The sequence below is a fragment of the Eublepharis macularius genome, chromosome 15 (genome assembly GCF_028583425.1).
Source record: "Eublepharis macularius isolate TG4126 chromosome 15, MPM_Emac_v1.0, whole genome shotgun sequence".
In the NCBI taxonomy this organism is placed as follows: domain Eukaryota; kingdom Metazoa; phylum Chordata; class Lepidosauria; order Squamata; family Eublepharidae; genus Eublepharis; species Eublepharis macularius.
The window spans coordinates 39,687,730-39,753,008 of NC_072804.1; the positions used below are offsets into that span (position 1 = coordinate 39,687,730).

The 65,279-nt window shown below is 48.3% G+C and overlaps 5 protein-coding genes across 7 annotated transcripts; all 5 read right to left on the reverse strand.

The window, feature by feature from the left end:
- Nucleotides 1-3,047: 3,047 nt before the first annotated feature.
- On the reverse strand, nucleotides 3,048-10,752 carry AIRIM (AFG2 interacting ribosome maturation factor). 2 transcript variants are annotated; one of them, XM_054998671.1, is made up of 5 exons: nucleotides 10,662-10,752; nucleotides 6,542-6,820; nucleotides 5,789-5,965; nucleotides 5,088-5,206; nucleotides 3,048-4,410 (listed from the first exon to the last, which is right to left on the reverse strand). In XM_054998671.1, exons 2-5 carry the CDS (start codon nucleotides 6,817-6,819, stop codon nucleotides 4,373-4,375), a joined length of 612 nt encoding a protein of 203 aa, XP_054854646.1. In that variant the 5' UTR covers nucleotide 6,820; nucleotides 10,662-10,752; the 3' UTR covers nucleotides 3,048-4,372. The 2 variants fall into 2 exon arrangements, with proteins under 2 accessions (XP_054854646.1, XP_054854645.1); XM_054998670.1 differs by lacking the exon at nucleotides 10,662-10,752 and adding an exon at nucleotides 8,547-8,735.
- A 43-nt stretch (nucleotides 10,753-10,795) lies between these two features.
- On the reverse strand, nucleotides 10,796-14,041 carry YRDC (yrdC N6-threonylcarbamoyltransferase domain containing). Its single transcript, XM_054998669.1, has 6 exons — nucleotides 13,850-14,041; nucleotides 13,571-13,766; nucleotides 13,016-13,130; nucleotides 12,700-12,819; nucleotides 11,774-11,916; nucleotides 10,796-11,433 (listed from the first exon to the last, which is right to left on the reverse strand). Exons 1-6 carry the CDS (start codon nucleotides 13,968-13,970, stop codon nucleotides 11,364-11,366), a joined length of 765 nt encoding a protein of 254 aa, XP_054854644.1. The 5' UTR covers nucleotides 13,971-14,041; the 3' UTR covers nucleotides 10,796-11,363.
- Nucleotides 14,042-14,077: 36 nt separating this feature from the next.
- Nucleotides 14,078-36,220, reverse strand: MTF1 (metal regulatory transcription factor 1). Its single transcript, XM_054998668.1, has 11 exons — nucleotides 36,085-36,220; nucleotides 35,075-35,536; nucleotides 25,400-25,638; nucleotides 24,987-25,118; nucleotides 23,723-23,796; nucleotides 23,012-23,145; nucleotides 22,668-22,745; nucleotides 22,269-22,371; nucleotides 21,159-21,691; nucleotides 20,667-20,730; nucleotides 14,078-19,014 (listed from the first exon to the last, which is right to left on the reverse strand). The coding sequence occupies exons 2-11, from the start codon at nucleotides 35,483-35,485 to the stop codon at nucleotides 18,578-18,580; spliced, it is 2,205 nt and encodes a 734-aa protein (XP_054854643.1). The 5' UTR covers nucleotides 35,486-35,536; nucleotides 36,085-36,220; the 3' UTR covers nucleotides 14,078-18,577.
- A 1,320-nt stretch (nucleotides 36,221-37,540) lies between these two features.
- INPP5B (inositol polyphosphate-5-phosphatase B) lies at nucleotides 37,541-57,875 on the reverse strand. 2 transcript variants are annotated; one of them, XM_054999295.1, is made up of 22 exons: nucleotides 57,398-57,875; nucleotides 54,811-55,173; nucleotides 53,605-53,702; nucleotides 53,280-53,309; nucleotides 52,756-52,869; nucleotides 52,220-52,310; nucleotides 50,873-51,010; nucleotides 50,511-50,612; nucleotides 49,804-49,918; nucleotides 49,026-49,142; nucleotides 47,918-48,105; nucleotides 47,107-47,218; nucleotides 45,574-45,683; nucleotides 44,167-44,302; nucleotides 43,612-43,722; nucleotides 42,949-43,111; nucleotides 41,567-41,802; nucleotides 41,299-41,409; nucleotides 40,455-40,539; nucleotides 38,760-38,893; nucleotides 38,524-38,635; nucleotides 37,541-37,947 (listed from the first exon to the last, which is right to left on the reverse strand). In XM_054999295.1, the coding sequence occupies exons 2-22, from the start codon at nucleotides 54,855-54,857 to the stop codon at nucleotides 37,802-37,804; spliced, it is 2,496 nt and encodes an 831-aa protein (XP_054855270.1). In that variant the 5' UTR covers nucleotides 54,858-55,173; nucleotides 57,398-57,875; the 3' UTR covers nucleotides 37,541-37,801. The 2 variants fall into 2 exon arrangements, with proteins under 2 accessions (XP_054855270.1, XP_054855269.1); XM_054999294.1 differs by having other exon boundaries at nucleotides 57,067-57,875.
- A 2,127-nt stretch (nucleotides 57,876-60,002) lies between these two features.
- On the reverse strand, nucleotides 60,003-63,122 carry LOC129343656 (uncharacterized). The gene is made up of 6 exons (XM_054999993.1): nucleotides 63,063-63,122; nucleotides 62,272-62,370; nucleotides 61,931-62,096; nucleotides 61,625-61,689; nucleotides 61,374-61,469; nucleotides 60,003-60,633 (listed from the first exon to the last, which is right to left on the reverse strand). The coding sequence occupies exons 1-6, from the start codon at nucleotides 63,084-63,086 to the stop codon at nucleotides 60,370-60,372; spliced, it is 714 nt and encodes a 237-aa protein (XP_054855968.1). The 5' UTR covers nucleotides 63,087-63,122; the 3' UTR covers nucleotides 60,003-60,369.
- Nucleotides 63,123-65,279: the final 2,157 nt, after the last annotated feature.

Below are 65,279 nucleotides of genomic sequence, written 5' to 3' on the forward strand. Positions count from 1 at the left end.
TCTACCTGTGGAGGGGGCAACATGATATGGATAGTGGTGTGCTGTGCCACTCACAGGGAGCTAGGGATTCTGATGCCCTTGCTATGCAGTTTAGGCTTTTTCAGATGGGTGACTGTCATTTCTTTCCTCTCTCTGTAATGGCCAAAGGATGCCAACTGGCCATGCCTGTGCCGCCCTGGCGCTTCCCAGGCAAGTTGTTAGTGCAAAGAGGGCCATTTGAATCAGGCCTGTAAATTGATGGGAAGTCCATTTTGGGATGTGGCCTGCACTTTTGGACAGTGCTAATGAAAAATAAGCTCAAGTGATATCTGAGATACTGAGTGCATGGCAAAGAAAATACATTTTTGAGACTAGAATTTATAGCTTGTCTCCGTAAAGCTGTCCAGAATCCACAGGTCTCTGCCTTGACTGTTCATGTTAAAATAATATTCATTCTATGTATTGTCGAAGGCTTTCACGGCCGGAGAACGATGGCTGTTGTGGGTTTTCCGGGCTGTATTGCCGTGGTCTTGGCATTGTAGTTCCTGACGTTTCGCCAGCAGCTGTGGCTGGCATCTTCAGAGGTGTAGCACCAAAAGACAGAGATCTCTCAGTGTGGTCTTGATGGCATTTCTCTCCTTGCGTGTTATATTGCTGGTAGGAAGCTTTGCCTTTCGTAGAATCCTGGCTGTCTCTCCTCTTATTTCCTCAGCTTCCTCTTCAGGTAGATGACGAATGGCAGCTTCTACATTTGCAATGATGTCTTCCACAGGAATTCTGGTGGGGGTGACTGCAAAGTTTCCTCCCTTCGCCAAGATGGAGGTTTCTTCTGGTGAGAGTTGACGGTCTGTCAGATTGATGACAATGCGTGCATTGTCGAGCATTGAGAGATCTCTGTCTTTTGGTGCTACACCTCTGAAGATGCCAGCCACAGCTGCTGGCGAAACGTCAGGAACTACAATGCCAAGACCACGGCAATACAGCCCGGAAAACCCACAACAGCCATCAATATTCATTCTGTTAGATGAAAAAAGTTCTGAATTTGACACCGCTTAAGCAGCTTATGATGAGTGCACCACTTCATCAATAACGCTTTCCAATAACCATCCAGAATACTTACACACCCTTGGGAGCAAGAGCAGCCAAACCCGTCGTAGCCTTCCAGATGGGCCATAAATAACTTGGCCATGATGCCAGAGAACGTATCAGACTCCAATCCCTGTGGACCTGGGCAACGGGCTCGCTCTGTTTAAGCCAAGCAGGTCAGCTGAACTCCCCATAACCTCTCTCTAGTCACTTGTGGGGAATGGACGACACAGTGCAGCCAGGAAGTCAGTGTGGATCTTGGTTAAAAGTGTTGGGCTAGGATCTGGGAGACCCAGGTTTGAATGCTCACTCTGCCATGGGAAGCTTGCTGAGTGACCTTGAGCCAGTCATACGCTCAGCCTAACCTACCTCGCAGGGTTGTTGTGAAGATAAAACAGAGGAGAATGTAAGCCACTTTGTAGCCCCATTGGAGAGAAAGGTGGGGTATAAATGAAATAAAATAAAATAAACCAAGATAAAAATAAACCCCCTTTTAATCACATCCTGAAGTTTGCTATTTTTCAGCCCATCCACTCATACCCCCTCATTTCTGTGTTTTCACTGCAACAGAGCAAATCCCCCTTCCATAATGGCTTCTAGAAGAGCAGGAAGGGTACGAAAACTGGAACTTCAAAGGTAACGGGGAGGGGCGAGATAGCTATTTTGTACAAAAAACTTTCTACTTAGAGACTGAATCAAAACTGCTTGCAAGAAAAATCAGTGTATGGACAGGACTTTACTCTGCAGATGTTTCTGGGCCACATCTGGAGGGCGAAATCTTTCTGGAATATGTGCTTCTCAGCAGAGCTGCACAGCTTTAGGCGCTGCAGAAGAATAATCTCCTGTGATCCTTCTCTCTGACCCCAGCTCAGACAGTTGCTGGTTTGATTATTTGGATGCAAAGTGCAGCAGGCCTGAAACAGCCCTAGGCCGGGAGAAGTACCAAGTCCTCGCTCGCAGACCTGCAGGCAGATTTGTTTTAACGATGCAAGCACAGTCGCCTTCTGCTTCAGCCTCTCCAGTCTGGCAGTCAGATCAGCTCGTTGAGTGCTTTGCCTGCCTAATGGTTAACATCCTTTCCTTATTAAGAAACACATTTGAAGTGATTATAGTTTATTTACAACTGAAGTGGGTTTAAATGAGATCTAACTCCCTCTCCCTTCTCTGCTGTTGGGCCTTCCGCCAGCAGACACACAGCTGCCTATGGCAAGGAAAACCTTTGGGAGCAAAGAGCTACAGGAACAAGCCTGATCACGTCTCCACCTTGTGGCAGTGACAGTCCCTCACATGCTTGTGCAAGACATGGAAGTGGGATGCTTTGGTGGGCGCAACGAACTGCTGCTCCCTCCCCTCTCTCCTCTGCTGGTACCCTTTCGGGTATGAACAATAACAGAGTAGAGGGAGGGCCTCTCCATTCCAGCTGTTCTGATAGGCAGCATGCTTGGGCTATGACACACAGTTAACAAATATAAGACAGGGCCAGTATGCAGCAAGGTCCCAGGGCAAACCACAAAGATAAGCAGAAGGTTCCTAGTTCCATCCCTGGCAGCATCTCCAGTTAAAAAGCCCTCAAGCCCCAGGACTAACAGAGCCTGAGACCCATCTGTCAGCTCAGACAAGACTGGGCTAGAAAAGGCCTGGTTTGGGAGGGGGGGAGGTTTGCTATTTTTTCCCCTCGGACTTTTTTTGGATATTTTTTCTGTGGAAAAAATACAAATATTGGGGAGCACTGAAAAAACACTCCTATGAAACGTATTTTGAAATGAGGGATGTTATGACCTTTACTTTCTTTAGGGTAGATTTTTCTTTTAATCTATCCCTTAACCCTCTGGGTAGTCTGCTGCCACCAGGAATATTTTATTCCAAGATTTTTTATTTAAATTTTCCCTTTGGTAACATTCCCAAAGCGTCAGGCTCCTGCGTGGTTCTATGTGGCCCTGAGGATAGGAATGGGATATAGCAATGATAGCTACTCTGGGAGATAACAAAACAAAATAAACTTTTATTTAGTCAAGAAGCGTATCGGTTTCATAAAAGTAGTTCTCAGTTCTTAAAGTTACTTCATTTACTCTCATTCACACAGATCTCTTCTAAGGCTTCACACACAGTTAGCCTCTTTCACTAGACTCAATAGTTCTCTCACAAATACTTCCAATATACTCAGGCAGCACACAGCTAGCCTCTCTTTCTCTGACTCTCATTCACAGAAATATTAAACCTGCTCAGGCAGCCCACAGCTGGCCTCCCTTTCCCTGACTGAGTGTCCTTTCACAAACAAGCTCAGTTCAGGTTCCACACAGGTTATATTTCCCTCATAAATCCTCCAACATACTCAGGCAGCACACAGCTAGCCTGCTTTCCTCTGACTGAAACTTTTCTCTCTTCACTCAGTCTCAAACCGCCCACACTCTCAGTCATCAACCACTCATATCACTCACTCATCCTTCTCTCACCCCCACTCTTCACCTAGCTCAAACCAAGCATTTAAAGACACAAGCACACATTTACTTGGAATCATTACAAGGGAGAAGCTTTTAAAGATAAGGTCCCACCCCTTCCAAATTCACGCTATGCCAATTTTAATGTGTGACTATCTACAGCATTAGAGAATGACTCCTCTGCATACTGTAGACATATCCAGCACCCAACCCATAATTTCCAACGCACGAGAGGACCGGGCATTCCTGCTTGCCTTCCTCTGGTCACTCTGAACATGGTGGAGACAGGAGATGTCAGGAGGCCCCTGGATCTGCTGCCCTTTGGACAAGGCGCCCTACAGTCAACCTTTGCATCCTCAAAGGACTGTGACAAAGACAGGGAAACAAGCAGCATGTTGCTCTGCCCTTCAGGAGGCAATACTAATCTTTGCATGAATATGATGAATTTTGTCCCAGCTAATATGCTACAATGTGTATGATAATACATTGATAGCCAAATACACTGCCAGTCCGATTAATTTCTTTCATTTACTGCAAAATTTGTTTATTTTCAACTCCCCTTCCTCAAGAGTAAGGCAGCACAGGGTGCAGCATCTGTCTCCCCTTAGATTTGAGTGTATTTGAAATTTAGCAATTTTTATTTATGCAGTCCCCCCCCCCCCCCACACACACACTCCTCCTCCACAAACAGTAGCAAGGAGCCCCAAGGCAGCAGCCTGCCCACAACTGCTGCTGCTTTCATGGGCTGCTCATTCCCAGCCATGTCACCAGCCTACGAATCCAGGCTTGTTCATCCTTCAGCTGCGGGGCAGAGATCCCAATGCGAAGCGATGGGAAAGCTGCTCTGGGCATACAACAGCTTCAGATCCTCACCCAGCTTCCAGGAAGGAGACCTTCAGCAGGGCATCTGAGAAAAAGATGAGAAGAAAGTCCTAGATAGCCCCAGCAGACACACGGCCCCTCCCTGAGTGTCAGCCAAGCAGGTAAAGCCATAGAATCAACTCATTCAGATACATGTAGGCTAAGAAAGGATCAAATGGCTATTAACTCTAACATCCAGAAAGCTAATATAGTAACTACGAGACTGGGTCGAAAGTTTGATATCTGCAATGAACTCTCTCCCATCCTTAGCACACACACACCGTCACACACCTGCTATATGATAATATTGCCTTACAAAGCTGTTTTCTCTCTCTCTCTCTCTCTCTCTCTCTCTCTCTCACACACACACACACACACACACACACACACACACACACACACACACACACACACACACAAAAAGAGCAGGGTCAGTACTTGAATGGAAAACCACCAAGGAAGACACTGCAGAGGAAGGCACTGGCAAACCACCTCTGCTTCTCACTTGCCTTGAAGCATCTTGCTGGAATTGCTGTCAGTTGCGACTTGAAGGCACACATGTACATACGCACATTCTATACTGTTATACAGTTACCAGTATCATCATATACAGGAGTAAGTCTTCTAGGTTTGGGGGCAGTTTCTCGCCAATACTCCGAGTCTGGGCTTCCACATTGCCCTCCCAATCCCCAAAGGCACGCTCCTCCTTATGGCTACAGTTACCTTCTACCACGTTTTGGAGACTGTGCTGCAGCACCTGCTCCCAGGCCTGTGGAAGGGTCTGCATCTTGGTCAAGTCTTCATACGTGACCTGAAGGAGCAAAAGCTTGACCTCCAGGTAGCTTTTCCAGGTGTTAAGGACAGTAGAAGAACAGGGGTCTAGAGCAGTTAACATACAGGAGGTATTGTGTCCAAACCCTGTACAAATCAGACAGACAGGAAGAGACAGGTGGGGAGCTCATGGGGACCAAAAAGGAAGAACTGAAGCCTGTTGCTTCTGAAGGTTGGGAAGGTTCATTCTGAAAAGACTCTACATTTGCCTCCTTTTTGCTTTCTCAACTTGTGAAAGGTGAACAGTTGAGGAAAGGCCAATGGGACACTGGCAGAGTACACACATTGCACGCAGACGGCTCCAGTTTTAAACACAGCTGGTAACAAGCAGGTGCTGGGAAGGGCCTTTCTCTGCCCAAGACCCTGGCAAGCTGCTGCCACTTAAGCCAGACCATATTGGCTAGAGTTGCCTTTTCAAACTGCTTCAAATGTTCAGATTAGAGTCAGACAGGGCTTGTGAGCCTGCATTCCCACCCCCTCCCACAACTGCACATAATCTACATTAAGCACAAGACAGATACTGCTTCCTTTTCCCAGGAGCTAGAACATGGTCCAGCTTCCAACATCAAGGCAGAACTCCCCACAAAGGATACATGCTGTGATAAAACCCCTCCATATCCAGCAGCCATTCTAACATATCTGCCAACGATGGGCAAAGCACAGAGCGCTGGAAAGCCCTCTCCTGGCACAGGCCTTCTTGCTGGTCACAGTGCTGGAAAACAGAGGCCACATGAACGCCAGCTGCATCCCGCACCTTCTGCAGCTCAAGCCTATACAAAACAGAAAACACATCATAAAAATGCAGCTACATGGAGCAACTCTGGATATTACAGAAACTTCCTACAATCATATGCAGAAATTATATATTTTTTCTAAATCTGTATGTGCAAGCTCAAGTTAGGGATGTGGTCATGCATCAGTCCCTGGGAAGGCTAGCCGATCCTCTATGAGCAATGCTTGCTAGCACGGGCCATTTGTCTCTGCCTCAAGGAAAAACAGAAGTCAGCACTCTTGAAATGACTCGGTATATTGCAATGGGCTTGCACAGCTCACCTATGAAAGACTAAATCCTTGCTCAACAGGTGGCCCAGGTGCTAAAGTCACTCTTGCAAAATAAATTGCCACATTGGGCTCTGTGATGACACCGGGAACCACTGTAGAACAAATAATCCCATTTATCTGAATACTGCCACAGAGATAAGCATTGACAACAGAAATAGTAACTAAGTCGTTCATGAAGACATCAGAATTGATGACTTTCAGAAGTTGGTTGTTCCTCCTAATAGATGTGCACCAGCCACTGAGATTCCCCCACCCCTGCCACTACACACCACAGTTAGTCTTACAATTTCCCTTCCAGCTCCTCCAGCAAAGCTTCCGCTGCACATTGCTGGCGGTATCTGAGTCTCTCTGGCAGACATGGGAAGTCTTGCAGTGGGGTGTTGGCAAAGGCCACCTTCTGGGATGCCAGCATTTGCTCTGCCAGATTGCTCAGGGAACCCAAAAGAGATGTGCACGCTGCCAGTGTATTCTTCCAGGTCTCATGCTGCTCCTGGAGGGCACGAAAACATTTCTGCAGAGAGCAATGCAGGGTGTGAAGGAGAGGCAAATCGTCTGAAGCCATCCTAGGGGCAAAGAAACAGAACTTGGGATGAACTGGGCTACAGGCAGGAAGCTTCATTCTCAAGTGCCATTCAAAGAGGTAACGTGTTAGGCTGTCTTATTTGTCTCTCCCAATGTCCCTTGGCTCTGGCCTCTCCCACACCTAAAGTTAAATAGTGCAGCCACTTCTTGTAGGGAATTACTTTTCATGTTAGCTTGATGCACTCCAGGCACATATAGAGGAATTAGTGGTCACTGCTAAACTGCTGGTTATGTTTGCAGGAAAACACGCAAGTTGCATTTTTCCAGATTTGGATTGGTATCATCCCCATTTGCTTCTGACTTTCATTCCCACCAGTTTCTATGGGAAACATTTCCAGGTTTAACTTTGATTGCTACCCCACCAGGATGTTTGCAGAGATGGTGCTCATCTACCAGATGCTGCCTGCCGAACTTTAGACAGGCAAGACAAAGCATTAGGTTTTTAAATTTAAATGACAAATATGATTTGCAAGGCAGGCAGAGAAAGGTATTTGTCAATCCAAGAAACCAGCCGGAGCTGGCCTGCCTCAAGGCAAGGCAGGTACAGGCATTGTTTGCCTCTTATGGAGAAACATGCAGCTTTACACAGCTGGCATTTGGGCATTCAAGGCAGGGAAGGCATCCTGCTTGCAACCCTGGCAGACAGCAGCAGCGCAGCAGGCTCATTAAAATCTGCTTTACAGGCAGAGGGAAACTCATCTTGCTTGCACCTAATGGCAGATAGGAAAAAACACCAACTTGTTTTTATGATTCTCTAAAACTTAATGTATTATTTTAAAATTATTCCCATGAGTAAAAATTAAGAATAAGGAAAAAAGAGAGCAGAGGCTGGACTCTTCTGTGATTTTAACAAGACATATGAAGCTGCTTTACACCGAGTCAAACCCCCGCTGTGTCAAGGTTTGCACAGGTCACTCTGACAATAACTCCAGTATATACTGTTAAGACATATACAACACATTTTTCAAAGATGTGTTCATTTTTATATGTGACTAATTCTGTCCATTATTAATATGCAAAGTATTTTTTTAATCTTTATGAAGTTTTACTCTCTATCCAAACATGCTGCTAGACCTATTACATCTATACGAGATGCTTTTGTCTAAATAACGCATCTTTTGTTTACTGAAGGCAGCAGCCTGGCCTAATGGACTCCCATTGTGGAGGACATACTAAGTTCTTCCATCTATGATACTATTTATGGAAACGTTCTTAATACTGTATGGAATTGTCTGCCCTTGTCCTTGCTACTGATTGTACACACTATGTAATCTGCCTTGAGTCTGAGTGAGAAAAGCGGACTATAAATGATATAAATAAATAAAAAAAAATTTCCCTTCTGCGCTCAGGATGCCAATCGATCGCTGTAGGAACTTGACCAGAAAGCCCTTTGACTGGGGCTGTGGATCTGCCCAGCCACTTGCGTGGAGCGGTAGCTCTGCTCGCAACTGTTGCCCTAACAGCTTCTGCAAACAGAGGTTACTATGCTGCGGGAACACAGCACCGGCTGGGTGGCAGCCTGGGCACCGCTGATGGGTTCCTCCCATCTGCCTCTCCTGTGCCTTAAGAATAGGGCCCTCTTCACCACCAGCTGATGCGCACCCAACGGCTGAGGAAATGCAAGACGCAACGAGAACGTTTCCGACAGTCACCGCAGGACCGTCTGGACGTTGTCTTGGGCTTTGGATCGAGCACGGGAAAACAAACCTTCAACGGCGCGTCAGGCGCATTCACGACAAGCCGCCCAGGGATAAAAGGAGAAGCCGGCTGAGAGTGGAGCGCGGCGCACCGAGACTCGCGGACGCGAAGGGGTCGAGGCCACGGGGGTAACCCGACGGGGCGCCTTGCTTCGCCTCGCCGGCCAGCGGCAACCCCCTCACCGCACGGCACCTGGCAGCGCCCAACACACCTACTTCCGGCGCCGCCGCCACGACACGCTTCCGGCAAGACCAGCGAGAGGGCAGGTCTAGAACGTCTCTCCCCGCCGCCCCTTCTGCCCATAGAAAGACGGGTCGGCTTTGGAGGGCGGACTTTATGGCCTTGTACCCTCCCCTCCCCAGGCTCCACTCCCCACAAATCTCCGGAGATTTTCAACCTCAGTGTGGGCAACCCTGACTAAAAAACTGTTCTCGCACATGAGAACATGCTGACCCAAGGCGCCCCACGTAAAGATCTCGTTCCCTTGGGATTTGGTAGTGCACAACCAGAGTCCAAACCCTAGAAAGAAAAAGCAGAAGGTGCAGAAGTGTAAAAGCTAGCCCTGGCCCCAGCTACAGAGAATGCTTAGGAAAAGGAGGGGGGAAATAGACACCACTTGCAAAAGAGGTTATGGGGGAATCCTCCCCTGAGAATGCTGAGTGATCAGCGTGCCTCTGAACCCTACTGCTTCCCACTGCTCGCTCCAAAGAGCTTTACATAGGTCCTCATAGATGCCACACCAACACGTCACTCAGAATAAGGGCCGGGGTGCTGTCCCAGGGGAAGTGGGTGCAGGGCACAGCAGAGGAGGGGGAAAGCAAGAGATACTCCATTGCAGCCATCTAATGTGGGAAGCAACCCTGGTAGTGAGCAGGGCAGGCCTTGGTGGAAGACAAGGGGTAGTTCTGTTTTCGGCACTGGTAAGCTAAGCAGGGTTGGCCCTGGTTAGTACTTGGATGAGAGACCTCCAAGGAAGGCCAAGGTTGCAGAGTCAGGCAATGGTAAACCACCTAAGTTAGTCTCTTGCCATGAAAACCCCACCCAGGTCACCATAAGTCAGCTATCACTTGACAGTACTTTCCATTACATACTGCCAGAAGAGATGTTTGGAGACATCCTGAGCTTCCAAGGGAGACAGGTACATCGGGGGATTCAACTTGGGGACCCAAGGTCACCCTCCAGGAATGTCTTGGGTCGGTTCTTCAATCCCTTCATTCTACAGATACACTGCTCATCTGACTTGCCCCTCTGGAGGGTTTCAGGGAGCCTGCCACTGCCCTTTTTGCCTGGCTAGGCACATAAAGTGGGGGGCGTGCCCTGTGAGCCCTCCACTACACTAAGTAGAGGCTGGCCTGGTACTGGGGCATACTATGCCAAGGGCTCATGTCCAGCTTCTACCTGGTGCTCATCCCCTACAGCTTCCGCAACCCTGCAGTGCTAGAGAAGCACATAGGCCAGCTGTAAGGTAGATTCTGGCAAGCCTGAGAGCAGACTGGGTTCATGGAACACATTGTTAACAGGAGGGGCGTTTCTATTTTTAAACATATGGGGTATGTGTGTTCATCATCATCATGTGATCACATTCCACCAGATGTTTGCACTAGATCAAGATGAGTAGCCGTGTTAGTCTGTCTGTGGCAGAGGTAGGTTAGCGGAGACTTTTGAAGTAGCCTCCCAGGATACCATTACTTTGACTGGAGTGGCCTGCAAATGTCCATATATTCCACCATCCTCTTGTAGCCACAGATGTTCTGCAGCCCACGTTCTACATACAGCCCAGCAAAGGTCATGGAAATGTGAAAAACATGCCAGTAAAGTCAGTCCTTGCATTTGTCAAGGAAGGTAGAAGGGTTGCTAAGAGAACTCCATGCTAGAGCCATTGAGCTGGAACAACAGCTCCTGAAAACCAGCAACCTCTAAGCTGTTAATGCTCTAGAGCCACTAGAGGAGAAAAGCATTCTCTCAGCTCAGTTGGGAGAGGAGGTTGACAATCTTCCTGGCAAAAGGACACCAGCTTTTCCAATAAAAAACTGACTCCGGTGGTAAACCTGCTTTGCAGAGAGAAAATTCTGCCAACAGAAGAGGCAGCTAGTTGATTGAGTAAAAAAGGGGAAACCAACTTACCTGTGGGTTTCTTCCACTGAGATGGCTCCAACCTGGTGAAGCTGGAGTGTGGGGTTAGCAAGAGCTGCATATCACACTTGATATTGAGCTTTATATCACTCCCATGGCTGGAAGAATGCAGACAGAGGCAACTTTTTGCACAAAGTTTCCATTTTAATTACAATGGTCCAAATGCAGCCTGTTATATACTACAGACCACATCTGCTCTGCAGAGGTGGGGTTAAAGACAGATTGGTCCCTACTAAGGAACATACTTCCAACCCACCATCTAGTTCCTTGCATCTCTCTGGTTTGCCCTTGCAGTTGCCTATTCCCACCATATGCCCAATGGTACACATCAGTCAATTTAAAGAAGCCTGATAGAATCCCTCAAACTTTGGCTCACACAAACCGCCAGTTCTATCAATGGAGAGAGGACCAACCACTTCACATTGAAGAATTTTTCCATTTTAGTTGTGTCCAGTACAAAGAACTCCACGTTTCAGAGAGATCATGTTACCTATGGAGCCACCTCCCGAGTTACAAAAAAGGCAGACTTTCAAGCTGTAAGTATACACAGGAATTAGTGGAAGGGGTATGTGTCCTTTTTCATCAAACAGCTTCTGCCTGGGCAAAATTATACTCCTTGTCCTTAAAACAAGTCTGCCAAAAGCCATTTCCTGAAAAGCCACAGGGCACTCAGTTGCGCTCCCTGCACGAGTTTTATAAAACAGGCAGCTCAGCTGTTAAACCATACTTCTTTACCAGGATATCAACAGTCTGGGTAAGTGCACTGTGGAAAGACAGAGAGAAAGGGGTAAGAAATGAATAACCTTAGTATCATGTCAATGACAGCACCAATTTTATGCTAAATTCTGTTCTCAGTGGAAATCTGAACTCAGGTCTTCCAAGTTCAAGCTAGTGGGAAGGGTACAAGATGTGCCTCAGTTAATCTGACTTCCCATGCTACAGGAATGGTTTGTGAGCAGTCATTTCAGAGGGTTCTCTTGGCCCCTCAATATTCCAGGGGCTGCAAAATTTCATCCTCTTCACTTGCAGGGCAAGGAGCTAGGAAGAGAGTTTGCATGGCCTCCAAAAGGGAATTCATGAGCACCAGCTCTGGGAGACCTTACCAGCCTGGCCGAATGACCTTGAACTTGCCAGGGACGGAGAGGTCGACCACTGTGGAGCCCAGACGGCATTCTGGCCTCTGTGGGTCCCCAATCGGGCCTCCATCCACCACCAGTGCCAGGTGGGGCCAAAGCTCTTGGAATTCCTGGAAAGAAGAGGGATGGAAGCATTCACGCATTAAATGGGCAGGTTGGGAATGATAAAGAAATGACAAAGAGGACAAAAATATTAATTTGGCAGGATATCCCTCCAAAACTACTGAATGACAGAAATAGTTTCATTGCAGCAAAGTTTGACTGCAAGTTTCATAAGGGGAACCCTTGTCCTTCTCAGCAGCTCACCACGGCACTTAAGAGGGATCAGGCCTGTGCCAAAACACAGTATTTTCGGAAATAAGCCATGAGAAAAAGACAAGATTCCACACACCACTCAACGGAATTTTGCAGAAATATTGAAATACGTGCAATAACGACTGTATCAAACCCATACTTTCTATACTGCATTAACACACAATGTGCATCACTTATATGTTGCTTAACATACAAGATGGTACTCTTTTGCTGTCGACAAAATGTAGGGATATGTTCTTCCACAATCAAAATTATGAATAGTGAAGACAGAGGGAACACACTGCATGTGCCTTTTCGTTTCTGCCATCCAAGCAACTGAAAATAGAAGCGTGAGAGAGAATTCTGGACAAAACTGGTCAGTTAAATAACAAGCATTAAATATGTGTCTACAGATGCACAACTGACGCTCCATAGTGCTGTACATTTTATATAGATCTTCACGGTATACATTATGAGAAGCTTTTCACTCATCCTAAAACATATATAGTTCTCCTAGGAATTTCTCCTCCCTCTTCTGTGGGTCTTCCTCTCTCTCTCTCTGCATGCTCAGTCTCCCTAGGAGATCAGAGTTCCCTTACCGTAACAGCCAGGCTGCTTGCTTGAGCACTTATGTTTGCGCTTGTTAAGGCCAAGGGGGTGGCACATGACCCAGCCAGCTCTCTGATGAACCAGTGATCAGGGACCCGGATGCCGACCAGCTGTGAGGAAAAAGGAAGACATGTTCACAACCAAGACTGCCCAGAGCATCCACACAACAGCATCTGAGGTATGCATCACAATACCCCAGCAGGCACACCAACTCACTGGGTTGCCTTGTGGTCTCTGATCAATTTCATTTGGCCCAGCCAGATCTGAAAGGTGCACACCCCAGCCCTGTGGCAAAATGAGACTCACAGGTGTGAAGGGGTTGAGGTCTGGGTTGAGGTTCTGGGAGCGCTCGAGGACCAGCGTCACGGGCCCCGGGAGAAGATCATGAAGGAGCTGGTCAGGCACGGCCACCTTGCAATACCTGCCAGGGAGGAAGGAAGGAGGGCTCAGTCAGCAGCAAGAAAAGAATAGGAGAAGGGAATGGGGGTAGGGATGTCAACCTCCAGGTAAGCCCTGGAGATTTCCAGGTTACATCTGATTTCCAGCCTGATTTCATGTTGGTCTGCAGTAGAACAGCAAGGTTTGAGTCCAGTGGTACCACAGACACCAACAAAACTTTCAGGACATAAGCTTTTGAGTCAAAGCTCCCTTCTTATGCCAGCAAGAGAGCTCTGACGCTCTAAAGCTTATACCTTGAAAATCTTGTTGGTCTCTTAGGTCCCAGGGGACTCAAGTCCTGCTGTTCTACAAAGATCAGATTCTCCAGAGGCAACATCTTTAAAAGTTGGCCACAACTACGGGGAACACATCCCTGCCTCCAGTCCCCAGGAGGAGCCGGCACTCCCAGCTGCGCGTCCCCACCTGTGCACCTGGCCCACGTCGGCCAGGCAGACGGCCAGCGGCTTGGCTCCGTCTCGCCCCTTCAGCCGGTAGACGGCCTGCAGGGCGCGCGAGTCCTGCGCCAGGCAAGCGATGCCGTAGACGGTGTCGGTGGGCACGGCCACCAGGCCTCCCTCGCGCAGGGCGGCGGCGGCCGAGGACAGGGCGCTCTCCCGGCCTGGCGGAGAGAGAACGAGGAGGCGGCGGTAGAACACCGGAGGCCCCAGGGAAGGGAAGCCCGCCTGCGTCTCCCTTACTCACCCTGCGCGCTCCGCCCGGCCAGCGGAAGAAGAGGAATGGCGGCAGCTGCTGCAGAGCCGCCTCGGGCGGCTCCTCTACCGATCACCGCACCGGCCAGCGTCCGCACCGCGCTCCCCAGCATCCGGAAGCCGCTTCCGGCGGAACCAGCGAGAGACCCGAGCCTAGCGCCTCCCTTGCGCAGGCGCAGAAAGAACCCTCCGCTCGTCCAGAAAGGATTCCCACAATGTCCAGGTTTAAATAAGCGTTTAATTAGTTTTCCATTCGTATTAATATTGCTTTCAATTTTTTTTAAAAAAAAAAATTAATTTCCACTTCCTCGCAGGTATTTCAAAGTACAATATTAATTTTATACAAAATCGAGTAGTTTAAGCAAACACTGTTATTTCACATTTTACATTCTTCAAAAATACAAATTCATGTTTTACACTTCTGGAGTTTGGGAGAGACTCTTCCTTTGGAAGTACTGTACCTGTAACTAACATCTTCACATCGCTCAATGCAAGGACATTTGTTCCCATGTTCAGAGTTAAATTAAGTTTGTTTAAACACAATACGCACAACTCCTGAGAGAAGCTGACCTCAAATCATCTCCGTTTCTAGTGACTGGCTGGAGATGTAGGCAGCAGGAGACAAAATTCTGGGCGTCAGGGAGGGAGCCACAGATGTATCCAGTTTACAACCCACCCACTTAGGTCCAGTGAAAGCAGGCACCACCACAACCTCTTTGCAAGTCATCTGATGGGCTTTGGTGGGCCTGAGTTTCCCCCCTCTAATATGACAGCAGTGAGAGATTTTCTCCCCAAACCTTGCCTTCCCTCTCACACATTGGGGTGGGGAGTAGGGGATAACAACGGCTGTCATCCTTCTGCAGAATGCAAGCAGACAACTCCATGCTGGTCTTCCAAGAACAAAGCAACCCATCTCTCTCCTGGTATGCCCCAAGCTATATACCAAAGGTGGAAAGGGGCAACCAGAAACCTCTCGCAGTTACCGCATGAAGCCCTAGGCCCACTCTCCCAACTTTTCTAGCCAGCGCTAGAGAGAATGGCAGCTCCTCTCTTCCCACATAAAGCGCTTCAGTATCTCAACAGATAGACAGAGACAACCAGGCAGAGCAAAGAAAGGAGCCACTTCAGTTACCAGACTGCCCTTTCCTCTCATGAGACCTTTCTGGGCTTTACCAAGGAAGATTGGAGGGGAACAAATTGCAAAACAAAGCGAGGGGAGTGTTAAGTAGAAAACTGAGAGTGCCCCCTGCATAGAAACCTTTTTCAATTTTGGCCAGTGTGCACACCAATAAAACACAGTTTTTACAAATGAGCACACACTGATCCATGCACCCTACATAAATATCTGTATCTATGTGACCAGAGTGACATAAATATCCAGTTTCCTTGGCATTTTGCAGTGCAAAACCAGAGCCCAAACCCTAGAAAGAAAAAGTAGGACAAGATGCAAAACTGGAAAGGTTAGCCCTGTCCCCATCCACAGAGGATGCTTACAGAAAAAAAAGGAGACACCACCTGCAAAAGAGGTTAAGGAAAATACCCTTCAGGGAACACTCCTGATCCAGGGGGAGGAGCATCTACCTCCCAGATCAACTGCTTGAATTACCAAGAAGCTTGGAGGGGGGGGGGTTGCAAAAAAGAGGGAGCCAATCAGTGACACTGGCATCTCCTCTACGTTTGTCAAACAAAATTCCTTTTGTTGGTTTCTTTTGGCCTCCCCTACGAATCAACCATGGGCACGTTTTGTGAGGAGGTGCCAGAAGGGACTGCAATCTCTTTGAAGGATTTTGCCACTTTGGATGGAGAATCCCTTGCAGTGAAGTAAAGCCAGAATATGATACCTGGAAGAGCAGAAGGTGCTACAGGTGCTACAAGTCCAATAAAAGACAGCCTTCTCCCTCTCCCTTGGCCCTTCCTCTCTGGGAGGCTTTTAACAGAGGAAGGCAGATTATATCAAGCTAGATTCTGTATCTCAGCAGTGGCCACAGTCGCCTCAGAAAACACAAGTCCCCTCCCCTCCCCCCCCCCCCCCGCCGCCTGATTCTGTACAGGTGAATCTCCCGTTTTTATTGATATATTTTTTGCATAGACTGGACATTTGCTTAAGAATGCATAAATCAGAAGGGGGCAGAACACATATTACTGAGCTGGTTCCTACACCAATTCCATCCACACATGCACAGACACACACAACCAGAGTGCATGGGGGATGCCACTTCTAGATACACGTATTGCACTGAGGTTAAGTGCTCTTCTTCTTGCACAACCACATTAAACTTTTACTCAGACCAAAAAAAAAGGGAGGGGGGGGACTTTCTGAAAAATATTTACAAATGAAATTGCAGCAGTTGGTTTAAAGAGAACTAAAGTGCATTATATAGCCCAGCATGTTTGTATAAATGGAGCAGACCCAGCAAAAGTACTTTTCCTTCTTTAGACTCCCACATCAGCAGCTTCCAGCAAATGCAGCAGATTCCAAACATTCCCTTCATCTCCAGTCTGATGCTATTCCTGCCTAAGGTTCTTAGCATAACCAAGTCACCCAGCAGAGCAGCAAAATCCATCAGGCCTAAATGCTTCAAGCAAGGATGCTGCTGCCACCCACTGGCATGTCCCCAACAGCCATTCCAAACACAGACAAACCTCCGAAGGGTGGTCTCCGTGTGCGAAACCCAATCCCTGACAGTCCAGCACAGGGGCCTCTCCACATCTGTCAAGGAGCGCCTCCAGCCATATTGAGCCTCACCCACTCATGGGAAGGAGATGGCAATTCTCAAAGTTATGGTTTGAGTTCAATTTAATAATAAATAAGCTTAAAGGAGCAGGAAAGAGAATACCTGGAAACGACCTTCCCCAACAGCTGCTCTGCTCTCCACCCCCAGAGAGGAACAAGCAAGGCAGCAACACTGAGCTTGCTTGTGAACATCTGCCGTAGTACCGCCCAAGTCTCCAATTGTCAAAGGAGGCTGTGCAGCTATGCAATGCTGCAGGTACCAAGGGGGCAGCTCAGGGGACCAAGGAGTCTTCATCCCCACCCTTGAAAATCAACACCCAATTGCAGCCAAGGTCAGAGGAAAGATATCTCCTCTACGTTGCACTGCATGGGTCTTCAAGCTGACCATTTCAGCCCAACAATTTTCAGGCCAAGTATTTCAACTCTCTGATCTCTACCCTGCCATAACAGAGCTAACTGGGCAATGCCTCTGGGCAGCTCTGCACTACACAGGCTGTACCTTCCTGCACCAAACAGCTAGAATCTTCTTTTTTTAGTGTAGGCAGTCTCTTCCTCCTCTCCAAGCTGGGCCAGACCTTAGCCTGCTTAAGCCCCAGGCTCTTACACAGCCTCCAATGAGGCTCACTGGACTCTCCCTCCCAGGTGCTAGGAGTGGGGTAGGGTTACTAACACCTTTCCTACACCAGGGCAAATTTCAGAGAAGGCTTAAGGAAGTCCCGAGGCGTCTCACCCCCCCCCCCCCCCAGCTGCCTGGAGAAGCCTATGTCATTTGTCCCTCTCAGTATGCAAGAAGCTTCCTGGTATCCACCTTCTATCAGACAGTTATTCTGCATGTGAAATGAAGATGCTAGGAACACAAAGGGAATGGCCACAAACCCAGACATAGTTGGGTGGAACCCTCAAAATGGCACCTATGTTGCAAAAGTCAAAGGACGCAATTAAAACATTAAAAAGGAGGGGATGCTTCCAGGAAAACTACAGGCTTTGGTGTGAAGGGAGACTGTGTTTCTATTTTACCCTGAGTTAAGTTAGAAGGTAAGGAGGATGCACTGTCCACAGCAGCAGGCTGAGGCAGAATTGGGCAGGAAGCTGCTTAACGGCAAAGAGGAAGCATCTGGGAAGCTGCCTGAATGCCAGGCTCCTTGCGAGGGAGGGAGCTGTGCTCTGGAGAGACACTGGCATTCACTTGCCAAAGGGCTGGGCAGTATCTGCAGAGGGTTGGATGATTCCTATGTGGCAAGAGCAATGTCTACCTGAAGGACAGAGAGGCTTCCATAGCCACAGCTGCCCACCTACAGGAAAAGCTGGCCAAGATCCTATGGCTGCGTTTGCTACGCTGCAAACGGCTGTGCTGGGCCAGTGGTTCTGGTAAAGCTGAAACAGTGCAAATGAGCCACTGAAGTCTGTGTAAACACTCGGGCCGCTAGATCCTGTGAGTGGCACTCAGCTACCAAGCAGGAGAGGGTCTGAAGACCCAGCCACCTCTACAGAGCAAGAGCTTTTACTCCAGTGCAAACTCTTGAGTAGATATGCCTTGCTTAGACTTCTAGCGCTTCCAAGCCAGGGAGGGGGGAACCCATTTGGGAAGGAGCATGAACTCTCTTTCTCCCTGGCACTGAAGTTGGTGACACCATCTTGAAAAGTGCAGTTCTCTCTCGAATGGGAGCCCATCTCACCGCTCCACTGCCCCCACCCCATAATAGTGCACACACTACTGAAGACTGTAACAAGGACTTCACATGCTGCCCACACCACTCCCCAACCTCCACCAAGCTATGTGCAAGTAGACAGCAATTATCTCCGATCCCCCCCTTTTCATTCACAAAGAGCTGAAGGGGCGAAAGAGAGCAGCCCAGCAGTTCAGGCACATCTTTGCCGTCTCTCTTCGGAAGGCATCTTTGCCTGCTCTGTCTTCTCCTAAGGAGAGAGCTCCACAGCCAGGGAGAAAGGCTCCTTGTTGAGCCTTCCCCAGGGGTCAGGAAGGCTTCACTTGGGGAAGCTGTTGCCAAGGGCAAGCTCTTCCTCCCCCTGCAGCAGGGCTTCAATGGGGATTAGTGGGGAAGGGGCCTCGCGGCTCTGGAGGGAAAGGAAGTCGGAAACATCCACGGCACTTAGGGATTGGGTCTGCGAGTCCAGCGGCTTCCCAGCCAGAGTGCTCCGCTCGCAGGAAGGAGGCAATGTGGAAGAGAGGACATCCGCAGACGGGGTAGCGGCCACGGCAACAGGGAAGGGTCGTGGCAGAGGCCCTGGCGCAGGAGGCTCCTCTGAGGGCTTGGAGGAGTCAGATGAGGAACAGCTCTTCCTGCTGCTGCTGCTGGCTTTCTCCTTCCCCGAGTCCCGGCAGGCACATTGGCACTGGCAGGCTTCCTCTTGCTTGATAATGATCACAGGTACGCTCAAGCCGATCTGTTGCATGGAGCTCCCTGGAGAAAGCACAGGCACAGTCAGTACAGAAGCTAGGTGCCAACTGGTCTAGCATGGGTTTGCAAGCACTGTGGGGCTGTCCATACTGAAATATGCATCCCATTTCTACTCCTCACTGTCAGGGATAAAAATATGCAAAGTACGGCAGAAATACTTTGGGAAGATCAGTAGCAGAGGGCGGGCATCTTTCAAAATCTGACCCAGCCACCCGCCTGTATGCGACAGGGCATGCCTTTTCTCTCCCCTGGTATGTCTGATGGCAAGCAGAGAGCCAGAATTCTGTTGGGGCAGAGCACAGCCCTGGTAGTGGATAACTAATCAGGCAGCAGCAAGAATCAGGTAGCTAAATCAGACTACAATCTGGGAGACCCAGGTTCGAATTCCCCCTTGGCCACAGAAACTTGCTGGGTGACCTAGGGCCAAGCACAGACACTCAGCCTATCCTACCGCACAGCACAGTTGTGAAGATAAAATGGAGGAGTGCGAATCAATGTAAAATACTCTAGATCCCCTCTAGGGAGAAAGGTGGGGTATAAAGGAAGTACACAGATAAAATCCTAGATGTTATATTGGACCCAATGTTACCCATGGAGAAGCAAGTTAACGTTTCTGTAAAAATGCTTTCTTCTAAATTCATCCACCCTGGAAGATGGCTCCACTAACCTTGACTGAGCTGATCTGGTCACCTGGATCCAAGCCACAGTAACACTGAGACTAGACTACTGTAAAGCACATTCCCTGGGCCTGCCCTTGAAGTCAACTCAGAGACTCCAGTTGGTATAGAATGTTGGGGCTCAACTATTACCAGATAGAGCATGCATCATATTCTGTAGTCACTCCATCAGCTGCCCATCAGTTACCAGGTACAATTCAAGGTCCTGCTTAGCAAATATGAAAGGCTTCATGGCATTAGACCCTCGTATCCGCAGGGAAACCTCTCCTGCAATGCTACACCACAACAGTGTCACTCATCTAAGCAGGGCTTCTGGGGGTGCCACCCTGAAAATGGGCAAAATCAACGGCTGCCTGTACACACACATTCTCTACTGTGACCTAACCTTTTAGAATGGCCTGCTTGAGGTCAGAGAGGTCCTCACATTTTGCAAACTAATAATCATGCTTGTATACCATTCTTCAGACAGATTAGTGCCCCACTCAAAGTTGTGAACATGGTCAGTGTTATTATCTCTGCAATATAGCTGAGGAGCTGAGGCTGAGAGGAGTGGCTTACCCAAGGCCACCTGCTGAGCTCAAGGCAGTAGTGGGATTCAAACCAGGAGAGTGCTGATTCGCAACCCAACCACTATGCTACAGTAGCTCTCAAAACTATGCAAAACTATTCCGAAGGGCATTTTTACACAGTTATTAGGGCTATATTATAACAATAGTTCAGGAAGATGCTTTAACAAATAATACATACATCATGTTGCTGTATGTATTATCCTACTACATAATTTCTGCATTGTTTAACATATCATGTCTTAGAAGAAAAAAAACTGGATGCAACTCTCCCCAGACAGGTCCTTCCCTTCCGCACGCCAGCCTCAGTGTGGGAGCAGGGTGATCTGATGAGAACATCCCATGTCCTCTTCAGTGTCAGAAACCATAAAGTTGGGGATGGATAAGACTCAAGCATCTTAATGCTACTTACCTGCATTAGCAGCAACAGGCAGGGCAGTAGTAAAGAAGACATTCTCCACAACTGGGGCCTGTGGCTTTAAGAAGAGAAAAGACTTTCAGTGATTGAGACATCTGGTCAGCAAGAAATTAGAAAAGACCCCCCCCCCCGAAAGCAAAAACATGAAGCTGCCTTGTACCACGTTTATCAAGGTCAGTACTGCCTACTCTGCTGGGCAGGGGCTCTCCGGGGTTTTAGGTAGAGGTCTTTCACATCACTTGCTACCAGAGCTTTTTTTAACTGCAGATGCCATGTACTGAACCTGGGGCCTTCTGCATGCCAAGGAAATTCTCTGCCACTGAACTATGGCCCTTCTCCTATTCAGGCAAGATATCCCACACCACTGATGACTCCCACAGTGAAAGCTGCAGGCCTGGCCACCAGGCCTTGTGTCCCCCTCCCCAACACTGAACTATAAGGGTGGCCCATTTTCCCTTTCCATTGGAACACAGAGTTGATACAAACCATTTGCTCTTGGTTCTGGGACATCCTGCTGGCACCGTTGAAAATCCACTGAAGGTTCCGCTCTCCCATGACAAGGCTGGACTGTAGAATGGCTGCACTTTGCGAAGGAGTGATGGTGATGGTCGGACTGCCAGCTAGCACAGAGCTCCCGCCAAGAGGCATTGTCTGAACACCCCCGGGCAGCGCCTCGGGAGCACTTGGTGCAGCTTGTGCGGGGGCACCTGCGACAACAGAAAGGCCAGTCCCAAGGGGCTGCCGAGGTGGCTGAACAGGGGGCAGGAAGTTCTGAGGGTTTGCTGTAAAGAATGTGCTGTTAGGAGCAGGCACTTCTGGGGACTGTAAGAGAGCAGCAGGGGCTCCGTAAGCTTCTTGCGGAGGAGGACTGGCAGGGACTGGGGGCGGCATGGGCGGGGTGGGCTCAGAGATGCCAAGCTGCAGAACAAGTGGCAAGGATAAAGGTCTGGCCTCTCCCGCTGATGGCTGGCTGGCAGGGGCAGGGTCTGCATCACCACCAACACCTTCGATCAAGGCGGCTGCCAAAAAAGAAAAGAATGAAAACGCTCTGCAGAATCTGAAAAAGCTCTTCATGTAAGAGTCTCAGCTTCGGCTATTCCGTTGCTAGTAGCCAGGGACTCTGGCTTGGTAGCAGCCACAACGGGGGGAAATCTTCTATTAATCCCAGCTGGTTTCTCCACTGACTTAAGTAGATGCATTCTAGATTCTGTTCTTGCTGCCTAGGCTGTGGTGATTCAGGAATTCGGGCAGGGGATCAAAATGTCACACCAGGACAGGATTTTTCTTTTCTCTTGTGCAGCCCTGGCTTCTTGGGACAAGCCAAGGTGACCAGCCCTACTGTGATGAACATTAACAACAGCTTATGGACTAGTAACAGCATCATGAGACATACAAGGCAAGAGGTGTGTTGGAAAGGCTTCTTTAAGCCTTTCTTAGACATGGGACCCCTTCAGCCACTTCTTTCCAGGGCAGGAGAAGCCTGTTGGGAGCCCTCTTTCCTACACCACAGGGCAGGGCAGTTGCTGTCCTTCCTGAGATATTGTGGCCATCCACGTGGGAAAGGGAGAGAAGAAGTGATGCCAACTGGGCCCATACCTGTCTGCTGAGAGTCTTCCTGAGTGACAGGAGGCTCCGGGCTCTGGAACATGGACTCAAAAATGCTGGCTGGTGAGATGGTGCTCAGGTCTTGTCCATGCATCTGGAGAAAGGAGGGAGCAGTCAGACACCCAGCAGTCAGCTCTCTGTACCTGGGCCCAGATTTGATAACAATGCCTGCCCACTTGCTCAGACTTAACAGGGCAGGCACCCACTCTCAATGTTTATTTCCTGATGTAATCTGCTCACAGAGATGTAAAGGTTGCTTTCAGCTGCATGACAGAAATCCACCACTGGAACAGAGAACGTTAGTCCTTATCCAAAGAAGCTAGACAGGGATTGTTTCTGAGTCTTGCACGGCCCACTGTGCTGTCACAAATGAACATGAGGAATACTTACTGGATTAGAATTGTCCCGCAGCTCTGAATCTGTGGACATGAGGCTCAAGTCACTCAAACAGAGCGAGTGGTTTGTATCCTACAGAAAAGGAGACAAGAATTCTTTTAATTAATGGAGCATTTAAAATTATGAGGGTTGTTTGGCTCACCTTTCCAAATGCATCAATTCTTGGTTTAAGAATATGTAGTGCACGGGATCCAAGAACTTGCTGGCCCCTTTAAAGAGTTCCAGCCTTAGATGTCCTAGATATTGACAAACAGACAAAGAACAGAGCATGTGCTACTGTTGCCAAGCGAAAGCTGAATTTCTACCCATCGGAGAAGCTTAAGGAAGAAGCCACCCACCTCAGAGATGTTGCTGTTGGAGAGCAGAGTGTAGGCAGGCCCTTTCTCGTGTCCCTTCATGTGGCTCTTGAGACTATATTGTGTGCTGAAGGTCTTCTCACAACCATTGCTGGGACAGAAGAAAGGTCTTTCGCCTGCAACAGCACAAATTGGTGAACTTGTGTTATGGCCACCTGCTTCTAGGTTAGTGTCAGCACAAGAGTTCTTTACTGCTCAGCAGACTTGGGGTTTCAAATGCCCAGACAAATTTCAAATGCTAAATCGTGGAAGAGTGGACAGAGGGATTTGTAACAGGCTTCAGAGAAAAACTGTTCTGGCCTGGCTGCTTATTCTAGTGCGCTGAGCTGCTTTTGAGTTGATTCAACTTTTAGCTTGCTCTTAACTCTGAGTTATTAACAGCTAGCTGCTCATCACTCATGATGCGGGAACCAGTATAGCATAGTGGTTAGAGAGTCAGAATATGATCTCAGAGAACCAAGTTCGAATCCCCACTTAACCATGGAAGCTTGCTGGGGGACCATGGGTCAGAGTACAAGGCTGCTCAAAGGATAAAATGGAGGCGTGGTGAATGGCGTACGCTGCCTTGCGTCCCCACTAGGGAGAAAGGTGAGGTATAAGTGAAGTAAATAAATAGATAAAATAAATACAGCAGAGGCAAGTGATACGAAGTTAGACGTTAGACTCCAGGGCTGCCTGGCCCGACTATCTTACCCGTGTGTGTCCTGACATGTGTTTTCAGGTGGTGACTTGCAGCAAAGGCCTTTCCGCAGCCATCATGGTCACATCTACAGGGTAAAGGAAGTGGAAGAAGTATCAGCAAGAAGCTCCCTGCAGGCGCCGCTTCTAAGAATGCCTCTTGCCTCCTACCGGGTCAGGAGCCTGGGCGTCAGCCTGCCCTCAGAGCAGTGGCAGTCCCATGGAGGACACCACCCAGCTCAGTTCTCAGTCTGCCTTTGGACACAGCACCAGTGTAGCAGAGAAAGAAACAAGTGAAATGTCAGTCCACTGAGGTAGCTCAGGCACCAGCTGGGAAGTGTCATGCCTCCAGGTGGGACTGGGTTCCTATGCTCCGCCACGGCAGCATGGAGGCTAATATTCCCCAGGACAAACCACAGGCTTGAAACCACCCCTCCTCAGGAAACCTGTTAGACAGCAAGCTGAATCCAAAGTCTGTTCCCTTAGCACATACCACCAGATAGTTTGCTGGACAGTATGCCTGGTAAGACAGAACTCTTTAAGTCACGGTCAACCATCTCCCTGCTGAGACCACACGGAGCGTCTGTCTGCAGCCTGCTGAACTAGGTCAAACCTTTCATCAATGTCAAGTCAAAGGTGATACTAGTCACTAAAACATCTGTTTTGGAGATTCTGCTTCCTCTGTTGGATGGAGTCCAACTTTCTTTAACTGACAACAAAAAGAGCTTGGAGTTCTGTTGGACAAGCTCTATTATTTAGAGAAGCTGGTCACTGGGGAGGGGGAATAACTTTTCCAGCTAAAGAGAGGATTAGAAGAATAGGTTTTTTTTCTCTTTCTTCTCACCTGGCTCACCCAATTCTCACTGTCATACCTCCTTTCCCCCCAAACTCAGCCCCTTGCAGCAGCCCATAATTGCTCCCCAAAATATCCTCCCAGCATTTTGTGAAATCCATTATTAACAAGGCAGGCTGGAATACACTGACTGGAGGGAGGCACACTTTGGAATCATCTAAGAACAAGCACCTGTAGACTAGGGCAGACTTCATCTACAGCCTTGGCCAAGCCTGTAGCTGTACGGTCAAGCAGAGAGCCTTGAAGTTCACAATGTGAACATGCATGACAACAGCCTAAAAAGTGCCCAACCCAGCAGAAACTACAAGGCAGGGCCTATTCAAATGGAACACATCTGTTCAGACCATAACAAACAGTGCTTCTTCAGCAACACTGGAGGCGTTGGCCAGTTCCACTCCATTCCCTCCCTGCAACTCGAAAGCTCACCTAAAGGGCTTCTCGCCTGTATGAGTCCGAACGTGTTTCCGCAGATCACTGAGCGTGGTGAAGTACTTGCTGCAACCCTCTGATTCACAGTTGAATGTTTTCCCTGTGTGAAGCCTCTGATGGGCTTTCAACCTATAGAATGGGAACAAAGAGATTCCATTGCTGATGGCACCTTCTGAACTGGATCCGGGAAATACCTGGCTGTAACAGCACACTAGGGGTCTGCAAACAGAAACAGTCAACATTTGGGCAACAAAGGAGGCTCTTCTCTCAGACCTTGCGTGTAGCCTAGAATAGCCGACCCATCTGACACAACCACAGTCCTGAAGGTAACGTTGTGGGGAAACTATTCTTCAGGTGAGAATTTTCAGAGGAAGCTAAAAGCATGTGGGAAAGAGCCCACCCATGCTTACCTGTACAGTGTATTAAAGGCTTTCTCACAGCCTTGTACATCACACTCAAAAGGTTTCTCCTTGGTGTGGACACGAACATGGATTTTGAGACTGTAGGAAGTGAGGAAAGCCTTTCCACACCCCTCCTGGTTACACACAAAGGTGTATTCTCCTCGGTGAGTCTTCTGATGGGTGCGCAGGTTACCTGCAGTGCTGTAGGTACGAGGGCAGCCCTCAAATGTGCACTGGTAGCGTTTCACCTATCAGAAAAATAAAGATGTCCCAGTCAAATTATTAACCTGTGTAACTCCAGGCTAAGTTGCTCTCCTGCTACAGATTCTTACTCCTCTTGACCTGAGAGAGTTACTTTCCATAAGCCCAACCTACTCACAGGGCTGTTTTTGAGAGTAGCGGAACGGAATAGCTTCTTTCATAGAGAACCAAGCTCCTGAGAGGAAGGGTGGGGTGCTAATGAGAGTCATTCATTTAAAAGCACTGTAGTCATGGCCCCAGTTAAACTTCAGAAATGAGGAACATGCCAGAACTTTAAGATGAGACATCACTACTCTTCTCTCCTACCAGCTCCAAAGCACTAAGCCACTTGGATTGCCCCCCTCCCGCTCTGTGATGAGAGAAGGGAAGCAGAGAAAACAACACGGTAGCTCTTCTCATCCCAAGCCACACAGAGGGAATCTTGTGCTTAAACGCCAAAGAGCTGGTGCTGATTTGAACATGCCACCAAGTTCCACAGCAAGAAGGATCTTGTGCAGCCCATGGGTGCCAAGGTATTTTTGTGCAACCTTACTCTGGGCCAGGTAGGTGAATCTCATTCTATAAACACATGAACCTGCCTTATGTGGAATCAGTCCCTTGGGTCCATCAAGGTCAGTATCATTTACTCAGACTGGCAGTGGCTCTGGCACTGGCCCGTCAACCCTTTGTTATCACTGTGGCTTTGTCAACCTGCTTCTTTACTGCATCAGGTAATACCAAGGGGCAACCTGCTAGAAGATAGGCCCAAACAAAACAACAGCAGAATGCCACTGGGACTCACATGCAGCTCTCAGCTCAAACCAGTTCAACGCATCATTAATGATTTGCAGCCAAGGCTGGCCGATGATATTGTCTCACAAGCACTGAGAGGCAAATCTTTTCTTACCCACAGATAGCCCCCTAATCTTAAACAACTTCTCATTCACAATAAAATACTTCCGAACAGGCACACAAACTTTGGAACCAGAGCCCGCAATAAACCAAGATGCCAACTCTATCCCCGTATTCACTCAAATTACACAATCGCTGGACTTAACAACACCAGCTATACCGTCTCAGGTTCATTCACTTGTTCATCTTCCAGTGTTATATATGCTATCAAGTGTCAGCAATGCCCTTCCACTCTCTACACTGGACAAACAGGTCAGTCCCCGCACAAAAGAATAAATAGACATAAATCTGACATTAAAAATGACAGCACTCAAAAATGAGTGGGAGAACATTTTAATCTTCCAGGACCTGCTAAATTAAAAGTGGTTATCCAAACACAAAGAAGCTTCAAGGGCAGAGTACATTGTGTGGTTGCTGAACCTGAGTTTATTTACAAGTTCAGAACAATAGACCTCGCCCCCTCACCCTCCAGGGGCTGAAGAGAGACATAGGATTCTTATCTCGCTATGAATGCTAATTTCTGCTCTAAGTAAGCTGTACTGTACCTTCGCATCCCGACTCTCCGTTCTTTGCTTCATCCCTCCTATCCCCTGACTGGGATATAAAGGCTCAGGGATCTCCTCCCAGCATCTGAAGAAGGGAGCTTTGACACACAAAAGCTTGTACCCTTGTAAAATGTTGTTGGTCTCTAAGGGACCATTGGAATCAAATCCTGCTGTACTGCTGGAGACCAACATGGCTACCTACCTGAAACTACCCTGAACGATGTCAGTCTGGCCCACCCCGGCTAGCCAACAGCTCTGCAGGGTCTCAACCAGAGGCCTTTCACATCCCCTCCCACCTGGAGATGCTGGGGGCTGAGCCCGGGACTTCCTGCATTCCAAACAGACCCTCTCCCTTGAGCAACAGCCCCTCCCCTCCACGAAGCTACTTGCTCCCCAGTCTAATTTGTTCGCTAACAATTTCACAAAAATCTCGTGCCAATCTTGTAGGACTGGATAATGAGGGGTGAAAAACCATCGCAAAGTATTTAGTTAGTGTATTATGGGTCGGGGTTTCATTTCAAGACGCAGGACGAGTTAGTTCAACAAAAGCGCCACCAGCAGATCCCCTCTTTCCAGACAGCACTAAGTGGCTCTGCAGTTCCTAGGAGGAGAGCCCCAATGGGCAATGCGGGTTCAGCAGCCCGGAAAAGAACTAGAGGGGACACAATCCTGCCAGTGCAAAAGACAACGACGTGCTAAACATGCAACGTCGTTCATCGGGCCCCACAACTGTTGCGTTAAGCTTTGCTAAATACTCCACCCAGCTCTGTGAGACAACCAGGAAATGGTTCGCTTGGGTGTCAACACAGCTAACAGAGCATTCTCCAGGGGATGAAATCAATTGCTTTGCAAAGAGAAAGGGACAACAGCTCTCGAGGCAAAGTTATTTCAGTTGAGCATAACAGTGGAGGAACGTCCCAAACTGTCACAAAAGTAAAAAGGTGTTTGCGGAGCGGAATCGAATAGCAGCAGAGAGGGGCTGGTGTGGCACAGTGGTTGGTTGGTGTTGGACAAGGACCTGGGATGTCCGGGTCTGAATCGCCCACTCAGCCATAAAAACCCACCAAGTAGTCTTGGGCCCATCACAATCTCTCAGCTTAACGTACGCCCACAAGGTTGTTGTTGTAAGTATTACCTTGGATGGGGGGCTGGGGAGATGTGAAAAGTTGCTTTGGGCCCCAATCAGGAAGAAAAGCAGGATATAAAAATAAAGCAAGCATAAATTAAGCAAAGCGTGAAAGAGAGCTTCAAGTCCCTGCAGGAAGATACAAACATCTTCAGTTTCAGAAAGACAAGCTGGGATGACATGATGTTATCTTCCCATTCATCTCCGCTTACTGTGCCACTAAACGTCCAATGCTGTCCTTAAAGGAGAGGGACTTGTCGAGCTGATGGGGCCACACGTCTCACAGCTCCATGCCCATCCCCAGTGGCATTTTCAAGCTACCGGTCCTTTAAGAGCCCTGAATCCAGTTGCCCCCAAGGCAAGGAGGTAGACAACTGGTCAGACTCAAGGAGTAGCAAATCTGTACCAACTGCCAGGGCTGCATTCAAAGAGTCACAAACTGCATCTGACGAGGCAGGCTCTAGCCTAATCCATGAACGCTTCTGCTACAATTAAAACAGGTCAAGCTTTTAAGGTGCAATAAGACTGATTGTTTTTGCTGCAACAGACTAATGAGGCTCACCATTTGGAATACGAACTTGATGCCTTCTTCTGGGAACAACCTAACCCTACCCCTGCCAAAGACCTACATACAAGTTACTCTATTTGCTGCTGCTGAACCTTGTTAAGAGAGGGCTCTGAACAGAGCTAAGTCCAGGAGAGCTGTGGGAATGAAGGCTCCAAAGAGCCTCCTACTCTTTCTGCTTCCTTTCCCGAACAAGATAGTCCAAAGGCCTAGAAGACTCTCCAGGTATGCTAAGAAAGACAGGCAGTCACCAGAGAAGTCAAAATCTGCCAGGGAAGGGAACTTCAGGATGAAGCCAGAACTCCCGTGTGAAATAAAGGAGCATCTGTGAAGCTTGCTCTCAAGGGTCCGATTGAATCATCAAGATAGTTAAAGCAGTGTTTTAAAATGCTGGTGCCAGCTTTTAAATGAATTTTATTTCTGGTCACTCTGGAGTTTAAATTTGCTGAATAGTTTGGTGTAGTGGCTAAGAGCAATGGGACTCTAATCTGGAGAACCAGGCTTGACACCCCACTCCTCCACTTGAAGCCAGTGGGTGATCTTGGGTCAGTCACAGCTCTCTCAGAGCTCTCTCAGCCCCACCCACCTCACAGGGTGATTGTTGTGGGGATAATAATAACATCCTTTGTAAACCGCTCTGATTGGGCGTTAAGTTGTCCTAAAGTGGTATATAAATTGAATGTTATTATTATTAGCAGCCTTCCAAAGGCAGCTCAAAAAAGATTTACCAACTACCAAAGTTGTCACCAGCCCACTTTTCACAAGAACTGATGGATCTGACAAACCAGAAGCTAACTACAAAAGAACTGCAGAGAGTTTTCACAATAACCACCAACTTGCACACTGAGCTTTACTTTCACAACACGAAGAAAAGGAGGAATCAGGATGAAAGAGGAAGCCAATTTTTGTACTGATCACCAGTGCTGACAAGTGGCCAATCTCAATGAAACTGAATTTCGGCACTAGTTTTCCTCAAATGGAAATCATCTTGTTAACCTGATTTCTTTGGCAAGGTACAAAGAGGGGTGGCCACTTCATCTGCTTCATACAGCTATGCTTCGCCAAAAGACACAGATGACACCACCAAAATCTCAGCATGGGTCTTAACATTGTGCTGCCTTTCTAGTAGGCAGGTGATGACACTATGTGTAAGCATTCATTAAAGAAAGTCACTCCGTGAGACTCATCCGTGTTCAGCCTCTGGTGTCTGCTCCTGATTGAAAAGTGGACTTTTCAAATTATGTATTGGAATAATTAGTGCAAAGAAAGAGTCCCTTGGTTTGTGGCCATCAAGTCACAAATGACCTAGGCAACCCCATAGGGTTTTAAGGCAGCTGACATTCAGAGGCGGTTTGCCATTGCCCGCCTCTGTGCAGTGACCGTGGACTTCCCTAGCAGTCTCCCATCCAAGTACTAACCAGCGCTGACCCTGCTTCGCTTCTGAGAGCTGAGCAGATCGGCCTAGCCTGGGCTATCCAGGTTGAGAACGAAAAATATGAAATTAAGAAGCAACGTGACACCACTGTACATTCCACTGCTGACTGGCCTGGCCCAGAAAATGTTATAAAGGTAAGAAAGTGAAAGATTTGAAGGACAAAGGGCAGAGGAGCCTGTGATGGCACTGGCTCCAGCATCTGCTGCCAAGAGTTCTGGAGCCTGGCCAGGATCCTTTTTGCTAGTGATGAGAGCACAGGGACAGAACGAGAACCCTGTTGTTGGAAAGCCAAGCTGCGTCACTGAGATTAGTCACACTGAAACTTTTTCAGGAAAAGTTCTGTTCCCTCACCCCCACTCCAAATCTGAAATGATTCAAGCGCCTGGACACTTGTATCTTTTCAATGCATGCCAAAACTGAAGAGGCAGGGATTTGCTCAACTGAAAGAGGATAACAATACTGGAGCTTCGGAGAACGGGTGGTAGGAACTGAATCGTGCCGAGCAATCTTGGCGATGAGAGAACATTCTTGGTGGGAACAGCAAACAAGTGATTTAGGAATGAAAGAGTTATAGGCAGCATGTTGCTGCTGCCAAAACTTCCACCTCCACCAGAAGGGCTCAGGGAATGCATAGCAAGCAGGGAAGGGGGGTGCTTGAGCTTCTGGGCTTGCCATGTTATAGGAGCATCTCCCATAGAACTTTGCAGAGGCTCTGCTGCATCTCCACCACTTTTAACCACCATTTCTTGGGAACAACGCAAAGGGCTTTGTTGCTATTTCATAGAGGAAGCACAGAGCCATTCCTTAGACTGCTCCAGCACCCTAAGGAGAAAACCATCCAGTGTGCTTTATGCAGGAAGTGCTAGCTGCATGAATCTTTGGAAGAATCAAGTGAGCTGTCAAAGTCTGAAGTGTTCATATGTGCAAACAGAATAGCAGTTCTGCCTTGTATCCCAGGAGCAGATGAACAGGAACTTCATCCAATCCTATAGCAGTGGGTATTCTGGGATTTTCACACAAGTCCCCCACATGGCTCATGGTTCAATTACATAAGGTGAGACTCAAAGGTTATTTGAACCTTAGGTGTTCTTTGGAAGGGCATTTGGGTTCGTCTTTACTTGTGCAAGACTACAGGGCAATTACCAACCTAAAACACACACTGCTCTCAAAAGTATCGAGCCCTTAAAAGGATGCAAACAGCACCCTGATACTTTTGATAATGCATTCCTCATTCACCCTGGTTACAGTGAAATTATTGTTGGCCAATCCATGTTGATCCTAAAGAACTGAGAGCAAAAGGCTGCAGGCTGAAGATAGGCAATAACTAAGGCCCAAATGACTCAACAGCAGCTTAACAGTTTTCCAAAACTAGAGGAGCAAACTAGATAAATGCATATCAAGAGCAATGCAGTGGGGGAATATTTAAATTCTTAGGCACCAGACAAGCTTTAGCAACACTGATAATTAAACTATTCACATTTTTAGTCTCCTAGATTACTTCAAGCCAGCAATTTTTCTAACCAGGGTCTTACCTTCGAGCAAAGAAGAGGACAGCAGCAGCATTGTAAGAGATGCATGCCACAGCTACAGTCAATTATGGCTGGTATAGAAGATGCTCGTGCTCCCAGGAGGCAACAAAAGTGAGCTCCCTGGGCTTTGTTGCAAGCCAAGGTGACATATCCATAAGGCAAAGTAGATTCAACACAGACACAAAGTGGAAAACTGGATTTTATTAGCTAAGAAGAAGAATGTCTCCCTCACTGCCAAGGGAAGCACTCTAGCCAAGCACTGCAAGGAAGTTCACCTGTTTGGGTTTGCTTGCAAAAGTCCTCTTACCACAGACTTGTTGTAGCTTGTTGAATAAAAGACTTGTTGAATAAAGAGTCTGCTGTTCTCTGCCTGACCCTAAAGCCACAGGGAACAGCACATTGCACACAGGAGGCTTTTCACAGCGCAGTGCAGTGCTCCCCAGCAAAGGGAATTGGCACTCATGGGGGGGAAGGTGGCAACAAGAATAATTATGTCCCGAACAGCCTGGCCAGCTCTCTGAATGGAACAGCCAAGACAGTTCACAATAGAAAGCTCTATCTGGTGGCAATAAACAGAAAGCTGGTAGATGAGAGTCAGCTTAGCCTACTTGTGTAAATGACCAAACACTTTTGCTCTGAAAGAAGTTAACAGTTCAACCTTGCGCGCAAAGATGATGAATTCCAGAGGGGCCATCCCGTTATAATACAGAAAGGAGTCTTGGGGAATCTTAAAGACCCACAGACTGACAGTGGCATAAAGTTTTCATGAACGTGCACATGCCTGAAGTGAATCCTAGTCTATGAAAGCTTCTGACACAATAAAGCCATTAATTTTTAGGGCACCCAAGACTCTTTTTTGCCTTTACAATCAAAGACGAATGGCATTTTGATTTCTATTGGAGTTAGTAAGTGCCAACAGTTTCTGTACTGTTTAGAAATACACATACTGAGGTCTCTGTCTCTTCCAAACTACCTCTTTCTCTGAACGTACTAAGTAGTAATATTGATTTAAATGAATATATGGACATTACAATGGAAAATCTGGGTGAATTTTGTCCTCCGGGTGAATTTACAGAAACAACAGAAAGATTCTCCTGCTCATTTTCTGGGCAAGAAAAAGGAGTTTCCAGAGGGCCTGCCGGGCCTTATCTAAAGCTGCAGAAGTCCTGATGACATGAAAGTAATCAAACTACAGACTTCAGTAGTAACACTGAAAGTAGCAGGTCTGCTCTAAATGTCTATAGTTTTAAGACTGCAGACTAAAATTTTGAAGACCTAGACCAAAATATGATAAACCCAATTTCTTCACAACTAAATTGAACAGCTCTTCTTGCTCTGTTAGCCAAGAACTTACTCCTAAAAGGAGAAAATGCAAGACCTGTTTTTGCAGTTGTGGAGTTGATAGAAAATGTTGATTGGGGGATTTGTTCACTATTAACTTTGTAAAAGGTAAAACAGAACAGAACTAAATATGCTGATGGGGTCTGAACCAGCTGCAACCAACACTGAAAGACATCTTGGGATTGCAGTGGATAGCTCCATGAAAATGTTGACTCAATGTGCAGCGGCAGTGAAAAAGGCAAAGTCCACTTTAGGGATTATTAGGATAGGAATTGCATATAAAACAACCAATACTGTAAAGCTCTACCATACAGCAATAGAGCACCAGCATTTAGAATACTGTGTGAAGTTCTGGTCGCCGTATCTCAAAAAGGATCCTTCAGGGCTGGAAAAGTACAGGACAGGGCAACCAAGATAATTAAGGGGTTGAAGAACTTTTTGTGAGCAAACACTGAAAGGTCTGGGACATTTCAGTTTAGAAAAAAGACAGCTACGGGGGACATGATAGAGGTTTATAGAGGGATAGTGGATCGGGAGATGTTCTCCCTCAACCACAATGCTTTAACTTGGGGGTACCCAATGTAGTTAATGGGCAATCTGTACAGGACAGACAATACTTCCGTACTCAAAAAGTACTTACATTGTGGAATTCGCTCTTAGTAGTGATAGTGGTAGCCACAAGCATAGATGCCTTTGAAAGATTCATGGTGGCTGGGATACAATAGCTACTAGACAAGGTGAGTAAAGTGAACTCCCATATTCAGAGACCTCTGAAACCCTAGGAGGTGATATCAGAAGAGGTCCTTGACCTCTATGACTTGCTTGTTGGCTCTTCAGGGTAACTGGCTGGCCACTCTGTGAAACAGGATGCTGGACTAGATGGACCCTGGTCTGATCCAGCAGAGCCAGTTTGGTGTAGTGGTTAAGAGCGTGGGACTCTAATCTGGAGAACCGGGTTCGATTCCTCACTCCTCCATTTGAAGCCTGCTGGATGACCTTAGGTCAGTCACAGCTTCCAGGTGCTCTCTCAGCCCCACCCACCTCACAGGGTGTTTGTTGTTGTGGGTATAATAATAACATACTTTGTAAACCACTCTGAGTGGGTGTTAAAGTCGTCCTGAAGGGCGGTATTTAAATTGAACATTATTATTATTATGTTCTTACTTAAAGTCAAGGATTAAATTTTTGCATTTTTATTTACTTGCAACGCATTAGAAACAACTTTATAGCCCTTACAGTTCTAAGGACATCTGCAAAAGGATGTGGGTACAATCCCTGAGGAGTATCAGAAGCCAGAGAAGTTGCTGAATGAGATTTCCAAGCACTCAGAGGCAGGGCCATATCAGCCAGTATAGGACATGCTCCTTCCCTTGACTAATGGAAGCAGAACTATTTAAAATAAAAGGAATCCTGCACGTCTGCATGATGTACGTAAGAATTTCATTGACCATATCAAAACTATACTGGTGCAGAAGTCCACACAGTCTTATTATGAAAATGCCCAAGGCTGACAAATGGCACAGATGGGAATGACAGCATGCATGGCTCAAAACAGGAGAGTAGGCATGACTATCTGGACTGCTCTCACAAGCACAGTGCAGAGCACTCCCTGTATGCTTTAACCAGGAGCTGTAAGTTCACTTATTATACTTTTAAGAGAGAGAGTTGTATGCCATGTAAATCATCCTATACTTAAAGATACATGGATGTTTAATGGTTGATTTTTGCACCTCAGAAGTCTACCTTGGAAAATAATGAGAGGCAAATATCAGCACAGGAACTTAAAAGAGTTTGGGTAAAGGCAAGTAATTTTCACACTGGGTCTGCAATGTAGGTACTGGATCCAGAATTACATTTGTGCATGGCACTTCAACAGTGACCTCATGGCTTTTAAAAGTAACACAAAAGCAACCCTTTGTGATCGAGTTCCAGATTGCCAGACAAGAGCCTGCAAAAAGGAGAAAGTAGCCAGATTAGAGTCTGTTACTTACTTCTTTAAGCTTAGTCTCAGGGCACTCAGATTGCAAAGTGAGGGTGGCTCCTTCAATGTTTCGTGGCATCGGAGTTGAACCAGGATTGATAGTCAAATGAATCTGATCTGGAGAAATAATGTGCTGGACATAACCCTGGGATATTCCTTCATGGTCCGCTATCAAATGAAACCTGTCCTCATGACCTTCAGGTAGAAAAGGGAGAGGATCACCACACGGCCCTTCATCTTCCTCTTCCTCCAGTGACCCTTGATCTTGTTCAATGAGGACTGTTGTTCTGTCATACACCGTCCGTGACAAAGATGAGACAAGGCCATTCTTGTCCACAAACCTTAACGGTTTATCCTCCTGGGTCAAGTCATCCTCCTCCACTTCATAATAGATGACACTCTCAGGACTGTTTTCCCCCATGGTTCAGTGGAATTCAGGGTAGGGTCGCAGGATCAATAAGCAGCAGCTTACCTGAAGCAGAACACAAAAGAAAATTAGGATAGTCTCCACCAGAAACCTTCTAACAATTAGTGACCCCCCCTTTCCCCCCTCTGACGTTCCCCCCTGCTGTTATACTTTAGGTGACTTGGGTAGCTCTGTAGTCATCTGTACCTGTATACCTGCTTTGCAAAAAACTAGCTAAAAATAATAATAATACATTTTAGTAAAGCATCAAAACCCAACCTGGCTTCCAACAGCATTCAGCACGTACGCCCATCTTGTTGGCCCGCCACGGCAAAGCGCATTCGCTGAAAATATTTAGGTTCTGCCTTCACACCGAGAGCTCCCAAAGTGGCTTCCGAGGCAATTAAAACACAGCTCCACGCGCCTGCCTCTCTTGGCCTTGCCAGGCCTGCCGACGGCCCGCCCGGCGCTCCGGCGAAGGGGACCCGCTCCTACCTGTCATCGCTACCTCCCCGCGCCACCGCTGCCACCCTCCCCCACGACGACGAAGCGGGGAGGCCCCAGCGCGAAGGGCGCTCCCTCGTCGCGCGGCCGCCTCCCCAGCGCTGCCTCACCGGCTCCTCGCAAGGCCAGGCCGAGCCCGGCCCGTGTCGGTGCCATGGCGCCCGCCGGCTGGCCCCGCGCAGCCCCGGCCCCGACGCGGTCCGCCAGGGGCTTCCTCAGGCATCGACGCTTCCGCTTCCGCCTAGCGCGGGGCATGGCAGAGGCCCCACTTCCGCACGCTAGAGCGGCACTTCTGTGCGCGCAGCTACGGCGCGTTGGCGCAGACAAGAGCTCCGCGGTCCTAGCGCCGATATGATTACAGGCGGGTGGTTGCAGGGTTGCCAGCTGTAGGTTGGGAAATTCCTGGAGATTTGAGGGGTTGAAACCTGGAGAAGGTCGGGTTTGGGGACGAGAGAGACCTCAGCGGGGTATAATACCCTAGAGTCCACCCTTCAACGTAGCCGTTTTATCCAAGGTAACTGATCTTTGTAGCCTTCACTGTGAGGTTTAGCATAACTTCAGGGGATCTCCCGGCCCCACCTGGAGGTTGGCAACCATGCCAGACTCCACGTTTCCAACTTCATACCCATTTCTTAAGAACAGCCCAGTTGTTCGGTCGGTCAGGAGATGGGTGCAGAAATAGGATCTCTAACAAGCTGGCTTTCCATATAAATTCATTGGCAGTTTGTGCCAAATTTTATAGGGTAATCTGCAAGACTGTGATGGGTTGCCAGTTTCTGCTAGTTCTCCTGCCCTGCTTTCAGGCTGTGTGGCATTTAATTCCTGGTCAGGATTCAATGACTCAATGCCATTGAGGGACCGTCTCTCCTCATATGTACCCCGGAGAGCTTTAAGATCGAGGACTTGTTGGTGGTCCCTGGCCCCAGGGAAGCCTGGCTGGTCTCGACCAGGGCTGGGGCTTTTTCAGTCCTGGCCCCAACCTGGTGGAACTCTCTGTTGGAGGACACCCGGGCCCGCCAAGACTTTATGTCTTACGCCTGTAAATGTGTGACATCCCCATGTGTATAAGTGAAATTGTTCTAAAAATGTTTCTGCCTTGAGGAAGGTATCTGTAACCAAAGTTAACAGTTTTAATGCACAGTTTTCAACATTTGGAATTTGATTCAAAATGTTGTAATTTAATATATTTCTAGCTTATTTAATATTGACCTTTATATCTTCACATACAAGGTTTTTCTTTTTCTTTCAACCTCTTTGGTGACCTTGTTTTTTTCTGGGCTGAAATACCTCTCACCCTCTTTTTTTTTATCTTCAAGGCTTGCCAGTCAAGGAAGGTGGGTAGATGAGCAACAGGAAAACAAACAGCAAGAGAGATGCCCTCTCAGTTTCCCAAGCAGCCTTGTGGCTCTAGAGCTGGGGTGGGGGAAGCACCTTGTGTCTGGCAGAGTGGGGCAGACACAGGTAACTTCCTCAATTCAACCTGCAGCTAAAGGGTATATGAGTGAGTGGCCCAGAGCAGAAGGAGAAAATGCCTCATTGACTCTGGGGCTGACAGAAAGAAGAGCATGAAGTTAATAAAGTGTATTCTTTACAAAATATAGCTTTAATGTAATTATAAAATTTTCTGTTTTAACATTACAGGCAGTTAAGCGAGGAGGCGGTGATACAGAGACAAGACTGTTTTATCACAATGCTTGGGATGACTCAAGAGGTACATTGCACCATTAGTATTTCATCACGCCGGACCTGTATCCCGGAATACATGTTGCATTTGCATTAAAATGTATTAGTGTCATATAAAATCTAATACTTGGATTGCATCAAATGTTATCTTTGCAGTAATCTATAACCCGGCACGTCCCCTTGCTGGCAGAGGAACTGCAGGATGAATTGCTGTGCCTTCTGCTTTTCCGCTGTGCCTGGCTTGGTGTGGCCAGAAGGAGGGCGCACCAACAAGCCGCCAAATATAGTAGCTGCACAGGAAAACCAAGAACACCTGTTAATACTTTAACCAAAAAAGGGGCATCATCTAATTCCTAAGAGAGACTCTCCCTCCTTCCCATCCACTGTATTCAAGCAAACACCTAGAGAAGTTGGGGTATAGTATCCCAGTTACTTAAAATGCTCTAGAGTTTACTTATTTGCATTATTTATAGTCCTCCTTTCTCGCTGAGACTGAAGGTGAATTATACAGTGTACTTCAATACGATCAATATGAAGATTATGGCGCACCACTTTGTTGCTTAATCCACACTATCAGCAAGTTATTTACGGAGTGCAATGAGCTGCGACAGACTAGCTGTGACATATGCCAAAGTTTTAAAAGCAAATGCTCTTTTGCAGCGTTTTGCAGGGTAGTTGTGCAAATAAAATGGAGAGAACCATGCATACCACCCTGAGGCTCCCTGGAGGAAGCGTGGGATACAAATCTAAGACATACAGAAACTTATCTGAGTTCTTCCTATCATTCCACCCACTCACCTTGGCCGCTAAAACTGGTTAAGACCATGGGCAAAGAAGGGTGGCTTCCTTTGTTTAGTTCTGCTTACCAAGAATATTCACATCCAAATGGTTCTTCCCAGAGTATTTCAGCAGCTCCCGCAGGAATGCTACCAGGTAACGGAAAACGTTTTGATGGCACTTGGGCAGCATAGCAACAACCTGGGGGAGATTGGGGGTACTTTATTGTTGCAGATCAGTTGCCGGAAGCAACACTCACAAAAGCCGCAGACGGTGGTTTGTGTCTTGCTGCTCCGTCCTTTCCTCTCCCAACAGCTGCCCTTACCTGACTGCTCATCTCATAGCTGTTGGCACATTCCAGGCAGCTTTTGTACAACTTGTAGCAGATGACTGGTTCAGGAAGACTCTCTAAGAAGAGCAGCAGTGCTTCAGCCACAGCGTGGTTGCTGCCGACTGGCACTGGGAAGGGAAGTTAAAGAAGCAGTCGCTAAAATGGGACTCCCAGCCCCAGCAGTCACCAATGCTAAACCCACAGAAGTCCACAGCAGAAGGGCCCAGGGAAGGACATCATGCCAAGTGAAGATGTTTCTTACTCTCAAACATACCTTAGACCTTCGTCCACTGTAGAGTGTGTAAAAATAGTAATAAACCCTGACTGGTAATAAGAAACTTTGAGAGAGAGAGAAAGTTTGCCTGATAGGTCATGAAGCTGCCTCTGCACTAATCAGAACATACAGGTGTCCCCCCGCTCCCCACTGAAAATTTAGAGGAACATTTTTGGGGGTGGGGGGGGGAAATCTAAATATTAATCTGTTTTGGAATCACTGAAATACTTTTCAAGACAAGTTTCTTCTCAAAATACTTTGTGGAGTGTGAAGATTTTCATGTGGAACAATCTACAGACTGCACCATATCCTGTGTATATACTACAGACACAAACTACATTTGCAAAGATCTATTCATTGTTTAAATGTGACTAATTTTGTCCATAAGTCAGTATTTGGATAGTCCATAATACTGGGATGGATTCTACCCCTATCCTATCACTCCACTGGATTTTTGTTTATTTATACCCACCTTTCCTTTTGGCTGAACTTCCCAGTTGGGAAAAACCAAGATGTGTGAGTCCTTGAGTAACATAAAGTACAGCAGTTCACAGAGCTCTCTCCCCTACTGGGTCTGTTTACACTTTTGTATAAACATATCTACAGCATATTTACAAAGTTATGAGTGATGCATTTAATATTCTTGACTGAGTACAGTAAGATTTGATAAGAAAATAAATTTTGCATATATTTAAATGTCAATTTTTTTTCACAGCTTCAAAAATTCTTGAAGATGTACTTTTCTAAAAGATTGGTAGGGACAATAGTCTGTTATGCTCAGAGATGGCTGGGATGGGAGCGGGGGGAATTGAATGGAGAGGTTGGAGAGGTTTAGATCTCCCTATGTGTTTGCCTTGAACCCCCTACAATATTTATGCATTTGCAAATAAAGAGATAGTTTCAGGTGGATAGTTGTGTTGGTCTGCAGTAGAAGAGCAAGATCTGAGTCCAGTAGCATTTAAAGACCTGTTTCAGCCAGGTTGTGTAGTGGTTAGCGTTGGACTACAATCTAGGAAACCCCGGTTTGAATCCCCACTCTGCCATGAAAGCTTGTTTGCAGACCTTGAGCCAGTTATATACACTCAGCCTAACCTAATTTGCAGAGTTGTTGTTCAGATAAAATGGAGATTTGAGGGGGACTTTGGGCCTCGATTGGGGAGAAAAGTTGGGTCTAAGTGAAGGAAAGTAATGAACAAATTAGTAATTTCCAAGGTATTAGTTTAGACTCCCCAAAGTTTATACACTGGAAATCTTGTTGGTCTTGATATGTTTTACAAAATTATATTCCCCTTTCTGCTGCAACAGTAAGGTATCCATGAAATTTACTGCATGTTAAAATATAAAAACAGTACAAACCATATTCCACACTAGAGGAGCAGAACAGACCTTTCAAAGACACTTCCTTCAAAGGATACCAAGCACGTCCAGCGTCTCTGTGTCCAGCCAGTCACGGATCTGGTCAAACTCTGGCCTCAGGCCTGGCTGCTGGAAAAGATCTTCCTGCAAAGAAGGATGTATGAACAGCAACATCGTAGGGAGGGATGAGCAAAAAAACCACCTGTCCCATTTCTCCATTCCTGTTCAAGGGATATTTCCTGCATTTACAACCAGATGTATTCACCCCTTCGCATGCTCCCCTGTGCATAACATATCCAATCAACTAGGCCACCCTTACACAAGAGGATTCCAGTTACAGAGCTAGCAAAAAACACCAATACAAGAAGAAGGTCAGAATCCTGGCACGTAATGTAATCACATCACACTCTGGAAGTGTCCTCCAGCACACCCGAACAGATTCTGAACCTTGCTATTGGTGATGGGTAGCTGTGTCGGTCCGCAGTAGAACATCAGGGTTTGAGTCCAATGGCACCTTAGAGACCAACCAGATTTTCAGACTTTCTGAAGAAGAGCTCTGGCTCTCAAAAGCTTACACTCTGAAAATCATGTTGGTCTCTAAGGTGCCACTGGACTCAAACCCTGCTGTTGCTATTGGAGCTAACTATTACTCCTGTTAAAAAAAAGGGCACCCTCCTAGAGCACACAGGAAATTCAGAACCAGAGCAAGATACAAGCCCTTAAAGACCAACAAGATTTCCAGGGTATATGCTTTCAAGAGCCAAGCTCTCTGACTCTTAAAAGCTTATAACCTGGAAATCTCATTGGTTTTGCAGGGACTACTAGGCTTGTATCTTGCTCTTCTACTATAGACTAGTATGCCTACCCACCTGAAACTCCCTTCAACCCCAGAGGTATCCTTACCTGTTGGCAAGCATTGCGATACAGGTGGTTCACCATCATCCACAACTCCTTGGGGATGTCCAAGGGCTTCTCTTCCAGAAAAGCATCCTCTGTCGACAACGGCATCAAGGTCTAAAAGGGAGTACTTCCTTTAAATGGGCATACACCATGCAATGCAGCATCTGGGATGGATGGATACTCTTCATCTTGGATAACACCCCAAAAGTGCTGCCACTTCGGGGGTAGGGGGGCGGGGAGCGCAGTCAACTAATCAACAGTAGGAACTCACCAACTCCCTAACTGCCTTGGGCAACGTCTCTCGGATGGGCTCCTTCATGTAGCAGAGTGCCTGGATGGGGCACCCAAAACAGCTGGGCAAGTAGTTCCCTGACACAGACAGGAAATAATCCTTGCCTCTATCCAGGTGCAGCACTAAGATGTCCTCCAGCTTGCCTTCTCCAGAATTCAAGGCTGTCGCTGTTGATTTATTTACAAGTAGTTCTAATTCCATCATCAACTCCGAACCTTCAGGGAGAAGAAAGATGCACCTTATTTCATTTAGAGTCTGGAGGAGAGCAGAGATTAATTACCACTATTTGGTTTGTTTTCCAGTTTGGCTTGGATTGCTCATGTAGTTTAAATGATTGTACAACGGCATTTTGAACACTTTTCTGTTGAATCACAGTTTATAATATTTTGAAGAGACGATGAAAACTGAGATTCTTGAAAGCTTACGCTACAGTAAAGTTGGTTAGTCTTAAAGGTGCTACTGGACTCTTTTCGATTTTGCTACTACAGACTAACACAGCTAACTCCTCTGGATCTAATATTTTAAAATAAGTATTTAAAATAGGACATAAAATTTAACTCCTTAAAATACTTGTAAACAAATGTTTGCTGACATGAAAACCTGGGAAAAAATGGCATTTGTTCTTATGTTTTCTTAGAAAAGTGTGAGAAACAGGATGGGATTCCATAAAACTCCACCATGGGATTCCATAAAACTATCTGAAAGATCCAGATAGAAGATGAGCAACTGCTTTTTGTGATCTTCCAGAAGAAACAAATGGAGTCTATCCTAAGACCTCCCCTCTGCCCCTGCCGATCCCACTGAAAAAGACACCAACATGTTAAAATCAATGGTATCAAAGACCTCAGAAATCCAGCAGTGCAGTGATTAAGAGGGTTGGACTAGAATTTGGGGGCCTCAAGTCTGAAGCTGTACTCTGCCACTGAAGCTTGCTTGGTAGCCTTGGGCCAGTCACACATACTCAACCGGGTTGTTGTAAGGATAAAATGGAGAAGGGGAGATTGTCATGAGTCACTCTTAGTCCTTGCTAGGGAGAAAAGCGGAGTGGAAATGAAGTAAGTAAATAAATAAAAGGTCTAATCAGATCAGATGAATCCAACTTTCCCAACTGATTCTAAAGCAAAGATCATGGACCAGTACTACACAAATGGCGAAGGGCCATGGTTCAGTGGAAGAACATCTATTTGGCATGTTCTGGGGATGAATAATGAATGCAAAGGGAATGGGGTGATCTCCCCAAAGTCTGGAGCTGCTGCATCCTTGTCCTGTAGGCAGATGTGGCTACACAGGTCACAATCTGGAGCAGTGTGCACACACACACACAGAGGCACACAGATATACATGCATGACAGCCAAGTCACCTGGCAACAGGAAGCCCTTGCTTGGTTTGGCGATCAGCCACGGCTTGCAGTAGGTGTCCTCATCGGGCTTGTTAATAAACTCAAACTGGCAGGGGACTGGGCCATTGCAGATGGTGAAGGTCTCCACCCGACGTTGCAGGTACTTCACATCCTTGAAAAGGAACTGAAGGGTGGAGAGGGGCAACACACAGCAAGAACCATCAATCTTTGCCTAGAGCTCTCGGTGGCTCCCATTTTGTCCTCTTGCTTAGCCACTGAGCTACCAAGCAGGAAGGTCTCAAACATTCCAAAAGACCAAACGCCTGGTCCGGAGCCTCAGTCCCCACCACCACTGCTCTGCACTGATGTCCAGCTTGGAGCATCAGTTGAGAGACCTCTTGCCTTGATTCCTCCATAGAAGGAAATGGACCACCCCACCCCGGAAGTGGCTAAGCAGAGGGCCAAGCTGCAAATGATGAATGACACTTGAACGGCAAGTGCATTTCTCCCTGTTCACTTGCCCTCCACTTGGGCTCTACTCGATCCACTTGCAGTTCAAGTGTCATTCGTCACTTGTAGCTTGGCCCAGAGTCTCACATTTCTCTCTCTGGGTTTTTAATATGGGCAAAATCTTAAGAAAAGGAACTTGGAGGGTATCATACTGCCCAGGGCAGCCCATCCTACCTCTCTCTTGGACAGAGTCACGGACGGGATGCTGGCATTCTCCATCTTATCCAAAGAGCGCACAATTTCCTCGAAGGCTTTGCGATAGCGCTTCTCGTCCATCACCTTTATCTGGAAAGGGTGTGTGGCCTCATCAGTGGACCTTTACCCTGCTGGGCTGTAAAGAAGACTGAAAACCACCCATTCCCCAGCCTGAGGAGTAACATGTTAAATAAATCAACTGAAATACAAATCAGTCCTCGTTTAAGTTTTTCTCCTGACAGAATTCTGGTTACATAAGAGGCTGCCCACAGGAGTTGACCTCTCCTGGCCCAAGACAGTGGAAATGCAACTGGCAGTAAAGAACATTACCACAGGATGAGCCCAGCCTTTTAGGCCCTGGCCCTGATGCACACATGTAGAAAGGAAAGCCCCACACTGGGGGAGGACACTTCCTTGTGCATCCACAGCTAGCCCCCTTCAGAGTGAGAAGCAGGAAGGGAAGAATCAGCATGCCCCCCTCCAAGGCTCCACTTCCCACACCCCATTCTGCCTCGACACAGGAGAGGTGCCCACCCCAACATCAAAGAGGGCGCTGACAGGCTTGTGGTCACTATTCTTCAGGGCCGTGTGGCTTTGGTAGCTCAGCTGAGAGACTGTCTTCCCTCTCCAGAGGATCCTGTCACACCAGGCTGGGGCATGGCACTTCTCACTGTAAGGGAAATGGAAAATGGATGGCCTCCTGCCATAAGAAGGCGTGTTGCAGCCCCTCCCCCAAAGAAGCCTCTCTTCTCTTTTGCGGTTTAATCCACACTTCCTGTCACTGGTCTGTAGGGGGAAACTGCAGAGATACTGAGGGCCAAGCTAGAAGTGACAAATTACACTTGAAGGGCAAGTGAACAGACTCACATGTACGCCTCCGTGTTCACCTGCGCTCCACTTGCATTCCACTTGATCTTGTGATTGAGTGGAGTGCAAGTGGAGCGCAAGTGAACAGGGAGGAATACATGTGAGTCTGTTCACTTGCCGTTCAAGTGTAACTCGTCACTTCTAGCTTGGCCCTGAAAAGCATCCAAAACCTGAGATACCCCAGGCCCTGGTTATCGGTGAGGTGGTAACTCTGCCCCACTGTGGGAGGGTGCTCTCATTCTCCCCTCCCCCCTATATATATATATATAAGTACATGTGATGCTGCTTTATATTGAATCAGACCATCCATCTATCAAGGTCACTATTATCTACTGATGCTTGACATCAAGGGAGCTTTGGCTCTCAAAATCTTATCCCCTGAAAATCCTATTGGTTTTTAAGATGCTACCTGACTCAAATCTTGCTTTTCTACTGCAGACCAACACAGCTACCCACCTGAAACTATCTTCATAGAGGAGTAATAAAGAGCCCTGCAGGTCTGAGACTACATCACGCTCCCCCCTCCCACCCCCGTGTCTTTAGAACTAACGTGACACCAGCTGACCCTTACTGACGCAGGACTTTGCACTAACACAACAGCCAGAAAGAATATCAGGGACAGGCAAAGATTTGCCCACTTGGGATTTTTACAGGCCTTCTTCCTCCACACTTTGGGCGACTGCATCTTCTAAGAGCTTCAACTCCAACAAGGCAACTGAGGTGGGGAGTACAAGGCACTCCAAGCAAGTCAACAATGTCTGTGAAGAACTACCAGGCTTCTATTCTGAACCTCTTCCTCCCATGTCCTCCACTCAAACTTCCACACACCCCAAGCATGTCATGTTGCCCCCTATAATGGGGGGAGGGAACTGCACACTGGCAGAACACACACACACCCTTATCAGCAAAAAGGGAGAGGCATTTATGTGAGCTTTTCCTATGCAAACACTGCAGTGACTCAGTGCTTTGACCATCTTATGGCTGTTCTCATGTTTTGCCTTTTGGCTGGAGGAAAAGGCAACTCTGAAAGAGCAGAGCAAGCAAGATACTGCACTGCACCCTAGTTCAGCCTACCTGTCATCCCAGTCGTCAGAGCCAGGGATGTATTTGTAGGTGGGTTGGAAGGAAATCTCTCCCTCCCTGAAGTCTTGAAATATCACCTTGGCATCCATCTGAATCTTCAGCTAGGAGGAGGAAAGGACAAAATGTTGAGGACCAGAAGCACCAGATAGAGCTCAGACCTGCCTTCCCCTTTTGCTCCTGAGGAGAAATGCCAGCAGGCCAAAACCAGCTCCAGGCAAAGGTAGATGCACTGCCTCTTCCTTTACTAGCCTTGGTTAGGAGGCAAGAATTCAAACACAGGTTCCCAAGAAATGTATTTCCTCCCAATTGGAATTCTTTATTGTCCCAGGTCTGCTGTCTCCAGGATTTACTAATAGCAGCGGGTAGTGCATTGAAGTTCAAAAAGTCACATTCAGTCTAGAACCTTGATTTTTTTTAAAAGTATCTATGAAACTTTAAAAAATATATGGAAATTTCAATAGATGACCTTTTAAGGAATTTGTACCCAATTCCACATCAACTCAAGCAGCTCTTCAGCTATCCACCACTTACATTTATATCCTCTAGGGAGCTCAAGGCAACATACATAACGCCCCCCCTCCATCCTCACAACAACCCTTTAAGGTTGGTTAGATGATGAGTGACTCATCTAGTGAGTTTTCACGGTTGAACAGCAACTTGAACCTAGGTTTCCCTAACTCAGACGACTGAAGCTATGGGCACTGCCTAAATCTTGAGCAGGGTTAGTGGGCACCATGACAACATGGTTGCTAGGGGATAGGACCAGTCTTAGATTGTCAAAAGGTTCCAAGTGAAGTGCTACTCTGCAATGGAGGCAGCTGTTTCTAAACAGGTGCTCCCTGCAGACTCTTAGGCTCTTCTGAAGCCCTTCCTGCACGAGGATTGGCTCTTGACTTTGGGAAGGAGGTACTGCACAGTCCAGTTTCTAAAGGGAAGCTCCAGGAAGCAGTTCCTAACCCCAGGGACAAAGGGGCCCAGTGTGGCCAAGCTGACAGCATGTGGCTGCAGTCTGCCTATCTGGGGTGAGCTCAGCACATTGCTTGGCAATTATTTGGTTGCAAGTGACCCAAAGCTCTCTGTTTCTGATCCTTTAGTATTTATCCCCAAGACTCAAGAAGCACATCAGTGGTTCCAGCATGGTAGGAAAGGAAGAAGGGCCGTGGCTCAGTAGTAGAGAATCTGGTTGGCATGAAGAAGGCCCCATGTTCAACCCCCAGCATCTCTAGTTAAAAGGATCAGGGAGTAGGTGATGCGAAGGACCTCCGCCTGAGAACCTGGAGAGCTGCTGCCAGTCCGAGTAGGCAATATTGACCTTGATGGATCGATGGTCTGATTCAGTATAAGTCAGCTTCATGTGTGTCGCACACTGGAGATTGCTGCTTTAACCACTATACAACTCCAGGCTAAATGAAGAAAAATCCTTGATGCCGCCGAGGCTCTCCAGCCACTTCCCAAGAAGCCTCTTCTGCCCTGCACCCAAAAGGAAAACGCAGCTGCCTGCCCCCAGAAGAGCTCTTTGGGCACCTGGTCACGCCGATAAAGGGCTTGGAAGTCCTGGGCCTGGATCAGCTTCTTCACCCGCTCCGTGTCCTGCTCCTCCAGCTGGTAGTTCAAGTCTCCCAACCACAAGACAATGCTGCAAAAAGAAAGACACTGAAGACCAGAAATGCCTCAAAGACAAAGCACACCACTTGAGTAGGTGGCTGGAAAGTAGAGGAGATAGAGCAGGAGGGGAACCCTCCACATAGACCCTAAAGGCCTTGCTGCTTCCACTGCCATTTCTGCCAGCAGCTATGAGTGGGAAGCACAACTAGGGGCTCAACCAGGCTTTATACTACAGATGAACCCAACAGCCTCTTGCTGGCTAAAAAGTGAAAAGCAGCCAATGGAGGATGCAATCTTCAGAAGAGGGGTGCCTTTGCCACCCCCAAATGGTTTTACTGATAAAACATCTTCTCTCCAAGTTGCTCTTCACTCATGATGTATGTCCCCACGGAGGTGGGAAGGGGGCATTTTAAGGGGAAAACAGCCAGAAGCAGTCTGTTCAGCAGCAACTTCCTTGCTGCACCTCCTTTCCTCATTGCAACCTCTCAAGCTGTTTGTCGTTTAAAACGCACACACAAATAACCTTCCATCAACTATTGGAAGCCTGTTGCCTGCATCTGCCGGGCAGCATCTAGTGTGGCTTTATGTAAGCAGAAGAGGGCAGGAGGGAAGAGTTATGGGAAGCATCAAGAAGTTGTTGGCTCCTACATTCACAAATGCACCTTTTCATTGTCTCCTCACAAGGAACAGCACAGGAGCTTAACAGGGCCCTCCCCCATCGCCAACCTACTCATGCCCATCTATGGTAAGGAGTGGGCGGCTGGGCTCCAGCTGGTGGAACTGCATCCGGGCACAGATGTCTTGGACTTCTTGGTTCCTCCGCTCGTATTCCTCAGCATGGGCTGCCAGGTGGGCATTGACCACGCAGACAGTGGTGTTGTGGAACTGGAACCGGATGCCTACCCCACCCTTGTTGCCCTGGAGAGCAGGATTGAGATGGTGGAGAGAATGAAAAAGAAGGCTGAGTGCTTTTCTTGCACACCGTAATGCAAGAAGGCAGCTGTGCTGAGCTGCTTCCAAACATGTTTTTCCTGTACCTTCATTTTCACTCTGAAGTGCTGTTTTAGGGAGAATCCTCAAAACTTTGCCCTTCCATTCTCCAGGACTCCCTCATCCTTGGTGCACTTTCTCTCACGCTTGGTATACTAGCCCTCTTGTCCAAGCACATCAGCATTTGTCTTAATGGGACGCTGCATGTTTTTCTAAGGTCCCACCCACATCAGAACCATTTTCCACACCTTGCCACCAGAGGTCTTTAAAACACACACTCACAGTAATTGCCATCTCACTATACCGATGGCCAATTTTTTAAAAGGCTCTCAAAAAGCCTCCAGTGGCTTGGTGAGAAAAACTGCAGGGGATATGGCAGCCAGCAAGGAGAAATGTGCAGAAAATTCATATGTGGGCGTTCCTCTGCCAATGTGAATGCCTCTGCTTTCAAGGTGGAAATAAATGCAGAACAGGGAATCCTGGCCATGTGAATGTTGCCTAGAGGAAGGGACTGGGATTCCCAAGTGCTTCAGGAAGAAGCATGGAGGAAACTAGAGAATGCCCAGAGTGCCTTCTACACCGCAGCTGTCCCCTGCAAGAGTCAACTAGATGCCAGCCATCCTAAGGAGCAACGAAATGTATCGTGACAAATGGCTTGTACCCCTCTATGAAGAAAGGCTTGCTCCACTCCAGCAAGGGATGAGGCCAGCCATATGCCTGCCTGAGTCTGGCAGGCCCCACTCTGGGACAGGTGCTGTGCACAGCATTATAGCAAAGCCTTCCTGAGCAGGAACGGTAGACCCTGCCGCCTCCGATCCCTGGCACACACGCTGCCTGGCAGCCCTCACCATTCTGCCCATGATGCCTGTACCGACCGTCTCAGCCTCCACCTCAGAGATGTTCATGGCAAGCTCTGTCCTCACATACAGCAGCAACAGGATTCCAACCAGTCGGACAAGCTTCACCTGTAACATGGTGGGGAGCAGAGAAGGTTTGCTCACTGCAGCTGCCCAAACGAACAGGGTGTGAAGCGGGATCCAGAGGTACACTGGGGCTTATAGGTCTTGACAAGAGCCCTCAGAGCCAGTTCACAGGAACTCTTCTACAAATCCCTGGGCTTCTTTGCCAGATGAGCACACAAAGCTGCCTTATACTGAATCAGACCCCTGGTCCATCAAGGTCAGTACTGTCTACTCAGACTGGCAGCACCTCTCCAGGATCTCAGGCGAAGGTCTCTCTCATCACCTACTGCCTGGTCCTTTTAAATGGAGATACTGGGGCTTGAACCTGGGACCTTTCATGTGGCAGGCACATGCTCTACCACTAAGCCACGGCCCCTCTTGAAAGGCAGGCAGGAAAGGAAGAAGCAGCTGTACATTCCCCTCTGTGTGCTTATGATAGAAATTGCAAGCACACCACTGTGCCTCTGCAAGAAGCCCCGTTCCCCCTTTTCTAATCTCCTTCTGTAGACATCAAAGGGGAAGCTGACTGCCCACACTCTTAAGACCCCTCCCCCGTCTTTGGCCACAAATGACACCTTTCTCTTGCATTCTATATGCAATGAAATGAATAGGCCCAGCTTGACACAGAGCGCTAAGAAGAAACCAAAGCCAAATCCCAGCTCACCTTGGCATATTTGGCTCCTGGGTGAAGGCCCTTTGTGACAGCCTTAAACCATTCCTCTTCTTTGGGCGTGTCATTGAAGAAAAAGGCCTCTTTGCTTAGGTCAAGCTCTTGGAAGCTGCATGCAAGAGAGAAAGCCGTGGGTGTGCAGCCTTGGCACCTGTCCCCCCCTCCCATGACTTCCTCTGTGGAAAATAAACTGGATTATTGTCTGTCTGCCAGGTGAATTACAGACGATTAATGCAATTTGTTTGATCAGAATTTAAGTGAATGAAATGACCTCTGCACCAGGAGGTGCACTTATATGGGGCATAATGGAATTTGACTGGAGTTGAGTAGTCACTCCCATCATGAATTCCTCTATTGCATCCCAGGGGCTTATGGCTGATGCCCTTGGAATGCAATGGCGAAATGGTGCATGTGTCAAAACCTGATGATGTGACTTCCGGCTGAAACTTTCCCCCAAATCCTGGCAGATTCCTCCCTCTCCCAGGAAACTGCCCACTGCATCCATGCTAGGATTCAGCAGGAAGCTTTGGAGGGGAGGGAGCTCCCAGCTTGGGCTGCATGTTGCATACCCGTATTCCACACAATATAACACACAAGCATTGCAATGGAAAGCCTCCATTCTGGATGTGAGATGCTCCCAGTTACTTCAAGTGTGTCTGAGGGCAAATGTCCAGAAAGGAAAGGGGGGAGGGCCTACGTACCCCACACAGTAAACATCGGGAGGCTCTTTATCTTGACTTAGCCAGGGCTGGAGGCTTTCTTGGGGTGATTGGCCATTCACGTTGTATGTCCCAACAAAGAACCTGCCAAGAAACAGACGAGTTTCCCTGAGGCTGCAAGTCTACACAAGCAGCAGAGTTCTGCCAGCACCCACACGGAGCACTGTAGACCCTGACGACGGCCTCTCCTTTCCACATCAGCCTCTGTTATGCCCAAACAGAATTCACCTGCAGAGTAATCCGTCAGTGAGAAGAGAGGAATAATAAGAAAAAGAATACTTCTGATTCAAACAACCTGTTTAAACACAAAGCACTACTGACTAGCCTTACCAAGCTGCTGTTACCTGAAGCTCTGAAGATGTGTGTATGAATCTTCCTTCTGTGTGAGCCAGGACTGGATGAGGGTGTCTCTCAGCCAAGGTGGCCGAGTGGACAGGCCCTGTGCTTGTTCAGATGTGGGCATCTCGCTGGCAGTCTTTGGCCTGGAAAAGTTGGGGAGGCAGAGGAGGAGATTCAGATGCTGAAATGGACAGGGAACAGGGGCCAACAAACCAGGCCTATTCTGGGTCCAAGAACTTGGTTCACCCATAGAGGCAACTGTATTCTTTCTTTCTCTGTCTCTCTCACACACATTTGTGTACCACATTTCAGCGAACACCACTGAAAACAAAGTGTGCAAAGGGGGTTTCTTTCTTGCCTTTGCTTCTACCTGATGAAGAGAAACTGGTTTCCATCTGCTGCTCTCAGGGAAAGCTCCAAGACTGGGCAACTCTTGGCCAGTTCCCCCACTGCAAGTCTGTGGGAACATGAATCTAAGAAATACATCATAAAGCCAGTGCAGTAGAGAACTTCCAGGTAGCACTGAGGGGTTTCTGTTCCATGTCGTCTCCTCTCTGTGATTGCCCAGAGCTAATCCCCACAAGGGATCACACCAGCAGATATCACAACTGCTAGTATGCCCTCACGCACAAACACCCAGTGTACAAATGTACTGTGAAGTCACACACATGCCATCACAGCCCCTCAGAAAGGGTAGAGAAGATCCCACTGCTGTGGACTGAGGTGCCCAATTCACCCAAGATATTCTTCACCTTACCGGGCCCACACAACAAAACAACTAGGCCCCATATTGGTAACTGACTGGCTCCCCACCCCCCTCCCAAGAACGACATGTCAGGGCTGGTTGCAGGTTATGAGGGGGGAGCTGGACAGAGAGTGCTTAGGGGGGCCCCCTGTGCCCTCTACTAGGCTCCCCCTTCTTGCCTTCCTACTCTCCTCTCCCTGCCCGACCTTTTCAGACCACGAGGAGTTCTGCTTCCCCAGCACAGAGAATAGCCCCATGCCGTCTCTGAAGCACAGAGTTCAACCATCTACCTCACCCACTACATGTTTTCTGCAATGTAATGTTTCAGGGGCCTCTTGGTGTATCAGTTTTCTCTGGATTCACGACCTATGTTTGGAGACCCAGAACTCTACCCAGCATCCTCTCTTCCAACATGGCAGCAGCTTCAGGGCACTTTTTGTTCCACACAGCACATCGCTTTGAACAGCAAAGGGAGGCCAGGCCAGAATACAAACTGCCAGCCCTGGAAGCTCAGTCCCCTAATCCTGGAAGTGGGCTGTGGGCAAACCACAACAACCAAAGGTACTCTCCGTATGCACAGAAGCCCTCTCTTCATTGCATCACATACTTCTGATCTCTGTATGTGGAAGCAGTCTTGGCCTCACCACTGGTGCTTTGTTCTGGGTCTACTGCTGTTGCATCTTCACTCCTGGCAACTCCTGAAAGCCAAAGAAATCCCTCAGTGCTGTGCACGTCTGTTACCCAGGAGGTTTCAGAGGGAAGGCTGCTTGGCTTGCTCAGCTCCTGAGAGGAGTGCCGCCCTGCGAGAGCTCTCCAGGAGGGCCAAGGAGAAATATACGTGCATCTGGATACAGAACTCCCTCTTGACAGGCCGGTAAAAGCAGCACGCCCCATCCAGGCTGTGTGCAGAATCCCTCTCGTTGGAAAGGAAGTGCTGGGCAGCCCTCCTTGTCAAGCTCCGCCTCTAGAGTGTGGCTCTAGACAAGTTGTTTGCTTATGCCTTTTCTTTACTCCTGAGCCAGTAACTTTCACTCACTCCCCAACATCCAGGTTTCCACATTGGACAGCAGAGTTTCCAGGCAGAACCTCTCATTAAAGGGGGGGCTTAACATCTCACCCGCTAGAAGCAATGAGGCATTATACCTGGACTGCAGCGCCTCCTGACCTCCTGCAGGAACATCTGGGTCTGTGAGCCGAAGGGCAGCCGCACCAGCAACTCGGCATCGCCAGAGGTGATCTGGACTGTAACATCAGAGCCTGCACATTCGAAGGCACAAGAGGATAGCGGCATGCGTGTTATTATGGTTTGAGCTTGGCAAACGCTCGTCTAGGTTGGCATCCCGACAGTAGCTGCCTGCTATAGACTGAAGTGACCTTCATTGAATACAGCTGTAAATCCAAAACTAAACAGTGTGGCAAGGCTGAGCGATGTCACTTGAGCATGTTACATGCAATACTTTCAGCTATAAACCTGCAACCAGGCCTGAATTATTCAGACAGCACAATCTGCATGTCTTTTGCGTGAAATGAGTATTTTCTTTTCGTGTAGAATATACCTAGAATGTCATTCTCACAGCCAAACCAGCCAGGAAGTAGAGTGAAAGATTTGGGGTGAGGAAGGGACAGCACTGCCCTTCTTAAGAACCATCTTATTAGGAATCACTCACCTAGAATCTGCAGGTCATTCTCTGGGGTGACTGTCAAAAGATGAAGAGAAAAGCAGTTACTAGAGGGCTGCCCTGATCAATTCCCCTCCCTGCGAATGGCAGAAGAATGAGTGACAGCTTCTGCTGACGTTATTGGGCAGAGACGGCACCCGCTCACTACCTCTTAGCTGTTACGTGGCCTGGGATTCCTCTCCTCAGCTGGACGGAGTAATTTCAAAAAAGGACAACTGGGAGTAGAAGAGGCCTCCTCTCAGATACCCTCTGTGATATACAATAGCCACAGGGGAGGAGGCAAAAACTGGAGGAGGAGGAGAGCCACCTCTACCTTCTTCCACTGTAAATCCATCCTGGATTAGTAGAATCCTGTCCAGGCAAACATCCTCTGCGGTGATGGCCATTCTCCGGTGTGTGTAAAGGCATATCCTGCAGGCACAGAGCAAGAAGGCAAACCAGCCACCCCTCAGGATCAGCTACACCACCCTCCCCATGTCCATTAACAGCAATTTCAATGCAGAATGTGAAAAGGGCAAATTCTACCCTAGGGATTACACACCAAATGGCGGGTATAATGGCCCTCAGAGACCTATGGCATGGCCATTCATGGAATACTGTGTACAGCGCTGGTTGCACTACCTCAAAAAGACTATCAACGTGTATGGAAAAGGGAAGCCAGCATTATCAGGGAGTTGAAGCACCTTCCCTGTACAGAAAGGCAGAAGAGTTTGAGGATTTGCAGTTTGGAAAAAGAGACGACCGGGGAGGGGGAATGATATTTTATGAAAAATTATGTAAGGTGGATGAACTTTCCTCTTCCTGTTTAGTAACTAGTAACTAACTAGTAACTAGTAACTAGAATGTTTCAGGTGGGTAGCCATGTTGGTCTGTCAGCACCTTAAAGATCAACAAGCTTTCTAAGGTATCAGCTTTCAAGGGAAGGGAAGGCAGCACAGTATAACTCGATCTCATCTGATCTCAGAAGCTAAGCAGGGTCAGTACTTCGATGGGCAACCATCAAGGAAGACTCAGCAGAGGAAGAGACTGGTGAACCACCTCTTGCCTCATAAGCCCCTTGCTGGGGTCAATATAAGTCGATTGTGACTTGATGGCACATACACACACAAAAGCTTTCAAGAGTCAAAGCTCCCTTGACCAGATAACTGGACTCGAATCTTGCCCTTTCATACTGCTACAATTTGGTTCTTCCACTTTAATTGATGTGCTGCTCCATGATTAGTGGCTTGCTAAGGTCTGTGGTGCAATTGCTATTGTCTCTGCACCTGGGATGAGGGTATCCTCCCACCAAATTTCTCCACTATTGAACGAGTATAGCATACTGACTAGCGACACTGATGCTGAGTCAGCAGCAGGACCTTAGGATGGGGCTGCTCGCCTTGTGGCTCCTTTGGTGAAACAAGATGCAGGTATGAAGAGGAGAATATTGGCATAGGAAGCATCCTCCTCCTCCTCCTGCACTCCCCCATGTGGTCCTTGTTCCCATGTGTTACTGAAACGGTACCACCTAGGCACGCACATGGACTTCCCATGGCTCTCAACGAGGCTCAACAGTCGGCTCTCCATGCCCTCCTCAGCAGCTAGGATTCCTTGCACAGTGTGCAACTGATGGTCAAGGAAGTGTCAATAAAATTACTGACTCTCCTAGGGCAGGAGCTGGCAACCTCCCAAAGGGTCCCAGGAGCATGCACATGCAACACACATACATTAGTTTTAGCCTCTTGCAGTTTCCTCATAATAAGCAGCCAGCATGCTCGCATGAGAGGAGCCCAGCAAAGCAGAGCACCCATCTGCATTCATGTTCTCTCCCTTATTGAAGGATATAGCCAGGCAAGTTTCTCCAGCTGACAGCGTCTCCTGGATGGCAAAAGACTGGTCCATTCTGCAGGTTGGGGAAAAAAACAGATGGGGTTGAGGACATGGAAACCCCAACAGGAGTCTTTATTCTTAACTGGGCATGGTGGGCACCAAAGTCACACAACTTTTGACAGATTGTAAGGTAGAAGGGGGCATCACCTGTGGTATGCTTTTTTTTTTTTGGAAACCTTGACTGTTGATTTTTCTGTATGATATGAACATGTGAAGCTGCCTTATCTGACTCTTGGTCCATCAAGGTCAATATTGTCTACTCAGACAGGCAGTGGCTCTCCAGGGTCGCAGGCAGAGGTCTTGCACATCACCTACCTGATCCTTTTAATTGGAGATGCCATGGATTGAACTTGGGACCTTCTGCAGGCCAAGGAGATGCTCTACCACTGAGCCACGGGCCCCTCCCCAAATAATAATGCACCTATTTGGGTGTCCAAGATTGGGGAGCAGGCAACCACCCCAAGGAGCCACTGAAGCTGGTTCAGACACAGGGCACAAGATTATTCACTCCCTTGTGAGGATTTCCTCCCCATGCCCACTGCTGACAGGAGCTTGTAGGAATAACTACCAACTACAGAGGGAACAGGAAGTTTTCAGTTTTCCAGGAGAGATCGAGGATCCACAAGTGAAACATTCTAGAGAGGGAGATGTGATGGCTACAGCCCAAACAAGAAGTCTCGTAGCACTTTAAAGACTGTTGGTCTGCACATGCTGTGACTGTGTCTGGTCAGCACCCCCAGTTACTTACAAGACACAACTGACTTAAGAAACTATAGTCCATTGACCATCTCCTGGAAAACACCATCTTAGCAGCCGTAGATGTTGAGTCTCTATATACTAACATCCCCCACATACACACAGCAAACAGATACTAAGTTCTATAAACAGTGGTATAGTATACTGCCCCTTTCCCTTTTTAAGCACCTTCCTGAACCATTCCTTATAATATAGCCCGATTATATTTATAGGAGGAAAAGCAGCATGGTATAGCCCGATCTTGTCAGATCTCGGAAGCTAAACAAGGTCAGTACTTGGACGGGAGACCACCAAGGAAGACTGCAGAGGAAAGCAATGGCAAACAACCTCTGCTTCTCACTTGCCTTGAAAGCCCCAGCGGGCGTCTCCATAAGTCAGTTGTGACTTGACAGCACCTTGCGCTCACTTTATCTTTGTAGAAATGCCCTCCTGCTCAATTCTGTTTTACTCCATTTGCAGAATGACAGAAACGTGGGAGCCTTCCTGGCCTCCTCAGGCAAGCCATTCCACAATGTGGGGGCCACAACAGAGAATGCACATGGGCGGTTGTTAATCTGTTGCTTATCGGCAGGGTGGCAGCTGCAGAAGGTCCTGCTCAGAGGAGCAAAGCTGTTGTGGAGGAGCATAGATAAGAGTGGTGGTCCTGCCATGTCAGGCTTAGTATGTGATGAGCACTGGGCAAGTACCTTGTTCTGCAACTGATGGGCAGCCAATGGCGTGACAGCAGAATGGGTGTAATATGCATGCTCTGTCTTGCTCCTGTTGAATTCTGTAGTAACTAGTGTATCTGAGTTGTGTCTTCAGGGCTGCATTGTAAGGAAGTGGTCTTAAACAGATGCATAAATTAAAGAGATAGGGACTACAGATTTTACTACTATTTATTGTCTGTTGCTGCTAGCATGATCCTACAGGATAATTTCTATGTTGTTTAATATGTCAGTCTTAGCACTTATACTTTGTTTTAGCATTTCTTCAACTCTGTATCTTATTCTTGCTAGTTTAAATCTTTGCAAATTGCATCGATCTACCGTTACGCCGTTTATTGAAATATCTTTGGAATCGCCTGTACGGACTCACACTGCGCAATCCTCCAGTGAAAAGGGCAGACTATAAATAACGTATAAAAATAAAATAAATAAATGCTCTCAACCTAGATTCGGTTGGGGGGGGCGCTCGTTCTCACGCCTGTTCGGTGGTCCAATCTTCCCTCCTTTCTCGCGACGAGGAATCAGCTGTTCTGGCCTCTGGCAGGCAGGGGAGTTTCAGAAGGGCGTCGCCACGTCTGGTTGCGGGATCGCCCCGTCCTTCCTCCCCCGTTCCCCAGCTGGCTCCCTTGCTATAACTTTGCGGCCACGGCGCGCCCCCCTAGACGAATGAGCGCCCTTTACCACCTCCGAGGCCCAGCCGCCGAAGCCGCCCTGCAGCACCGAGGCTTCAGACGTGCATCCTATGCGTGCAGAGATTGTGCTGTGTTCCGTTACCTGCCGCCCCTTCCTCCGCCCAGGCTCTACTCCTGCGCTCCACATCGGCAGTCCAGAGGCGGCCCCTCCTGCCTGGAGGCAGTGGCCTTCGCGTAACCCTTGATCAGCCGGCAGCAAAGACCGGTTCGCTTAGGTTTCCAACCTCCAGGGGGTAGCTGGAGTTCTCCCGGCGTTGCAACTGAGCCCCCGGCCACAGAGATCAGCTCCCCTGGAGGAAACAGCTGCTCTGGAGGGCGATCTCCATGGCGTTAGACCCCTCCGAGCTGTTTCTCCGCTCCAAAGCCTGCCCTCTCCAGGGTTCACGCCCCAAATCTTCAGTTTTCCATCTGGGAGCTGGCAACCCGGCTGTGGGCTGGCTGGACCGTCCAGGCCCGGAGACACTCCCCCTCCCGCTCCAAGGGCTTGGTACCAAGGGTGGTTCGGCTCTGGAGGAGTGGAGTTTCCCAGCCGCTTCCATCCCAAGAATGACTATTAGCCCCAGGCTGTGGATCGGGGGACTGAATGTCTCCCTCCCTACTCGGGTAGTTCTGCGGTTGTTGAGCTTTCCTTCTTTAGGTCTCTCATCAAATTCTTAAGGACTTGGAATAAAACTAATCCTCTTCTCTTTCCCCTTCCTGTTACTGGCTCTTAATTTTTTTACAAATTTGCATTCCCGGCCTGTTATTTCATCACTGGTCACTAGTGGAACCGAAACTTTTAAATCAACAAACAAAAATTCAATAGTCTACAGCCATTTCTTCCTCCCTCTCCATCTCCTCCAGTAGTGCTGGCTCTAATTAACTCTTTACTGACCTCATTTCCTCTTTGCAATCTTAGCTGTTCTAAAATAAAGACGGGAAAGTCTACATAGCAGGATACTTCAAAACAGCAGCGCAGTCAGGAAATGACATCACCAACCCTGCCATTTCTGCCAGGGCTATTGGTAGCATTTTCCAGGTTTACACTGGACAAACTAGCAGTACAGTTCTATTCCAAGTCAGAAATATTGCCCCAAACTAGCCTGGGGGAAAAAAGATGGGAGGACAACACAGAAACCAGCAGACAAGCTTAGCAGCAACAGCCAGCCCAGGGGTAGGGCTTGGATAAGACATTGCCACTGTTCCCCTATTTGCAGGGGCTTCTCTTTCTCCTGCCTCATTTGCCTTTTCCGTTTGAGCCACGCTGCACTGTCACCTCTACAGAGAGGATGAAGCTCTTTAAAATCGAACTCAAATAAGCCGGTGGCAGCAGCACATCAAAGAACCTAGATGAAAGGGCACCACCCATTGGCAATGGGTCCACTACAAGCATTCTTTGCCAGGCCCCTTCAGGTCCTCCTTTTGAGGCTCCTACCCTGAAATGTGCCCTGACCAGGATAATCCAGGTGAGCCTGATCTCATTGGATCTCAGAAGCTAAACAGGGTTGGCCTTGGTTAGTAACTGGATGGGAGACCTCCAAGGAAGACCAAGGTTGCAGAGGCAGGCAATGGCAAACCACCTCTGATAGTCTTTTGCCATGAAACCCCACCAGGGGTCACCATAAGTCGAGTCCACTCTCTACCACCACCACCCTTAATTGCAAGCGGTGTTCTATGAAAACAAAACACTTAGTGAGATGATTTGATTTTTTTTATTTAAGATGAAATATGCAGCAATCCTAAGCAGATCTACTCAGAAGTAAGGTCACTGTTATTCAGTTGGGCTTACTCCCAGGAAGGTGCTTTTAGGATTGTAGCTATGGTGTGTCACAATTGGGTCCAACAGGGATGTGCATAACAACATGTTGTGAAACCTATCAAGTGCCAGAAGTGAACAATAAGAGTGTTAAAATTAGAGTTCCCCCCACCAGATCTTGAGGTCCAAGCCTGCCGTTCATCTGACTGGCAGACAAAGGATTGCAATCCCAGACTAAACAGCATTTTGGCCAGCCATGGAAAGAGGCTGATCTTTTGTTTGAAGATGCAGTACCCGGGGGGGACTTTCTCCTAGACTCTATGGTATACTATAGAGTATGCCCTCCGAAGTTGCCATTTTCTCCAGGACAACCGATTTCTGTTGTCAGGTCCATTGGAATTCCAGCAAAACTCCAGCCCCCAGCTGGAGGTTGGCAATCCTAAGTGTAGTCCTGGCTACAAGCCCAGTGCGACACTACAAACAGCCATGAAGCCAAAGACTCCTAATACCTAGAAAGCAGCAAAGTTTGGAGTGGGGGAGCGCAACCCAGCCCTCCTCACCCTTCTCGAGTCTTTCCTTCACCGCTGACTTTCCAGCCAAATCGCTCTCACACATTGCTTCCTGTGGGCAACTGGTGAAAGAGGGATGGCTGAAATTTTTCTAAGTAGCATTGAGGGGATGCCAGGTTGCTGCAAGATCCCCCCAGCAGTGGAGGTAAATGAACGCACCTTCCTTCACTCACGTGGAGAAGGAAGAGCAGCAGGAGTTCAGTTTTGCCTGGGCCAACTCAAAATCTTCTCTTTCTCCCACCCTCTTCCCAAATCAGTCCTCCTGCTGCTCGGCTCTAGCAAATCATCGGACTGGTAGAGAGACTAGACTGACTGCTGACCCGAGAAAGGGCTGCTTCTTCCCACAAGCTACTCAGGCCTGTTGTATGCAAGAAGCAGCCCCCTCCCTGCATCCAGGATCCCCCAGAATAAACAGCAAGTGAGACCCAACAGCCATTCCCAGGGGCATTTTGCTGTTGTGAAGTGGACTGGCTGCCCCAGCCCAGCCCCCAGTCGGATTAGAGCAAAGCGAGAGGCAGGTAGGGAAATAAACTCCATTGCCAAAATACACAAGCCAACGGTTTGGAACAGAAAGCATAGTGCATAAGCTCAGCCCAGCACAGGGGGAAAGAAGGAGGGGGTAGGTATTTTCCTGAATGCCTGCCCCTTCTCTTCCTGAAAAAAGTCGTAGCCCAAAAGAAGGAGTCACACTAGCCCACAGGCACGGCCTCAAGCCCAAAGACCCACTCCTCAGCCTCAGAGGCACGGCTTTCAGCAAGACCCTACGGAGAAGAACAGGGCATGGTTCAGACCCAGGAGAACTGCCCCAGTCAGGAGCTGGAGCAGAGGGGCTGGAGCCACGGACCAGGCCCGGTTGAAGTGCACTTTGCCGTCCAGCTTGAGGCAGCTGGTTTTAGGCATGGCAGGGCAGCATTCCTGGTAGCAAGGCGCGGCGGATCCAGCGACGCAGGGCTTGCCGGATGTTTTACAGAGCTTGCTGCAGCCTGCCACAAAGTGGGGGCCCGTTTTCTTCATCTGGAAGTAGAAGAAAAGCAGAAGTCGGGTCATGTGGCAATTGACAGCCCCTGTGGGATGAAGAGCTATAGCCCTTTCAGATGTGGACTCCGTAAGGAGCCTGGGCCACCAAGGCTATAAGTCTGCCTCATTGAAAGAGCAGCTGGAATAAGAGGCTGCAGAAGGGAAATGTATTCTCACACTAGGTTGCCAACCTCCAGGTAGTGGCTGGCGATCTCCTGGAATTACAACTGATCTCCAGGCCACAGAGATCAGTTCCCCGGGAGAAAATGGCTGCTTTGGAGGGTGGACTCTGAGGCTTTATACCCCACTGAGATCCCACCTTTTTCCAAACCCCGCCTTCTCAGGCTCCAACCTCCCAAATTTCCAGGAATTTCCCAACCTGGAGCTGGCCGCTCTAGAAGAGAATAGTCACAGCAGCCTCTACATCTGTGACTCTGCCAATGCTTAGCAAAACAGGTCTCCAATAAGCCCTTCCTCTTCATGCTCTCCCCGACAAGTGCGGAGGCCTCAAATCAGCCAGCTGGCTTCTGTTTCTGAGGTGGCACAGCAAGCATCTCATCTTTGTTTTAAAAGATGAGCGCAGGGATTCACTGGAAAGCTGTGTTGTTATTTGGAGCATGACAAGATTGGACTTGGCAAACAGTCTCACAAGTCAGGCCCTGAAGGGGGCAACAGCGGGCCAAGGGCCAGGTGTCAGGCCCATGGGGAGGGGGAGGGGCACAGACCAGAAATAGTACCTCACAGTAGTCAAAGCCCACGATGCAGCCGGCTGAGGACTTCTTCCCCTTGTAGCAGCCTTCTCCATGGCAGGTGAAGGTCGAGCACACTTTCCCCTGCATGAAATAAAGACAGGCAGCTCACAGGCCAAAGAGGCAGAAAGGTACATGGAAGACCAAGATGCATGAACTTTAATTCCCACAGCAAGACAAGCTGGGAGGGGGCACCTAGGGAAATGTCTCATCTTGCGCAAACATGAAGCGGCACCTACATTTTTGGGGGGTGCTTTAGTGGTGGTTGTCGTGGGAGCTGGCGTGGTGGTGGGTGGAAGGTCACCTGGAACAGACACAAGAGGAGATGAGATGGAGGCAGGACTCGTGGCCTCAAATTGCTGTGGTCCTTAGATGCCTGTTGCTCTGGGGATCTAGCAAAGATTGCCGCCCAGAACGAGACTAGCTTATTCTCCATTGGACAGAAAGCCTCAAAGACACAGAGGCCACATCCTAGTGCCAGACCCATCACGGAAGCAAGGAAAACCCATCTGCTGAAAAAACACCTCCCCATTGGGTTAGCTTACCGTAGGCTGTGCCGTTGAGGCTGAGGCAGTTGGGCGAGCTGCAGCACTCCACCGTGCACAGACTCATGCTTACACTGCTGTTGGTCATGCACATCTCTGTAGTGTTGCTGCTCCCACACTCACTGCTGCATCGCGCTGTGTAGCTGGTGCTATTGAACCGGTAGAGCTGCAAGAGCCACAGAAGCATTCGCTGGGACAAACAGCCAGCAATTTCTCCAGGTTTGATTTACTGGGGGAGGGGGAGGAGTGTACCCCACTTCCCCCCACAACTGACCCCCTGGGACAAGCCATGGCTCTTCTGCTCAGAAGGGCCTGTAGGGTGTCATCTTGGAGCTCCCTACCTCGCAGTGAGTTGCGTTGTGGCAGGGCTCTGTGTTGTTGCCGTGAGCTTCCTCCTGGTAGCATCTCTCCCCAGAGCATTGGAAGACTGGGCAAGTGAGCTGTAAGGAGAGGAAGCAATGGCCCTGCCGAGTCTGAAAGCCCTCCTGGCCACATGCTCAGCACGTTGTCAGCAGACTTGGCAGCTGCCCCAGGCCCCATCTGCCCCTCAGGGTCTGCTGCCTTGATTTCCAGGGGCTCACTACATCTCTTCCAACCTGCCCAGAAAGGGCCTTTACTATCTACAGCTAGCTGCAGCTGGTCTGCAGTAGAGGAGCAAGATTCAAGTCCAGCAGCACCCTAAAGACCAACAAGATTTCCAGGGTATGAGCTTTCATGAGTCAAACCTCGCTTTATCAGATACCTGTATCTGATAAAGTGAGGTTTGACTCATAAAAGCTCATCTCAGGGATCTCCATTCCTACTTGTAATGCAAAGGCAGTCACAATTACCATTTTGCATTGTACCTTTGCATCCTGACTCCCTTCTTTGCAACCCCCTTCCCACCTTCTCACTGGGATCTAAGGGCTCAGGGATTTCCATTGCTACTCATGTCTGACAAAGGGAGTTTTGACTCTTGAAAGCTTATACCCTGGAATCTTGTTGGTCTTTGTAGGTGCTACGGGACTTGAATCTTCTTCACCATATACAGACTTTCAGGCACACCAAAGAGATCCAGAAAATCCTCCCTCCCTGCAGCTGCCGCTTCCCCCCGCCCATGTTGCAAGTGTATGAAATGGCTGAGCTTCCTTACGGGCATCATGCCTGTTCCATTCATTGGACTGTTTGAGACCAGGGGTGCTCCTGAAACGGGCCCAGGATCTGGAAAAGAGGAGAAAGAGGTGAGCAGAGGCAGTCTCTGTCCTGGGGATGGGAAGTCCTGATGGTTAGTGTTAGCTGCCCTGCTAAGAGACCAGCCTGACTACAGGTCACATCCTTGGCAACTTTCCTCTCCTCCCAGCATGCACCTCTTTCTCACCTGCTGGCACACCAAGATTCCAGATGCTGAAATGTAGAGCAGCCCAGAACAGAAGAAAGCCTACGGAATGAGAAATTTAGAGCAGAGCAGGCAGAAAGTCAAGAGGGGAAGCATTTTTGGCCAGGAGCTTTCAGCTTGCTCTGAAGGTGTCTAGGAATCTTGCTTCATTCTGGGCCAGGTGCATGCTCCATCCAGGAGCCTGCCACCCAGGTAGCCTCCACTTCATAAGAATGAAACCTCTTACCTTTGCTTGGGATGATCCAGTAGCTACGACTTGCCATTGTTAACCACAGGGATTCGTTCCTACTGGGATCTCGTGGTGGGGAGGGGGAGGAATCTGAAAATCAGGAAAGCCAGTGGCACCAAGATATGAGATCTAGTTGTAAACCTCACACACACACCCAGAGCCACCGGCGTATCAGGCAGCGCTCTTCTTTACAATTCATGCAACTCTCTCTTGGGCGGCTGAATGGTTGTCCTGGCTGAGCTATTATAGCCCTGGGGCAAAATATCCAGCTAAGGAAAGAACTGGGCAGGCTGGCCTCTGTGGAGTGAATTGCAATAGCAGAAACATGCTCCAGAGCGTGTGGTGCCCTGACCGTAATCTCCACTCCTGGGGGAGGAAGTGGCTCAAGAAGGGACAGCCAGCCTGCCAGGACACTCATTAGCTTTGCTTCCCAGAGGAAATGGTTGGCACTTCCTGCTCCTTAGACCAGGATGTCCGTATGCGGCCGTCTGTTTCACCAGGCACCTTATGCCACCACCAGCAGCTCACTCCTCACAGGCTGGTTGCCAGATCCCCCCCAAGCACCTAGGGCTACTTATTTGAACCCACAGAGCCCTAAGGATCCGTGCTACATTGTTCTTCCCTTACGTCTCATAGCTTTAGGACTAATGCCAGCCAATACCACCCAGTGCCAAGCAGATCATCCATTGCCTGGAGACACAGCAAGGTCCACACCTGGCTCTCCCAGGAGAGCAGTCTCAGTGGCAGCAGAAAGCAACCTGATCCCTCCAATTGATTTTTGATCTAACCTCCGATGAGACTGCGTCCACCCTTTGGGCTCCCATCTCTTTCATCTCTTTGATTTTGACATGAATGAAGTAAGTCAAGTGTGCTGGCGAATTCCAACCAACTCATGGTGATCCCATGAAGTTCCACCCCATGGGGTTTTCAAGGCAAGAGATGAGCAGAGGTGATTTGCCATTGCCTTCCTCTGTTGAGTCTTCCTCCACGTACCAAGCCTGCTTAACTCCCAAGCTCTGATGAGATCGGGCTAGGCTAGGCTATTACAGCTGCTCTGCCTCCAGCATTTTTAACGAAGAAATGGCCAATCTCGTAGAGGGCCATTCACTGCAGTTGCCTCTGCACTTTGGACTTCCTTTCCTGCTTAGAGGTTGGCCAAAGCCCCAGCTAGTGCCAGAAGTCCCATCTCTGTGGGGAAGTTTTCAGTGGCTGAGATTTAATGGCTCATTTCAATCATTATCTATGAGCTCTATTACTTTCACAACTGAGGTATAAGCTCCCCTTTAGCATGAACGCCTTTCACGCTTGTTGCCAGCCTCTGTGCTCACAAGAGGGGATTTCTGAGAAAGGCCTTCATGAAAATACATGACTACTTTGTGTCTGGTAAACTCGGTCGGCCCTGTAAGGAGCACGCCAGTCCTCCAAGGCTTGGGCTCTTGTGATGCATCGAGGTGGTCAAAGTAAAAGGAGGGTGGAAGAGAACATCAGGAAGTGACATCAGTGTGGAGAGATCCTATAGCCAGACAAGGAAAGCTGCAAAGCTCTCGGTGTCCCTGCAGATCCCCCAGTGGGTGGTGGCTGCCATGGAGACTGGAAAATGACAAGCCCCAAGGCCCGGAGCTGCTCACTAATGACACGTACCGTTGGCCCAGCAACAGCCTGTTTAGTTGAGCCTCAGAGGGAAAGAGTGGAGCCACAGACAGACGTCAAGAACAGAAACATACATCCTACCAACAAGGGCCAGC

Coding starts and splice junctions, on each gene's coding strand:
- AIRIM (XM_054998671.1), bottom strand. CDS start 6,819: ATGGCTTCAGACGATTTGCCTCTCCTTCACACCCTGCATTGCTCTCTG. Junction 5,966..6,541: donor GAGGAGCTGGAAGGGAAATT/GTAAGACTAACT, acceptor TGTTTTGTATAG/GCTTGAGCTGCAGAAGGTGC. Junction 4,411..5,087: donor TCTCCAAAACGTGGTAGAAG/GTAACTGTAGCC, acceptor TCTTTTTCTCAG/ATGCCCTGCTGAAGGTCTCC.
- YRDC (XM_054998669.1), bottom strand. CDS start 13,970: ATGCTGGGGAGCGCGGTGCGGACGCTGGCCGGTGCGGTGATCGGTAGA. Junction 13,767..13,849: donor GGCCGGGCGGAGCGCGCAGG/GTGAGTAAGGGA, acceptor TCTCTCCGCCAG/GCCGGGAGAGCGCCCTGTCC. Junction 12,820..13,015: donor ACCTCAACCCCTTCACACCT/GTGAGTCTCATT, acceptor TTTTCCTCACAG/CTGGTCGGCATCCGGGTCCC.
- MTF1 (XM_054998668.1), bottom strand. CDS start 35,485: ATGGGGGAAAACAGTCCTGAGAGTGTCATCTATTATGAAGTGGAGGAG. Junction 25,119..25,399: donor GCCTTTAATACACTGTACAG/GTAAGCATGGGT, acceptor CCCATTCTATAG/GTTGAAAGCCCATCAGAGGC. Junction 19,015..20,666: donor GCCTGTTGCTGCTAATGCAG/GTAAGTAGCATT, acceptor TGCTTTCTCCAG/GGAGCTCCATGCAACAGATC.
- INPP5B (XM_054999295.1), bottom strand. CDS start 54,857: ATGGAGAGCCGACTGTTGAGCCTCGTTGAGAGCCATGGGAAGTCCAT. Junction 48,106..49,025: donor CAGGCATCATGGGCAGAATG/GTGAGGGCTGCC, acceptor CCTGCTCTCCAG/GGCAACAAGGGTGGGGTAGG. Junction 41,410..41,566: donor CCAAGGCAGTTAGGGAGTTG/GTGAGTTCCTAC, acceptor ACTCCCTTTTAG/ACCTTGATGCCGTTGTCGAC.
- LOC129343656 (XM_054999993.1), bottom strand. CDS start 63,086: ATGAATGGAACAGGCATGATGCCC. Junction 62,097..62,271: donor ACAACGCAACTCACTGCGAG/GTAGGGAGCTCC, acceptor TGGCTCTTGCAG/CTCTACCGGTTCAATAGCAC. Junction 61,690..61,930: donor CCTCAACGGCACAGCCTACG/GTAAGCTAACCC, acceptor TGTCTGTTCCAG/GTGACCTTCCACCCACCACC.